General features: G+C 36.4%; 1 protein-coding gene and 2 pseudogenes across 1 annotated transcript; 1 reads left to right on the top strand and 2 right to left on the bottom strand.

Annotated features, from left to right (window-relative positions):
- Positions 1-17,494: 17,494 nt before the first annotated feature.
- OR4H12 (olfactory receptor family 4 subfamily H member 12) lies at positions 17,495-18,433 on the bottom strand. The gene has a single exon (XM_001502417.4). The coding sequence runs from the start codon at positions 18,431-18,433 to the stop codon at positions 17,495-17,497; it is 939 nt and encodes a 312-aa protein (XP_001502467.4).
- Positions 28,028-28,989, bottom strand: OR4Q12P (olfactory receptor family 4 subfamily Q member 12, pseudogene; annotated as a pseudogene).
- OR11G29BP (olfactory receptor family 11 subfamily G member 29B, pseudogene) lies at positions 44,107-44,577 on the top strand (annotated as a pseudogene).

The following is a 54,874-nucleotide window of genomic DNA, read 5'->3' on the forward strand; positions in this document are numbered from 1 at the left end:
GAAGGACCAACCAACACATATATCCCATACATGAACATGACCATGGCCTGAAATACCATAAAACCCACAACAAATATGACCCTTGCCAGCATTTGTGATTTAATGATTGTCAAAATAGAAGTTTACACATGGCATTGAAAGCACTATCCCAAAATATATAGCTTCTGTATCACTTCTATAAATTATTCATTGTTTATTCAACAATGTTTAGGGAGTATGTACTATTTGCTAACTGCTGAGAAAACAAGGAACAAGGAAGACTCAGTTTCTGTCTCACTGAAATTCTATTTTAGAAATATAGACAGACAATAAATAAGTAAACAAACAATAAGTAAATTAATGGAATATAAATAAGTCAATGAAATAATTACCACTATTGACGACAGACAAGCATGAAATAAAAAGGGAATTATGATAGAGAATAAATGGTGGCGGCGTGTGGTGGTGATGGCTTTTTTAGAAAAGCGTCTTTGAATTGGTGACATTTCAACTAACTTTGAAAGTCAGAAGAAAAGTATCTTAGGAATAGAGAACAGTAAATACAAAGACATGTGGCAGGGAAGAGTTCCTAGGAAGAAGACCTGTGACTGATGGAGGCACAATAACAAAATCAAGAGATAGTCACAGACCAAGTAACGTAGAAAGCAATAAGAAAATTGGATTTACAACAATTCAAAATATTTTAGAATAAAATCTAGAGAATAGCTTAACATGATTTGAAATTTAGAAATATCACCCTGGTTGCTACGTCAATAAATTCAACTGGGACTACAGGGGAAAAAATGATGGGACAAACTGAAGATAAGCAACTGCTATTTAGAGAAATAAATTGTTTGTTTAGAAAATACTTAGGAGATGTAATTGGCAGGATTTTACATTGAATTTTACGTTGTATTGTCATACTACCAAAGTCAGATGGAATTTGAGCACCATAATGGCAAGCTTTTAAAAAATTTGTCTTTATATAAATGAGATTCTCTGCCTAAAATGAGCTTCATCCAGTGCATTCTAGGTCCTTAAATAAAATCTGACTGAATCTACCATAAATATTTGGAATGCCCTGTCACACTCTAAGAAAAGCTTGGGATTGTGTCAAAATCCAGAGCAAGGAATTATGTTTGTGGGGAATTCTTGGGGGAGATAAGCCATCCACGGAGACTGAGTTAGGACATTTCTTCCCAAGGCTGCCATTTGGAAGGGGACATCTATTCAAAAATAGTGCTTACCCTTAGAGCAGCTGGATCAGTTGGTCAAGAGAGCTTTCTTTCATCCTGCATTCACTCACCTACACCTCCCAAGTTTCTAGGTGCAAGGCAGCTCCTCTTTTGTTTCCTTGCTATTTTTTAAATAAAAATTGTATATATTGAAGGTGTTCAACCTGATGATTTTATGTATATATGTGTATATATATACACATAGTGAAATGATTACTACCATCAAGCTAATTAATGTATCATCTCTTCACATAATTATTTTTTTCTGTGATAAGAGCACTTGAAATCTACTCTCAGCAAATTTCCAGTATTCAGTATATTATTATTGACTATAGTCATCATTCTTATGTTAGATATCTAGAGTTATTCATTTATCCTACATAATTGCAACTTTGTACATTTTCACCAGCATCTCCTTATTTCCCCCACCTCCTTGACACTAGTAACCACCATTCAACTCTCAAATGAACAAAGAAATTGTGATATATATTTATAATGGAATATTATTCAACCTTCAAAAAGAAGGAGATCTTGTCATTTGCAACAATATGAATGAATTGGAGGACATCATACTAAGTGAAATAAGGCAGACAAAGAGAAAAATACTGCATGAGCTTACTTATATATGGAATTTAAAAAAGTCTCGTCCTCTTTCAACAACATCTAGTGAATTCCCATTTTGTACTTAATCTGTAGGGATGTAGTATCTGGAGGATGACTATAGAGATACCAAGTACAAAGACCCTCCTTGTAGGTGAGTGAACTGTGAACTCTACTCAAGGGAACCAATGCTTTGGGGAAAAACAAGAATCTGTGCATAAATTCTTCCTTACTAACAATGCAGTGTTCATCCATGTCTAGCCAAGCTCTCAGTAATCACAGATAGAGTAATTGTCTTGCCAATTTGAGAAATTTAAGGAGGCTGTCAAGTAGATCCTGAAAGAGTAAAAGATTAAATGACTTAACAGATGCTGGGTTACACTCATACAAGACGCTTTCAAAAAAAATGCTATCATCCATAAACATTGTCCGTTCTCTTTCCTTAGATGAAGATGTGAATGAAGAAGCCAGCATCTCATAGAGGAGAAGTCACTCATCCTAGCCGTCACTAACAACCAAAAAACTCACAACTGAAAGAAATGTTTTCAGAATCTCCAATAATTTCAGAATGAAGGATTAAGCTGAAACTCACAGACTGGAAAAATGGAAGGAAAGCTATATTGATGAAAGCGAAGAAAGCTGTAAAAGAAAAAGGAAGTTATTAGTCTAGTAGTTCTTCTGAGGACAAAAACAGTCCATCTTTATGGGTTACATTGTCACCAGTGGGATATTCATTTATCAAAAGGCAAAAATTAATTTTATAAAACAAAAAAAGTGTTTATAGATTCAAGTGATGATTTATTGAAAACGCTTCCTCAGAGAAGAAAGGCGCTTTAGCCTTTCAACTCCGCTGCTCATGGGAATAAAGGTGAAGGCTGTTAGTAGAGGTTCAGCCTTACCGACCTATGGGAAAGAGCAAAGGAAACACTGAGAAATGGGCACTGAGGTCAGGAAGGAGAGGGAGCTTGTGGGTAAGTACAGCAGGAAGGTACTAGATTTTTAGAAAATAAAGATACATGACATTTATTTTTAGAGAATATTCTCCCTCAGTAAGATCTCTATTAGAGCACATTATTTTAAAAAAGGTATTTTTATAACAGTGGGAGAAGGAATCACACAAACAAGTCGTTATTTGAAGGCTTTTATCTTTACAACTCATAAATGTTGCATACAGACATACACATACATTATATTAAAAAAATCTCTAAAATCTTCACAAATAATTGAATTTTAGAAAGTGTAGGGTACTTATCTGATGTGTACTCCAGTTTGAGGGCAGCTATAGAGAGCATTGAGTGAGAATTAAGATACTTGGATTCTCATCATAGCCCCACCACCAAAACCTGTGTGATGTTGGGAAGTTCATTCAACCTCCCTCTACCTCAGTTTTTTCCTAGCAATATAAGAGATTTTAACTACAATTTAAGGAATATTCTATTTCTATAATTCCAGGATTCTATGAAAATAAAAGTTGAGTAAGAGTAAAGGTCCCAGAAAGGCAAATTAAGAACAAAGTTGGTGACAATGTGAAGGAACAATGATATAATCAGCATTGTGGGTATATACAACACATAAAATAAATAATTTGAATTGATTTTTCTATTCTTAAGATACCAAGCATACCTATCTTATTCTGTAAGATAATGAGGAAGTAGTGTACAAAAACATCTTCACCATATTGATGGGTATGTGGAGACAAGGGACTTTGAGTCTCATAAATAAACCAGTTGCAGAAAATGCCAAGATGTAGTAATTATCTTGATTTCCTGCATACTTTGCTGCCCACAGTAAACTAGGCAGGAAGAAAGCCTTAGAATCAGAGAAGGGCTGATCTCAATATGACAGTGCTTTGAAAATCATTTGCTGCTTGAGTATTTCTGGTATAACAGACTTAGATACGGAGTGTGAGCACCTTGGTTCTAACCAAAGCTGACCACTTACTAGTTGTGTGATCCTGAGCAACTTACTTCTCTCTGCCTCAATGTGCCACATCAGAGCAATGGAGATAATAGCACCTACTTCCTAAGTATTATTGTAAGGATTAACGAGCTAAACCATGTAAGCTCAGAAAAATACCTGGCACATGGCTCACATTTATTTAAATTATAATAATAATTGTTATTATTGTTATTATCATTACCGTCCCCTGAAAAATAGCAAGTTTGATAGAGAAATTATCATCCCAATATATGATTTCCAAAATATTACCCTTTACTGTCTGTTTGTACTTATGTCCACATTATTGCCAACTTCTATCCTTGGATCTGGCAGACTAAAAACAAGTCTAAGAAATAATTTGAAGAGGAGGACAAGAACATCTGACTTCTAAACACTACCACCTCTTCCCACTTTTCCCAGACCATAGTCCTCTGTAACTACTGATAAATCACTATTAGTAAATCCCCCAGAAATTCTCAGAAGGCCTCCTTTCAAAATGCTGAAATTTTGTATGAATAATTTCTAAAAAGCACCATAGAAATTTGGGCTCCCATAGTAGTCTTCTGTTCACATCTCCAACAAAAACTTTACTCATTTTATTATAATTTTTCAGTTTATGTTTTGATCAAAATATAGCAGAAACACTGAGCCCCTTGAGATCATGAAGAATGTCTCACTTATATATCTAGTGCCTAAGATAGCTCCTAGCACACTATGGTCCTCAATATATGTTTGTTGAATAAATGAATGAATGCATAATTAAATGGATTCTTAAATGAATAAATTAATTAACTGAGGACTTTGTAAAAAAAAGTTGTCAAATAGTTCCAAATTTAATTGTTTTATTAATTCATTTATTGTTTTCTGATTCTGCTTCATGATTCCTGACTTTTTTCCTGGGATCCTCTTTTAAAACATCCATTCTATCCACATTAATTTCAAACAAGAGTCTCTTTGCTTTTAAGTTTCTTTTTTTCCTTCATTTCCAAAGTTATTGCTACTACCAACTCCAATCCCTTCAAAATTAAACATCTAAAGCTCCATCTCCCCCATCTTCTTCACAATGGCCAAACTGAAGAACCATCATAAGTCAGATTTTCCCTGACTTCATTTCAGGGGTAACAGGATTCAAATTTTGGAAGGTTATTTTAATGATTTGGCATTCTATGAAAACCCATAAAAATAAGAACGAGTTCCTCTTTTTTGGATTGTTTAAGAATGGTTCATCTGGTAAGTATGAGATGATCAAGGTGTCTTCTCATTGCCCTGCTCAGTCTTGGGTTTAAAATGCCTTAGTGGTGGTGATGAAGCAAAAGAAAAAATAGTTTGTTCACTAACTCGAAGGTTAAGAACGGTTCTATATAATCTCCACTTTTTCCCTAAGATTTTTCCTTACTTGAGTTTTCTTATTCTTATCACTATTCTCTGAGTATTTTACATAGTTGTTCCCATCATTATATCCATCCTATTGTCTCAAAAATAGAGTGGTTTATGTAAATATTATAACACCATTCTTCCACCTACCACTTACTATACCAGTCTTGGTGTAGTCAGGGACTGTAGAAGGGTTAGAAGGTGCCTCTTCCCCCATCCACAACAGAAAGCTTTGTCTTCTATATTTTTGTATATATCAGCTCCTCCTCTGATGTAACAATGAGCTAACTAGCACCATGGGTTGCAACTAAGAAAATCAATTCTCTGGAGGCCAGGGACAGCCAGCTAGGAATCAAAGCCCTAAGAGAATAATTTAAAAGTTGATGCATGCTTCATCCAAGAAGCATAGAAACACATCTGAGGTGTCCAGAACAAGTAAGGAAATGGATAATTTCTCTGGATTAGAGGTGGAAAATGTTATGATGTGTGATATGTCCTCTAGAATATGATGATTTCCAATTCTACTGTCCGAAAGGACTGTATCACTTAGAGATGTTAGATCCTTAGAAAAATGGAAATATGTCCAAATCCAAGATTAATACTTCATGAATTGCTTGAACAGTTTGCCCATGTTTGCAATGAAGACCTTAATATTTATAACTTTTATTCAAAGCCTTCTACATGTGCTTAATTAGTCTACTACATGTCAAACACTGTACAAGGCACCAGGCATATAATGATGAAAAAACAGAAATAGTCCTTGTTTCTGTAAATCAACATATAATTGACCTTCTCATCTATGAATCCACAAATACTTGTCTATATCTCTCACCTACAAATGTTATATGATAAATAACATTAGGTTCTATCTCAATTTTATTCTATCAGCCTGATCTCCATCTCATATCTTTCAGAAAATTCCCCTCCTAATCTTCATATTATACCCTCAATGGCCATAGTTGATATTTGTGAATGATGAAAGAATTACCTTTTAATTTAAAAAAAAAATGCCTCCTCAATGATCCATGAAAACTCTATCAGATATTTACCCATATACTGCTGAAGACTGTGTTTAAGTTTAAGATGAAAAGACTCAGAGAGGGCTTAAAATGTAATTTGTTCTGAATGGCCTCAAAGGGAAAACCAGAACAAATGTGTTTTTTTAGAGTCTGATTAAACACAAACATTTTCAAAAGTTTATCTTATATTCAGTTTTAAATAGTTGAAAAACTTCAATTCAGCTTCCTCCAAATTTTTATTAAATGCTCCTGAAGATACAGAAATCATAAAAGTGTTAGGTTATCTAACAATCCACTAGATTATCACAAAAGTAGCAGAAAAATCCAGGTCTCTTTCCAACTGCCTTTTTATGTAGAAGGCTTCCTAATTCCATTTCCTTGGACAACTTACTATCGCTCAGAACTTAAATTTTCTTATCTGAGAACTAGAGATGCTAAGAAGATATAGAGTTATTATGAAATAAAATTGAGAAAACACATGTCACATGTCCAGTACAGAATCTGGTGCATATTAGGGGCATAAATTATAATCTTGGTGTAAAAAAAAGAAACAATAAAAGTGTCAATAAACCTAATAGGTAATGTATTCTACCTTCAGTAAGAATTAATGTTATTAATTAATAAGAAAATAATGCTCAATTAATTTTTTTAAATCTATCTAGGTTTTAGTACGTAGCATGCCCTAGAACTTCTTCACAAAATGGAGACCAATTGAAGAATTCATGGCACTTGCCCTGGGTCAGAGTACCTAAATATCAATCTTATCTTTTCTTTCCAAATGATCTCTGACAGAGAAACAATCACAGCAGCTGAAATTTCAGAAGACAAACTAAGCAATGTTAGAAGTGGGCCATATCTAGTCCCTACAGTTAAAGTGGGGTAAATACAAGGTAAGACAGGAAGGACTGTGATAACAAGACATGCTAGCAGATTGTTTTTCTTGTGTTAGATTTGCTTAGAAAATAGAATCCAGCAGTTAAGATAGGAGAAAGATCAATAACGAAGTAGAAGCACATAAGGTTAAAGCAAGTCAGTTCCTGGAAACTGGATTAGTTAACGAAACTTGTTCTTCAAGTATATTTTTGAGAACAGGATTATAGAGACATCCAAGCAGGATATAGAATCTTCATTTCTTGTTTGAGACTGAGTTAGAAGAAAAGAATCAATAAGAGGCTGATAGAAAAGCAACTAAGACAATGGAAAAGGAAGAATACATGAAGCATTCAACAGAAGACTATATTCTTAGAAATGTTCTAAATGAAAATTTTAAAAATTAAGAGAGTTTTAGGCTTACATCTTACACAGATATTACATTTAATTCCCACTGTCACAAAAGGTACTATATTTTATTTTATTACTTTGGTTAAATATTCATACAAAGTTTGATTGACAAGCATGACAGTATGCATCCATTTTTAACTATATTTTAAAACTCTAGAATTTACAGTATTTTAGCCAACATTAACATGAAAAGTAATAACTAAAAAAATGCTTTAATTTAACAAGCACAAAGGACTTATATGAATAAATGACAATTCTCTGCTGAAATATATCAATAATTTTAATAAATGGAAAGACATAACATGACCCTAAATAGACAAAAGTAATACTGAAAAATAATCATTTTCCTTAATATCTAATTTAAACAATAAAAATCATATTTTGGACAGAATTTTTGAGATACTAACAAAATTATTATAAATTTCAGTTGGAAAAATAAATATACTAGAAAAATCAAGAATATTTGGTAGGCCAAAACTATTGAACCATGAAGTTATCATGTAGTACTGTCACCAAAATTGAAAGATATATTAATGAAACAAATACAGCAACATATCTGAGACATCATAAAATTTGGTAGGTGACATTAGATATTGGAACAAATTAATTTGGAGATGACAAATAACTTAATAAATTGTGTTGGAACAACTTGCTAACCACTTTTACTCCTACATAAATTGAAAAAGAGTTAAATTTCAAAAAAGAAACTACTAAAAATATAGAGTAACTATGTAAATTACCTTGGAATGAATAAAGACTTCCTAAGGATATTCCCCCAAACAAAAGAATCCAAAAGAAAAACAATTATATTTAATAATATTAAGAGTTAAAACGTCTCAAACTCCTCCAAAAAATAGAAAAGGAAAGAACATTTCAAAACCCATTTTATGAGGTCAGCATTACCTGACACAAGTACACCACACATACAAAAATTACAGGCCAATTTCCCTGATGAATGTAGATGCAAAAATCCTCAACAAAATATTAGCAAACTGAATTCAATAAGATATTAAAAGGATCATACACCATGATCAAGTGTGATTTATTCCAGGGATGCAAGCGTGGCTCAACATCCACAAATCAATGTGATACACCACATTAACAAAATAAAGGATAAAAAATCATATGATCATCTCAATAGATGCAGAAAGAACATTTGAAAAAATTGAACATCCATTTATGACAAAAAAAAAAAACAACAAATTGGGTACAGAGGGAACATACCTTAACATTAATAAAGGCCATATGTGATAAGCCCACAGCTAACATCATAATCAATGGTGAAAAGGTGAACACTTTTCCTTTAAGAACAGAAACAATACAGGGATGCCCTAATAAGAGCAATGGAAGTCTAACCAGAGTAATTAGGCAAGAAAAAGAAATAAAAGGCATCCAAATTGGAAAGGAAGAAGTAAAACTATCATTATTTGCAGATGACATGATATTATATATAGAAAACCCTAAAGACTTCACCAAAAAACTGTTAGAACTAAGTGAATTCAGTTGAGTTTCAAGATACAAAATTAATATACAGAAATTCATTGTTTCTATACACTAAGAATGAACAATCAGAAAGAGAAATTAAGAAAACAATCCTATTACAATTGCATCAAAAAGAAGAAAGTACTTCTTGCCAAGATGGCAGCATAGGCAGACTCCGATTTCATCTCATGCCTTGAATAAAACCAGGTTACAACTATTTTTGGAAAAATTACCCTGGATACAAAACTGAAAATTCGATAAAAAGAACCCCCACAACAAGGGGTAGTCCTGACTAAGGTGGAAGAGGCAGAAATTCCTTCTGGAGAGAAAAATATCCACCTTCAGGAATAGCAGAGTTTCTCAGTCAACCTGGTGGGAGACACCCTAAGGTATGCAGCCCTCCCTGGAGGAGTGAGGACCTGAGTGGGGACCCAACACTGATATAAGCATCCATCAGACTCAGCACAACTGAGACATGGGTCTTACTATCTGGCTTTCTTGGCTATTAACTGCAGCAGGGAATACTCCCCAGAAAAGCTATCAGACGAAAGCCAAAAAAACCCGGGTCTTAAAGGGGCCCACGCATAAACTGACCCATCTCAGAGAGCAACCTAAAATCACCACAAAGCAGGCTGACAGTATTTGGTGAAAAGAGACTCACCTGGTAGGCCCTGGGTGCATCTTGGTGAGAGGCAAGACCTCTCTGGAGACTGAGATGTGGTGGCCATTGTTGTCACCTAGTCCAGGCATGCTGACACAGACCCCATCTGACGCCATTGAAGTTCTTCCCCTGGCCGGTTAGCCCAGGGGTCTGCCAGACCCACTAGAGTACAGATTTAATCTAGTTCAGCCAGGGAAGGCAACCCACCCTAGGGACCAGCCCCACCCAACAGCAAACCCTCAGGCTACTTGTCAGCCTGCATTGACTGAGTGCCTTGATCCTCTACAGGCAGGCGAGTTTGTCAACCTCTGCGGGGCAGGGCCTGTGTGAGGACCAGGTGAACTGTCAGGGGTGTGGGTGGAGAGGTGGGGAGCTCTATAGTGGGGAATCAGGGCATGCTCCAGGGGGTTGGGAAGTGTGCACAGACCAGGACTGTGTTGAATGTGTGTCGGGACTTGTGGGGGGTGAAGCTTATCAGCAGCAGAAAACCTGTGCTTCACAAATAGCCATAAAAAGGCTCAGCCCCAACTTCCAAAGCCTTAAACAATTTAGTGTTCCATGCCTGTGGCTAGCCCCACTCAGCTACACTCCTAAGAGAACTGACAACAGCCTTCTAGGCCTGAGGCCCATAGCAACTGTAAGCCCCTGAGCCTAGCAACCAGCTACACTGGGTACCTACCCTATTAACAGGAAAACTGCAACAGGAGTGTGCTGTTAGACCTTGTAGCCAATGGTGATGAGGACCCCCAAACCAGATTTACAAACAGCTGGCCAGGGAATGAAAGACTAGACTCCCTGGGTACCTGCATTAACAGCAACTCTACCACAGCAGAAGGACACAAGTAGCCCACAAAGGGGTCACTCCTGGATCATTTGGATGAGACAGAAGCACACTACTGGGCCTCAAAAGGCATCTCTTACATAAGGCCAATTCTCCAAGATCAAGAGACATAGCTGACTCACCTAATACATAGATATAAGCACAGAGAATGAGGCATAATGAGGAGACAAAGTAATACATTCCAAGTAAGGCAACAGAACAAAACCCCAGAAAAAGGACTAAATGAAACAGAAATAAGCAACCTACCTGACAAAGAGTTCAAACAAAAACTCATAAGGATGCTCACAGATATTGGGAGAAGACTGGATGAACACAGTGAGCTCGTCAACAAAGAACTGGAAAATATAAAAAAGAACCAATCAGAAATGAATAATACAATACTGGAAATGAAAAATTCACTAGAGGGACTCAATATCAGAGTGGAAGATACAGAAGAATGGATCAGCAAGCTACATGAAAGACTAGAGGAAATCACCCAAGCTGAACAGAAAAAAGAAAAAAAATTAGACAGAATGAGAACAGTCTAAGGAAACTCTGGGACAATATCAAGCATGCAAACATTTGGATTATAGGTGTCTCAGAAGGAGAAGAGAGAGACAAAGGGGCAGAAAATTTATTTGAAGAAATAATAGATGAAAATTTTCCTAACCTAAGGAAGGAAACAGACATCCAAGTACAGGAAACACAGAGAGCTCCAAACAAGAGAAGCCCAAAGAGGCCCACATCAAGACACATCATAATTAAAATGTCCAAAATAAAGGATAAAGGGAGAATCCTAAAAGTGGCAAGATAAAGGCAACAAGTGACATACAAAGGAAATCCCATAAGGCTATCAGCAGACTTCTCATCAGAAACCCTACAGGAAACAAGAGAACGGCATGACATATTTAAAGTGCTGAAAGGAAAAAACCTACAGCCAAGAATACTCTATCCAGCAAGGCTGTCATTTCAAAATGGAAGGAGAAATAAAGAGCTTCCCAGACAAGCAAAAATTAAAGGAGTTTATCACGAAGAAACCAGTTCTACAAGAAATGCTGAAGGGACTTATTTAAGTTGGAAAGCGATGACCACAAATAATGATAAAAAAATATTTTTAAAAACACCCAAAAAACAGGCAATAAAATTACTGGTAAAGGTAAAACTACAGTAAAGGTACCAGATCAACCACCTATGAAGATAATATGAAGGTTAAAAGCCAAAAGTACTAAAATCACCTATTTCAATGATAAGAGGGTAAGGGATAGACCCACACAAAACAAGAGAATAGATATGATTTCAAAAATATAAAATGTGGGAGGAGGGGAGTGAAAAAGTAGAGCTTTTAGAAAGAGGTCAAGCTAAAGACTCTATCAAAAAGAATAAAATACCTAAGAATAAATTTAACCAATGAGATAAAAGACCTGTACATTGAAAACTATAAGACATTGACAAAATAATTTTAAGAAGACATGAATAAATGGAAAGATATTCTTTGATCATAGACTGGAAGAACTGATATTGTTAAATGTCCATGCGTGCTAAAGAAGTACACAGATTCAATGGAATCCCCATCAAAATTTCAATGACATTTTTCACAGAAATAGAACAAACAATCTTAAAATTTGTTTGGAACTACAAAAGACCCTGAATAGCCAAAGCAATCTCAAGAAAGAAGAACAAAGCTGGAGGCATCACACACCCTGATTTCAAATTATATTACAAAGCTATAGTAATCAAAATTGAAAACTTCTCAATTACAAACACACACAGAAAAAGAAGTGACAAATTTAAAACCATTAAAAAAAAAAACATTTGAGGCAAATAATGAAAGTAAAAATAAAAGTGCGGTAAGTCCAATATATAAGAAGAACTTAAGAATCAATAAACAAAAGACAAAAAACAAACCCTGAAAATTTTAAAAATCAGCAAGGGAACTGCAAATGTTTCAGGTGGGCTTAAGTCTGGCTGGAGATTACCACAAATATATATACACTTAAGGTTAGCTCATGTTCCTAATTTAATTATCCAAAGACATAAAATCTCATTAGAAGGAAGGTGATAACACACAGCACTGGCAAATATAATTCCCCTTGACTTCAGAACTCCTAATATTGATAATACTGCCCACCTTTGGTAGTAACATCAAAGATCTCAAATACTAAATTCTTAAGGATGGTGTATGACAGGGGTCCAGTTTTATTTTTCTGTATGTGGATATCCAGTTTTTCTAATACCATTTATTGAAGATACTATCATTTCCCCATTGTACCTTCTTGGTGCTTTTGTAGAAAATCAATTGACCATACATGGGTGGGTTTATTTCTGGCCTTTCTACTTTGTTCTATTGATATGGGAGTCTGTTATTATGCCCAAACCACATTATTTTGATTACTATAGCTTTGTAATATAGCTTGAAATTAGTAACTGTGATGCCTCCAGCTTTGTTCTTTCTCAAAATTGCTTTGGGTATCCAGAAGAATTTTAGGATTGTTTTTTCCTATTTCTGTGAAAAATGCCATTGAAATTTTTATAGAGATTTCACTGAATCAGTAGATCACTTTCGGTAGTATGGACATTTTAACAATGTTAATTCTTTTGATCCACGATCACAGAATATCTTTGCATTTATTTCTGTCTTCTTCAATTTCTTTCATCAATGTCTTAGAGTGCTCAATGATCTTTCACTTCCTCGGTTACATTCATTCTTAAATATTTTATTCTTTTTGATGCTATTGTAAATGGGATTGTTTTCTTAATTTCTCTTTCTGATAGTTCACTGTTAGTGTATAGATACCCAGGTGATTTTTGTACATTGATTTTATATCCTGCAACTTTACTGAATTTGTTTATTAGTTCTAACAATTTTTTGGTAGAGTCTGGGATTGTCCATGTATATAATATCATGTTATCTGCAAATAGAGATAATTTTACTTAAAACAACTCAAAGTGGATCAAAGACTTAGACGTAAGACCTGAAACTGTAAAACTCCTAGAAGCAAATATAGAGAAAAAGTTCCTTGACGTTGGCCTTGGCAATGATTTTTTAGATTTGACACCAAAAGCAAAGGCAATAAAAGCAAAAATAAACAAGTGGGACTACATCAAACTAAAAAGTTTCTGTACAGTGAAGGAAACCATCAACAAAATTAAAAATCAACCTATGGAATGGTAGAAAATATTTGCAAACCACATATCCAATAAGAGGTTGACATCTAATATCTAGAAGGAACTCATACAACTTAATAGCAATAAAACAAATAATCTCATTAAAAAATGGGCAAAGGACCCTCAGAGACATTTTTCCAAAGACAACATAGAAATGGCCAATAGGTATAGGAACAGGTGCTCAACATCACTAATCATCAGGGAAATACAAATCAAAACAACAATGAGGTATTACCTCACACCTGCTAGGATGGCTATCACTAAAAAACAAGAAAACAAATGCTGGTGAAGATGTGGAGAAAAGGGAACACTTGTGCACTGTCGGTGGGAATGTAAACTGGTACATCTGCTATAGAAAACAATATGATGTTTCCTCAGTACAACAGAACTACCATATGATCCAGCAATCCTACTTCTGGGTATATATCCAGAGGAAACAAAGTCATCATCTTGAAGAGCTTTTTGTACTCCCATGTTCCTCAAAGCCTTATTCACAATAGCCAACACATGGAAACAACCTATGTGTCCATTGACAGATAAATGGAAAATATTATTCAGTCTTAAAAACGAAGGAAATCCTGGCACTTATGACAACATGGATGAACCCAAGGAGCATTATGCTAACTTCTGCCCTATATTGTCTCATTTTTTTAAATTATTACTTCTAGTATGAACTCTGTATTTCTAAATAAAATGCCCATATTGTTATTTCTTATAAATTCCTTTTAAACATCATTGACTTCCTGTCATGGCAAAATGAGAATTTAGCTCACCAATATAACCCTTTCTAAAGTCTTTTCTTTCCATCCTCCAATATAATCACATCAATTTTTAAAATTAAATAAATAGTAAGAATAATATTATGATTATATATTTTTTCTCTGTAAGGCCAAGTATTGAATAATAATTATATTTCCTTTTTTTCCCCTAAATTAGTAGTTATGTCATGCTTCTTTTGGAAAATGTTCTGAAAGTCTTCCCCCCACTAGACCCTCTCACTACCCCCCTGCTCCTGAATTCTGCCCCAAGTGATGACCTTTATGGATTTTATCAACAAGGGTCTTCTGCCATCTGTTTTGTGGTTATGTTCAGCCAGTGACATGCCTTGGAAGGTGATTCAAGAAAGGAGAGGAAGCTACAAGTATTTATTCCCTTGACCTCCTGCAAATTGTCCTTCATTAAAGGTCACTGCTCCTCTCAAATGGCTACCTTAAATCTCTCTTTTCTGGCTTCTTCCAGTCCCTTCAGGCATAACGCTGTTAACAGCTCTGCTGCTTCTAACACCTGGTTATGGCACTGTCTCATGCTATACCTCCATACCTACAGTTGTATAGATGGGCTCTTTGTGAATGAACCATCCTTGAATTATCATATCTTGACTGTGTCATCAGTTTTCTATTCTAAATGATATAGATAATTTCCTTAAATATATCAACTTATTCCATCCAATTGACTATACATGTATGAGCAAAATGCTCCAACACCATCTTAGATAATACAAATACCCACTATCCTCTCTCTGTTTTCTGAAGCCTCCCTTCCTGGGGTTTCTATGTTTCTGCTTTCACACATCTCTATTAGATCCTATTGCATCCTATGCCTTCTGCTTATCTTTTTGGCATCATATTCTCATTTTAAGATTGCAAATATTTTCTCACATCAATTTGAAGATATGAATGGTTTTTTAAAGTCTATTTCTTCTTTTGTTACCTTTGATTCCACCAGAGTCCTTTTGGCCTTCCTAAAGGCTCACTTTTTCCTTAAATGTCTTATATATATTAAAGAATAAGACACCAAAAATTTGACTAAAACCTCTCGACCAATAAAGCAGAACTCGCTAATTGGTAGACTTCTGGTCAGGGTTCCAGTAGAGAGGCAACACTTCCATTTGGGATCTTCAAAGGCAGAATGTGAAAGACTTTTCTCTAATACCCTTAACTTATTAACACAAAGATGTCAATATTTATTTGTGAAGCACACACCTGTGTGAGCATATGGGAGTGAGATGCGGAAAGAGTGGATGCGAGATTGAAATATTCCTTTCTGTTAATCTCCTTATGGCCAGACCTGAATCCCATGATCTCCTTTACCTGGTGTCCTGGCATCTCAAACATGTCAGGGATTCTGAGAGATAAATCTGTGCATTTCTGTCAGTATTCCTTGCAGTTGGTAGAGTTAGCCTTCTCTACTCTGCCAAATCAATTACCACACCTTTGTCTTCTCTTATCAAAAGATCTTTTGGAATCTTTGGTCTGCATCTAACTTCTGTCCTGTTTTCTTTGTTCTTGTGAGTCTAAACTTTTTTCCCCTTTGTTATTGTTATTATTATCTTATTTAGATCTTAGGAAGGAAAAGTGAAACTAATGTAGCCTGCCATGTTAAATATAATTTCAGTGTAGTCATTGTTTATTTTTAAAAATTAGGTACTTACAAAAGGGAGAGAATGATCCTTTTCACCGAAGAAAGGTAATATGAAAAAAACTATAAGGAAATGCATCAAAATATTCATGGTAATCATGGATGGAAGGACTATAGGGTAGAGAAACCATTTTAAAGAATTTTCAAATGTCTCACCCACCAGCTACTGTTAACATCATATTGTCCACCCCCAGCTGCAAAGGAGAGACTGCTAAATGCAATATTTTAGCTGGGTCACCATAAATGATGTCAAGTCTCTGTCACTAGGGAAAAAAAGAAACAATAGATATTGGGGTGACAAATGGCAGATCCTGCCACAAGTATTCATTGTGCAGCCATCTCTGTGTTATATATGGAAAGTAGAAAAGAAATAAGATTCATTCTTTATATCCTTGATAAGTTTTGGAAGTGAAATAAAATCCATTAAAAAACAAAAACCAGAAAAACCCGTGTCTGATTCTCTTTTATAGACTACACACAGGAGTATTTAAGGCACACAGAAAATAAACATTGGATGAGAATCATCAGAGAATTCTTAAAAGATATGAATTATGAAACAAAATCTACAATGTTCCTCAGATTAAAAATGCCTTTTCTGAAGTATTGAGAAAATCCAGCTATTCTCCAACTTTATTAAGAACATCACACAAACAAATGTGTTTATTTCGTTTTTTCCTTTATAAAACTGAAAACAATTTTACCTAAAAATTCATAATAGAAATACATCTCCTTGACTTAGTCATTTCAATAGTTCAAATATCAATTCATTTTAGATACTTTAATCTATTTTATGTATGGCAAAAAAAAAAAGATTGCCTTCAGTAAAAATATTGTCATAGTACTGGGGTGACAGACAATATTCAAGTTCTTCAAGAGGGTCTTTAAAAAGATTCTTCCCCTGCAAGATATGTAAAATGCTCTCTCTCTCTCGCTCTCTCTCTCTTTTGTTTTTCCTGTATGGAAATCATCCTTTGGGCAGTTTGTCAGTTTATATCAACTTCTTCATTGGATGAAGTGTATTTTTCTATGTCACATTTTCTGAATTTGTTATACTTATCTCTTTATGAATTTATTGCCTTTACTAGATTATACAATATTTGTGGGAGAAGACTAGGAAAGAAAGAAAGGAAAAAAAAGAAGGGAGGAGGGAGGAAATGAGGGGAAAAAGAAGGCAGCTCCTGGGAAGTCAAACTTCTTTTTTTTTAGGAGAAATGATCTGATTCCTCAGAGATAACTTTCCCTTGAAACCTCATTCTGAGTTATTGAATTATAGCTGAAGATAGTTTGGTTTAAATTGAAGGGATCTAAAGCAGTTAAATGAGATACTGTGTAGGAGTGTTTCCAGTAGGGAAAGGTTTAAATTTAGCCCACCCAAAGGCAGAGAAATAAAATAGCCTCAAGTTATTCCCTGTTAAATGAAAATTACAAGATGGCTGAATTTTAGAGCCTATTCCTTAAAAGCATTAGTAAGGTAGGGACCATGAAAGTTTCAGCTAATTCTCTGATTTGCATTTACTACAAACTATCCCTTTAACTTTTCCTTCAAGGAGAACTTGCGACTCCATAGTCGTTTCATGGCATTCTTCACACCCTCATTCCTCAAAGTATAGATGAGTGGGTTTAGCATTGGAGTGATGGTAGTATAGAACACAGACACAGCCTTATCCAGTGGGAAAGTAGTGGATGGACGAAGATAAATAAAAATACAAGGGACAAAGAAGAAAGTTACTACAGTCAGATGAGATCCACAGGTTGAGAGAGCCTTATGCCGGCTCTTTGCAGACCGCTTCCGAAGACTAAATAGAATTACTGTGTAGGAGGCCAGAAGAATGAGGAAACAGCCCAGAGAGATTAGACCACTATTGGCAATCACCAACATATTTACCAGGGTTGTATCAGCACAAGCAAGTTTTAGGACTGGGTGCACATCACAAAAGTAGTGGTCAATGACCCGAGCATTGCAGAAAGGCAGCTGAAAGGTCAGGAGGGTCTGAAAAAAGGAATGACCCAGGGCTCCTAACCAGGACAGTGATGCCAGCACAATACAAGCATTGGCACTCATGATGGTGGTATAACGAAGAGGTTGGCAGATGGCGGCATAACGGTCAAAAGCCATGACAGTCAAAACAAAAATCTCAGCACAACCAAAAAAGTGGAAGGTAAACATCTGAGTTACACAGCCCCAGTAGGAAATAGTCTTTTTCTCAGAAACAAAGTCTTCAATCATCTTGGGTGCAGTGGCTGAGGAATAGGCAATGTCTACAAAGGACAGGTTACTGAGGAAGAAATACATGGGTGTGTGGAGTCGAGGATCAGAAAAGACTGTAAGCAAAATGAACAGATTTCCCGCTATGATCACGATGTAGAAGAGGAGAAATAGGGCAAAGAAAATCAGTTGCATTCTGGGATCTTGGGAAAGTCCTAGGAATGTAAACTCAGTGACATTGTTGACCACTTGCATGAGGACCCAGGCAGAACTGGTTGAGTGGCTCTGGTTCTCTGTAAAAATAAATAAATGTTATAAACTATTGTAAGCATGGTAAAGCCTAACAGAGACAGCCTTATGAAAATATTTAAGTCATGCATAACATGGTAAATTCTTAATATTTCTTGAATACAGTTAATGAATATTTTTCTCATTATTAATTTTCTTACTACATTATTGACTCACATTTGATTTTCTGTTACACTTAGACCTACAATTCCATTCTCCAAAACAAGAATCTAGAGAATATGAGTTTTTTCTTTCTATCGGATTTACTGCTTTTCCTTAAGCATATACCTCCCTTCTCTTTCTCTCTCTCATCGGAAATCCTTTTGGGGAAGAAAAAGCTTAAATTAATTACTAAATTGATAAATTAATTTTTCAGCCTTAAGATAAAAGCCAGAACTCAGAATCAGAGCTCTGATGTCAAAATTCTTAAAATTTTTAAGTGAATCTTTTTAATATAATATACACAGATCAACTTTAGAAGAATAATGTTCTATTTAATCAAATGCAGAAGACTCAGTTTCCAGTTTCTAAATTAGATTGGAAGTTTCAAAACAATTAAAAATTAAGTCATGTTTAGTGACTGAGAACCACATATACAGTGGCCTCCTGCTTATCAACAGCTCGTGCTTGTAAATCACATTGGGTGAGTTTGAGTCCTAAGCCTTGGCCTGCATGTGAAACTTCCACTTTGCTTGCCAGTAAGGAATACTTGAGAAGTGGTCCAACTATAGACAGAAATATCTTTTCCTATATTGCTCTAAAGAGTTGAAAAGTTAAAAAATTATTGAGGTTCCCATTATCCTCAATCTCTTTGCCTTGAAAAAGCCCTCTGCCCTTGTAATCATAGGTAAGAATTAGGAATAAAATTTCCCAAACAGATAATGCTATAAATGGTAGTTAAAAAAATAAGTGTCTGATACAGTTTTACAAACCATATACAGGAATGCTTAAGGCATACAGAGAAAAATATTAGATAAAAATAATCAGGGAAGAATTCTTGAAAGAGATGAATCATGAGACAAGATCTAAAGAAGTCCCTTGGAATAAAATGGCTTTTCTGAAGCATTGCAAATTATTAGGTATCTTCCATCTTTACTAGAAAAACCTCTTTTCTGCATGGATAGTTTAAAGAGGACTGCCCAGAAGCTGAGTGATTTCAGTTTGAGCACCTCACCAACTGGATAACTTTAGGTAAATCAATCTGTTTTCTCTAAATCTTGGTTTTCTCATTTATAAAATATGGATTATAAAGTTTTTTACCTCACAGAGCTGTTACAAAAATAAGATGAGATATCTATGTAGTTTTTTTTGTATTTATGAAGAGTTTTACTTTATAATTTGAATCTACAAAATGGGATCTTTCTAGTAAATAGAATTTGCAATTTTACCTATTTAGCTGTTATGTAAAAATTATATAGACAAAAAATAGAGAATATTAAAATTCATATATAATTTTATTCCTGAGAAAATAAACTATAGTATCTGATGATTTCCATTAAAGAGATACCATTAATAGTAGTTAATATTTACTACACACTTTATTATGTGCAGGATTGTATCTCATTCTATTCTCACAAAAACATTTTAATATTTATCTTCATTTTACAGAACACCAAAGTTTGAAGTTAGGTGAATCCTCCAATATAACAGAGTCAGTGAAGGGGCTGGTATTTGAATTGTAGCCTCCCAATCCCATGAAGTACACATCCCCTTAAATAAATGATAGAAAGACAGAACAATGAATAGGAAAAAGATGATGATAATGATGAAGATAGATAGACAAATAGATAGATGAACTTCTCATGAAAAGGAATTGCATTTAAAACATCATTTGCTCTCTTATGATGCAAAATCCTTTGATTAGAGAATATGGTCCATGTCTTTAAAATCTTTGAATATTCTATGACACTGTATCAACAAAGCCAAATTGTATTCACTCATAAACAATTGGCAAAATCATAAGGGTTGGAAAAATATTTAGCTAATCACAGAAAACACTTATGTTGTACTTACCATATGCCAGGTGTTGTTCTAAGTGTTAACAACTCATTTAATTCTTACAAGAATATCATGAAGTAGGCTATCATCACTATCCCCACTTCAGAGATGAGGAACTGAAGCACAAAGAGTAAATAACTTGCTCAAAGTGATAGAGCATGTGATTGGCAGAGCTGGTATTTGAACCTAAGCAACGGGACCTCAAAGTTTATTTTCTTAAAGCATGTGTATGCTACCAGGGCTGATAGCATCAAAGTCATCATATCCGCTTTCTCATTTGAAAGTCGTAAGCTTTCTGCAATCGTCAAAAGACTCCTTTTCTGCTAATCATAAAGAATTTGGTTTATTGTTTTTAACCATATCCAGTATTTGGAGACAAAGACTACAGTTGCAACTGGAAAGATCACAGTTTGTGCCAACTTTTCTCAACTTAAACTTACAATGAGAATGCAGTGACAAGTGATGTGATATTGATCATTAATTTAGACATTATTTCATCTAACGTGTTGACAATCAAATAGAGGAGGTCTGTATGCAAACTAACAATCACGGTTCTCTGAGACAATGATAAGGAAGCCCAGGAGAGTCAGGGACGCCTTTCCAGAGAAAGTCATCATTGAGTGGGATTTTGAAAGTTGAGTTAACCTGATGTTAACTGATAGTTAACCTGATGTTGAAGAGAATTATTGGGTGGGCAGAAAAGTGGGCAAGGCAGGAAGGACATCCAGGCTAGTGAATAGGACACGTGAAAATAAAAAGGTGTAAATCATTATAGCATCTTTTATGAGGAATGCCTATAGGTTTGATATGATTCACACAGAATCCATGAAGGGAAGTGTTAGGAATGAGGCTGAAAAGGAATTGCTTAGATCACAAAGGGTCTTGTGAGTCAAGTTGAGGAATTGGAATTTATCTTGAATTATTTGGAGGGATCATAAATAAAGAATCACTCCAGTGATCACTCCAGTGCCAGGAGGGCAGCAGGAACGGGCGGTGGTGGAGAACAGTTGTTAAAAAGGAGAAACCTGAAACCCAGCTTGCCTAGGTTCAAATTTTAGCCCTACTACTTGCTTTAAGAAAGTTATTTAACTTCCCTTTGCCTCAGTTCTCTTAAATGTAAAATGTAGGTAAGAATAGTATATACCAAATAAGTGTTGTAAGGATTAAATGTGTTACATATAATGGCACACTGTAAGCAAATATATAATTATCATTACCCATCTTAATGACTGGAATATATGCCTACTGGAAGGAGGGAGAGAGACATGGATAGGAGTCTTCTGAAGATGCTAAACTCCTACCATGTTCATCTCCTAATTCCAATTTATATGTGTTTTCATGCTTGTCAAAATCTTGGAAAACGCCTCTACTGCTGACACCCACCCTCTCAAATATATTCCTTTGGCTGGAGTAGTAACAAAGTATCCTCCATATCTTTGCCTGGCTTTCTTTAAGAGTTCAAGTAAGGGTAACCAAAGATGTTTGGGCAGCAGCTCTATTCTTCCTGAATGGTAACAATCTCAACTTTATCTAGGATCCCCCTCAGGATCCCATAAAACTAATCCAAGTCTAAGACGCAAGATTGATCTATTATCTTCATTGGGAGAAAGAGCACAGGATTTGAAGGTCGAACAACAGGGCTTGACTTACAACTCTGCCTCTTACAGGCTGTGTGATCTTAACACAATTTTCCTCACTTGTAATAACCAGAGTTCTCCCTTGTAAGATAATAGTGCCACTCATGGAGAGGATCAAGTTAATTAATGGACATGAAAGTAGTAAGTTGTCTGCAAATCTAAGTCATAATCATTTTAGTGGTAGAATTTCAGGAGCATCAATATCAGACACCCGAATTCTGTGGACCAGAGCCTCTGTGGAACTGGTTATTTCCACTGGTCCACCCAGGCTCCTAGGTCAAATTTGGTCTCTCTGGGATGATGCCAAAGAAAGTATGCCAATTATAATGGGATCTATACTGTTCAAGAAACAAGGTTGTTCCTTTATTTAACTCTATGAGTCCACCTAAACTATTTCAAATAGAACAAATAGCAAGACTGCAACTCACTGAAATCTTCAGGGAAAGAGATTTAGTCACAGTTTCTCCTGTGAGCAATTTGAAAAGGGCAGAGATCAAACATTCTGGATCTCTTTCCTAACAGCAAGCTCCATTCCATGGCAAGCTCTTTGTGCAATAGTGTCTGAGTAAGTAAAGTCTTGAAAATAACTGCAAAAAACCTAATGTAAACAATATAGAATATATATGCATATATATTTCTGTTTTTCACACAGCACCAATATTTATTTATCCTTTCACCTAATAAATATTTAAAGAGCACATTCTCTGCATCTGGTACTGTGCTGTGAATATAAAAAGATGAATAAAATCTAATTCCTGGCATAAAACCACTCATTTTAGACTAATAACTTTAAATGACCTCCTCAAATTCCCTAGACTGGACCATAACTTCTGTAAAATGTATCCTTATAGGTAAAAAGGATCTTGGAGATGACTTGACTTTATTTCACCCGTTTAACCATTGATGAAACAAATGAAGTGCAGAGGAAATTGAGTTATCTAGGTTTCACTGTTAATGATAAAGCTAGGACTAAATTTCAATTGAAATAATATTGATACACCTTTTAAACTGTAATAAACTTTCCCCAAATTACTTAATGGAATTACTAGAACAGAGTTTGTAAAGTGAGTGAAGAATTTAAAGATTCTGCTTTATCCTTTCATACGCTTTGAATCCATGAAAGTTGCTCTTGCCTCTTTCACCTTATTAACTTGTCATTCCAAAAGAGAAACTTACTCTGGCCGTCTTCTTGAGTGTGGTTCCACGACATGGATTTGGACAACCTGAGATCTTGGATTAATACACCTTTCTGAGACAGAACTGTGATCTATATCCAGATATTCATACTAAAAGATTGAGATCAGTATATTGATGCTTCTTTTAGTATGTGCTACATTTCACAAAAAGGATTACACCTGCAGCCTAAGAAGAGGGCCTGAGTTTGTTAATTTGCTGTCTCTCTCAATTTCTCAGATAGAAATGTATGAGTTTATAGCCATGCCATGGCTTCTGATCTTGGTCTGCAAGAGCTTCTTTCTACATTTCTGCCTGCCAAGAGAGAGAAAGTGTCAGCAATCTTTATGTCCCAGCACAACCCTGAGGGAATTGCTGGGCCAGTGATTGGGTAGCAACTGGAGAGTATTGTTAGGCAGAGAAAGTGCAAGTGTAATCTCCACTAAATGATGCCTTGTAAATTATGTTGAAGGCTACTTGGTAAATAACTCGTTAATAAATATTCAGGTCATTTCCACAGTTTTGCATAATTGACTTAAAGTTGGGGCAAGGGAAGGAGGAGGGTGATGTTCAGTATCACTATATTGTTCCACTAACATAATGACAAAATAGTGTATTTGTTTATAAACCTATTGAAATATTTTACTTCGTGTTAAAATTTGCTGAGCCTAAAGTAGATAAGCTACATTTTTAATTTAGTGGCACTGTGAAGATACTGCTTCAGTCCTATTATTACATGAATGAATTTCTAAGGCATTTAGGTCAAGGAGATTTGACTAAAGTTGAGGATTACACCTCTGAAATTGAGTATAAAATGTATCACTAAATTAAGTGTGAACTTTCAAGTCAGGCCTAAAGTTTGAATGAGGTTGAATTTTGTGTTTGAATGGCACACAAGGAAAATATGGTAGCCCAAATAGCGTTCACCCAGATTAACGCTTTTTTGAGGTAGAAAGGATTATTATGTTGCAACATAAAAGTGCTTTTTATTGCTCTTGGTAGCAGTTTATTGTTCTAGGACTCTAGAGGTTATAAATAAAGAAGCTTTTTGGACAAGGAAATGGCTAATTGTGGCAGTCCTGTTTTTACTGGGTTTCTCCACTCAAATTCCTTCTGAGATAAAGGATTGTCTCACATGTTTCTCTCTCTTCCTTATCTTGTTCTGTTTGTTCCTTCATTCCTTCCTCTCTTCCTAGGTTCCTTCTTTTTTCTTTTCTCATTATTCCTTCCTTCCTTCAAAATAATATTTAGTCAGACAAAGAAAGACAAATATTGTATGATATCACTTATATGTGGAATCTAAAAAAGCAAAACTCAGAAAGTAGAACGGTGGTTACCAGGGCCTGGGGGATGGAGGAATTGGGGAGATGTTGCTTAAGGGCACTAACCTGCAACTAGAAGATGAATAAGTTCTGGAGATTTAATGTACAGCATAGTGATTATAGTCAACAAAGCTATACTATACACTTCAAAGTTGCTAAGAAACTAGATCTTAAATGTTCTCACAACAAAAAAAAGACTAGACCTTAAATGTTCTCACCACAAAAAAAGAAATGATAATTACAAAATGTGATAGAGGTGTTAGCCAAAGCTATGGTGGTAATCATATTGCAATAAATAAATGTATCAAATAAACATGTTGCACACCTTAAACTTACACAATATTATATATAAATTATATATCAGTAAAAAAAAAAACATTTATTGAACATTTATTCTTGGCTGAGCACTGTGCTTGATACTCTAGATACAGAGACCACTGAATAATGGTGCAGCCCATTAAGTGAAATTAAAATTGCATCACATTTGTAAGTGCTATGCTCACTAAACACAAGTAAAGCATGTTATGAGTATGAGAATTCATATGATGATCAGTTGATAAAACTCTATAACGACAGGATCAGACATGACTTCCAAGAAGATAAGAACTCTAATATTGAAGCCGAACAGGGGGTCATTAATTCAAGTAGAGCGAGAAACATGTCCAGAGTCATGAAGGAAAAGGGAAACTACCTACAGTTCAGAGGTCCATACGATGGGACAGGACTGGGACAGTAAGTGGGGATCGATACTTGGTCTCCAAACAAGCTTAGTCACTGTAACTGGGCTCAAGGTTTAGAGTGGTAGTATAACAAAATTACTAATACAGGGACTCCTAGGTATTATATGAGATTTTCTTATCCCCAGGCACACTGCTCAGTACCCCTACATATTCCCATGATAATATTAGTACAGAGTCTGGGGCAGGATAGAACTTGCAGCTGAGAAGCTATAGATTTGAAGAAAAGATTGGTTAGGTTAGGAAGTCAAAGAGTTATTCACTTAAGAGATAGGAACCAGACTACACTGTATTTACGTTATGGATTTTACCATTTTCTCTAAGCAAGTGAAGCTCACGAAGTCTGTTTGTTTATGGAATAATTACAAAAAGCTTGGGAACATAAAGAGCATAAAAACAATAAATCAATAGTTAGCACGATAATAAATAAAAAATAGATATCTTGAGTCAGCCTATTCATTAAGGAAAAAGTGTTGAAATCTACATAAAATGTGAAGTTTAGTTAATAATAATGTATCAAAATTGGTTCATTAGTTGTGGCAAATGTACCATAGTAATGTAAGATATTAACAGTAGAGGAAACGGTATGAGGTATACAGAAACTCTCTGTACTGTCTTTGAAACTTTTCTGTAAATGTAAAATTATTCTAACATTAATTAATTAAATTAAAAATGATGATATAAAAGACTTGAAAGTATGATATTAACCAGATCATTTTTTTAAAACCACTTAAAATGTGATTTTTTTAACATATTTTGAGGACTCATTTATCACCTAACATGAAATTTCTTGTGTCGAGGCTAATTTTGATATGAATGGGGGAGTTATTAGGGATTTTACTGTCACATAACAGGTGTCTCAGGTCAAAAACTCAGTTCCTTTTTCTGTCTTGTGATTCTCTAGGATCAAACAATTATACAATGTTCTTTCAGATTTTGTTTCTCTTTTAATTTAACAGAACAATTAGCAATAATTGTAACATAAACAGCCAATATTTATTGAGTTCTGACCATATGTAGACATGCTTATTAGAGCTGTACAGGTATTATTTTGTTTCATTTTTCTGAGAATCCAGTGAGGCAGATACTATTATTGTCCTCATTGAAAGGACAATAGTCAAAGGGATATTGAGAGGTTAAGTTGCTTGTCCTCTGGGAAGTGGTGGAGCTGGACCATGATGAAGGGATCTGACTCCAGAGTCCACACTTCTGACCTCTCTGCTCTACTTCTCCCGATGATCTGGGCTCACATATCATCTTGGAATGCATCCACCTTCCTCTAGTGGATATTGAGAGACTTTATCATTTAGTATTTGAGTGATCTATTGATGTGTGGTAGAACATGCAAATGGCAAGATGTCCAAGTTCTTACATGACCAGGGGTATTGCAAGTTACCTAGGAAATCCTAACATTAGGTGGAATTTTAGACTTCTTTTTCCTGAGGTATGTTTTTCAGCTAAGTAATCAGAAAAGCCTCTCTATAGCAATTGATTAGAAAATAAAGTGAGTAAATATAAAAATATTGCTAATAATCCATCATTATATTATTTTTTAGTAAATAGAATAAATACCTTTCCATACCCATAAAAATTTGCAAAGAGATTTATATCAGAAGTAGATAACCTTAGATATAAATGCTTAAGTGAATGTTTTTAAGGATCTCCTAGCTCTGGAGCTCCTATATAGGTATAGTAGAAATTAAATAATTGATCCATCTAATTGGGATAAGTACCCTTTGTGGAAAGGAAAATATTGAGTTAATCTTAATTATCTAAAATTACTAGCTTTCTTGGTTGATTGTACTTTGTCTAAGTGATCTTGAGCAAGACACTTAAGAAATCTGAGTTCATTTGTAAAACTGAAGTTGACTAACATTACCTACTCCTCAAAGTACTTTTGAGACTCAGCAGTACTAACTATGAATGCTATAAACCGTAACTCATTTCTTTGTCTTTTCCTTTAGAGTCTAGAGCTCTTAAACATGAGGATTACTTGAAGAGCCAGCTTATCTACTCACCCCCACTGTAATTTCACTCAAAGAATAACTTGAGGTGGAATGGGACACCTCTTCTAGAGAAGCCGCTAGACAGAACACTAGAAGCTTCCATCACCCCAGAACTCCCAGATTTCCCTTGCTTCACACATAAACCTTGCCGAGAGCATATGTTCGTTCAAGTGAATTGAATTTAAGTGCATTTTTAAAATTTGGCACAATATAAAACACAGTTCTTAGCGAACATTAATATATAGGATGGTTAGTGCTGTTTTCAGGCTTTGTTAGAGACAGGACAAAGGGGTTCACATTGCTTTGGAAAAGACTGTTGAGACATCAGAAGGAATTTCCTGATACTAAAGTTGTTAAACTCTGGAGGAGCAGGGCAAAAAAAGGACGTAATATCTTCTTTCATTTGAAGAGAGTTTAAAATTGAAATGAATTGAATAAATGCAGACCACTTATAGACAAAAGGATAGAAGAGTTGCTCTTTCAAGGAGTCTTCTTGACTTTAGCCTGCAATTAATTCCTGTTATCATTTGTGAGCCAGTAAACACTCTCGAGTTCCCTGCTTAACATTTAATCCCTGAGAAAGCTACCTATGCCTCAATAGCAATGCATTATAATTTTCATGCTGGCTTCTCTTTCATACCAAAGTCACCAAATTGGCTTTCAGGCATGTACTCATGTACAGGATGAGTTAAGAGTGTCCCAAGAGAGTATGTTTTCTAACATGGCGGAAGCATATCACATGTTTTTTTCTCAGCTTCTTCATGGCTGTCTTCACATCAGCATTGCTGAGTGTGTAGATGAGGGGGTTCAACATAGGCGTGATCACTGTGTAAAAGATGGAGAATACCTTATCCGCAAAGAAGCTGCAGAAAGGCCTCAGGTAGACGAATACACATGGCACAAAGATCAGGCTGACCACTATTAGGTGGGAGGCACAGGTAGAGAGTGCCTTGCTCTGGCCCTGGTGGAAGCGAGTTCTCAGGGTGATCAGGATGACAGCATAAGAGAATAGCAAGACCAAGAAGCAGACAAGAGATAGCAGAGCATTGTTTGAGACCATCAGCACCTCTATCACGTACATGTCTATGCAGGCTAGCTTGATGACCTGTGGGACATCACAATAAAAATTGTCCAGTTCATTGGGGTGACAGAAGGGCAGCTGGAAGACAAGTATGACCTGTGTGATAGAGTGGATGAAACCCCCACACCAGCAGGCAAAAACCAACTGAAGGCATAGCTGGTGGTTCATGACTCTCAGGTAGGGCAAAGGATTACGTATGGCAACATACCTGTCGTAGGCCATGACTAGCAACAAAAACACCCCCACTGGCTCCCAGAAAGTGCGGGAAGTAGGTCTGGCCCAGGCATCCTGAAAAAGAGATGATCTTGCCCTACTGTAGGCAATCCCTTAACATCTTGGGGATAGTGACACAGCTCAGGTATAGGTCAACAAAGGACAGATGGCCCAAAAAATAGTACATAGGAGATTGGAGCAGGTGGGCATCAGCTCTCACTGTTACCAATATCAAGAGCTTGCCCAGGACACTAACACAACAAAAATATTAAGAAGAGAAATAGCTGCAGCTCCCAAAAGGATGACAAGACCAGAAGAACAAATTCTGTCACCTTAGAATCATCGTCTTTTTTCAAGTCAAGAATACCAAGTGACCTAGAGAAAGAAAAATTAAATTAGAACAAGAAAAGTGTAAGTTAGACTAAAGACAATATGTATATATATTGTAACATATATATGTTACCAGATTTGGGATCTGGTGTTTATAGAACCATATTCCAAGATGAAAAAAAATTAAGCAAGTTCTGTGAGGTAGGAAACGTATGTTCCTGTATAGATAGAACAAGGAACATTTTGCATCTCTTTCAACCTTTTATTCCTGTAATACTTTTAAATTGCATTTACAACAAATTGGGAAGGGAGATAATGACATTCATCGTGAAGTGATGAGAGCACGAAAATCGCTTTTTTTTCAGTAGACAGAATTATATCCTTTAAGAACAAGAGTTCTAAAATGAAAGATCTAGATCCAATCTACTTCTCACCAGTGGAGTGACCCCAGGCAAGGTATTAAACATGAGTTTTGTTCTTTGTTTGTTCAATATAATATAGAGATTATATTTCCCAAGGTTGTTTTGAAAATCAAATGTAATCTCCATGAGCACCATACACTTACATGAAAAATGACTAAGTCACTCAAAGTGAGGAAAGATTTCTTATTTGCCTTTACACTCACACCGCAATGCTTACTGCATAATAATTTATCAAATTGAAGGAAGAACACTTTGTGCTATGAATTGCCATATGGTATAAAGGTTAGTAGTACCTGTTAGGAAACAAATTACTCAGGAAGAATTAAAAAGAAATTCATGTTCTTTGTTTTTATTTATCTCAGGTGACAGAGATTGAGAAGTTGTAGAAGAAACACGAAATAAAATCTTTACCCTTAAACTTTAGGGAAGCATCATATTGAGGATGAGTAGGACAGCAGCTGGAACACACTAATCACCAAAAGAAGAGACCAAGGGCAATGAGCCATATCACTGAGGCATGTTCAAAAGAGGTTCACCATGACCCATTTTGTAGGAAAGGATAATGAGGGTAATCAGAATTATGCTCCCTTTGGACTTTTCATCAACCATAGGCACACTTAAGACAAATAAAAGATCCACTAAGATATTATTTTATCCATTTCTCCTGCTCTACTCTTACATTCATCCCTGATATTGGGTGGAAATAGCTTGGACTACAAATGAGAAATCAGAGAACATTTCTTCCATTGAAATGGTTAAGATTTAGCAGATGTCTCCCTGTCTAGAGTAAGGTATTTCCAATCCAGAGCCAGCTCTAGGCAAAATATTAAGTGAGATCAAATTTGTATTTTTCTGTCCCCAGTCCCAATTACCCATTCCATGTTGCACTTGGTTCTCTCAAATCATTCAGTCAAAGTTACCTGATAGTTATCTACACTAGGTATCAAGGATTTCCATAGACAATGCAGAAAAGCACTTGAATTTCAAAAATAAAAATTCTTAATACTGAGAAATTTCTCCCTATACATTATTTCAAGATAAACAAGTGGGAGAAATATTTTGGGCCCAAGGAACTTCTGGATGTCTCTGTCACACCACATACGGGCCCATCCTTTTCATCTGCCTATAGAATAGGGCGCATCTGATTCTCCAATCTCATAAGTAATGAAAGGATTCACCTCACTTTCTAGAATTATTTGGAAAACAAAACAAAGCAAAAATACAGGCAACCACTTTCTGTCATATGTACAGTCCTACATGAGCTCTGATTCATTGGAAATGTTCCAGTCCTCTTTGTATATACCAAGGATTGTCAATTTCCATGTGGAGATGGCATGCTGATGTTATTTCCAGTTATCTAAAATGTTTAATTAGCAGAGGGCAAGCTCTCATTAAAATGCTGGATCTAATTTCAAACCTCATCTTGGGGAAGCTGGAAAGAGTCTGAAAAAGAAAAACCAAAGTTACAAAAAGATTGCAAAGAAATTTCGAAAAAAAATAGGAAAAAGAAAAAAATGAATGTAAAAGCATAATCCAAAGCATGATTGTAATTTATTTCTGAGAAACAACGTGATTATTTCCTAATGTGAAGACATAGTATACAAAGGGTATTGTACACAAGACGCATATTAAAAAAAGATAAGCTTGTATTAAAACAAATAATATTAAAATTCAATGAATCAGAAGGGTAGATTAAATAAGTGTGTAAAATATACTATAATCCAAATTACTACAAGACATTTTGAAGCCCTAGTCTATGATATATCTCTTTAAAGTAATATTTCATATTGAGGACTTCAGTACAATAGATATTTTCACATAGTTCCCAGGAGACTGGTGTAATAAGATTTAACTAATAGTGATATCAAAATGTTAAAATTTCATAAGACAAAAATAGGCCACCCTATGTCTTGGTTATCTGAGTTGTAATTAAGGTATGGGCTGGATGCTGGTTATTCTTGGATTTTCTTACTGCCTCAAGAAATTTTCTGCCTTCAGATAATATGAGAACAAAATTCCAACCAGCACAGAAATTTCACTTTCAGTGTTAATAAAATTGCCAAATTGAATAGAAACATTTCCAGCCTCTACATTTCTGAAGTCTCATTAAAATGACTTGATCACAGGAAGAAATTCAGCCTGTGAGTATTCTTTGAAGAATGAAAAGAGCACTATATCCACTAGCACGAAGGAATGTCCATAAAACCACCTTCCACCACAACATAGTTTCCCATGCCAAACCCCTGCAGGGTCTGGGAAATAACATTCAAAATTTCCAGCTCCATTATCACGCTCCAAGCTGTAGGATCAGGCCCTATCAAGTGTTATCATATTTCACATCCTAAGAATAACCTAAGAATTTGTGGAAGTCAATAAAAATGTTTAAGTTGGCAAAATGAGCCAGTGGAGTTGAGAATGTTTAATGTGAAGTGAAAGTTTTTATGGAAGGGCCAAACACAGCATGGAGGGAAGAGGATGAAATCAAGGTCTTTAAATAATTAAGGGCTCTTTATGGACAGCTAAGCAGCTGTTCTCCAATTTTTCTAAGCAGGGAACCAGACAGATTTATGAGGAAAATACCAAGAAAGGGAGTCAAGTTTTCCTCGAGGGAGTTGTTTTGTTTAAAAAAAAAAAAAAAAAAAAAATACAGTATATCGTATTTTACTATTTTGCCTGTTTATTTTTGTCTGTGTTGAACTAAAAGCATTCTCAGAGGAAGAAACTTGACCTCACAAACAATGGAAAGTGATTTGCTAGTTGGAGTTTAAATGCCACGTAGACTCCCTTTGGAGACATCTGATACTTTTTCTAATTTCTCCTGAAACACCAAGAAATGGCCACCATTCATTGGAGGTGGTACCCAAGATGGTATTTCCTATCGAGAAGGGCAAAATCTTTCCTCTCTAAACATTTTTGGTTGTGTTTGAAATATTACATTTTAAATTGCATTTGAAGAAAGTGAAGAAGATTTAGCAGAAAGTAACTGAAATAATTCAAGAAATGGAAAATTAGGATCTAGGAGGGATGATAATAGAATTAGGTAGTCTTAAGACAATATTGCCATGAATCCAATGTCTTCTGTTAAGTAAAGTTGATCCTACCTATCCAAACGTTGTAACCACCTTCCAAGATACCACCAGCACTAGAATCCCCTGAGGTTATGGTAATTTCATTGTTTTGTGATGCTTCTAAGAGTATAAACCTAGAGCAAAAAAACTCACTTAAATTTAAATGATAAATGCCAGAGTATAAAGAGAAAAAGAGTATGGACAACAGGAGGTATAAAAATGGTTTCAGAAACAGAAAGAGGAGCAAGGGAGGAGAGTAGAGCTTTGAATAAACATATCTGAGAAACTTAGATCATTGCATATTAGGAGCTGTGTGAGTTCAAGGAAGGAATATGTTACCCTGCTATTCATCCCACTAGCCCCTTCTTCATAGTCTCAGGCCAGCAAAATGAGAAACTCTCAGATGACCATCACAGTTGCCCAGTCTGTACCCTAACTGCTTCCTTATAAGTCAAGCCCTAGTTGAGAGCTGGCTGTAAGGATAGGAAAGAACTCGTCCCTTAGGGCTCTTGGCTGTGCCTGAGGGGTTTTTTTTTTTTTTTTTTTTTTTTTTTTTAGGAAGATTAGCCCTGAGCTAACTACTGCCAGTCCTCCTCTATTTGCTGAGGAAGCCTGGCCCTGAGCTAACATCCGTGCCCATCTTCCTCTACTTTATATGCGGGATGCCTACCACAGCCTGGTGTGCCAAGCGGTGCCACGTCCACACCCGGGATCTGGGCCGGCGAACCCCGGGATGCTGAGAAGCGGAGCGTGTGAATTTAACCACTGCGCCACTGGGCCGGCCCCTGTGCCTGAAGTTTTTATAGTCCTTATGCCACTGCTCAGACTAATGAGCCCTGGGACTCCCTAGGCTGCTATTGTTTTTGAGCTGTCTGAATCTCGGTTCTTGCTTGCAAGCTCTTAAGCCTTGCAGACTCTGAAATGGTCAGACCTTACTGCCCAACACAGCACACCCCTTTTACTTACTATGGATTGATTACTTTGGCTCCACCTATGCTACCAATTTTCTAAGCATCGGTATATACTTGAGTAAAACAATTCTCTCCAGTTTCTATCTCAACATGTTTTCTGGAGTGTGGCAGGCTGAATGATAAATACCAAGTTAACACCGGAAGCTGTAGAAGAGGAAACATTTCCGTCAAGGTGTTATAGAGGCTTAATACAACAACTGAGTCTCTTGACACCTCAAGCAGCTCGTCTAATTGGTGGCTATGTATGGATCTTATACAGAAAACACAGCTATTGTCAGTAGCAATTGAAAATTATTTATAAATTGTCAAAGTATAATTTTTTATGATTACAAAACAATTCTCAAACAAATAGATGAAGAACACATGTCAAAAATTATATTTAATTCACACATTAACTATTTATAGCTGAAACCATATGAAGTCTGGGATTTATTCCTAAGAAATGATAAGGGAAATAGGGAGCTGTAGATTCAACAAGATTGTCCATGAGTTGATCGTTATTGAATCTGAGTGATGGAGATTGTTGTTTTATTCTCTCTACTTTTGTATATACTTGAAATTTTTCATAATAAAAGGTTTAAAAATGCTAAAAAAAAATTGTATTTAACTCTTTAATGAGAAACAGTAGGATGACGAAGCCAGTGCAAACGAGAATATAAACATATGACTATATAATCAGAGTATAAAAAACAACACTGAAATAAAATTTCTAAGTTATATATAAAAGTTAATATCTTAAAGGGTAATACAAGCTTAACCTTTGGGATTATCTTTTCTTCCACACTAAAAATTAACAGAATTTAGCAGTTTCTGTTATATCTATCTTTATAACTGTGCACATCTGAGATCCCATAAATGCTAAGTACTAAGTTAAACACCATTCCAAACCCTAGAGTTAGATGACTCTTATGTGAGCTTGTTGAACAATATTTTAACATGGCATCAAAAGGTCACACATATGCTCAGATTTCACATTAGGGAAAGGAGAGGAGTACAGCATACCAGCAGGATGGTATTGGAAATTTCTCTTTTACGGAAGGAGTTCTCACAGCAGTGCAGTTGTTAGAGTTTTCCCTTCCCCTACAAAGTGGCAGCTCACAGGAAAGAAGATGAGATACGGAGGAGCGTGTAGGATTCACCTTGGCTTAGAATATACAGGCCTCATAGGAGTCAGTGTATCCTGTCACAGCTCCATCTACATAGCTTCCAGGGTCTCTCTAGTGACACGCCCAGTTACTAGAGTTACTGCTCTCAGGGAAGCCCAAATCTATGGCTTCTCACTAAGAATTAATAGGTCATTCATCATCTTTTTACTCCATATAAAACCTTACCAATTAAGTCATTTTTACCCTAAGGAATATTTTCTAGTAGAATAGTTGGCATTCCACCATTGTTAGGTTTTCAATAAACAGAGCTAGAAAATTAACCTAAGGTAAAATTGGCTCTTAGAAAAAATTGTTAGTAGGTACTTTAAGACGAATAAAGTTTACTTTCCTTCAAACTTCTATAACTTTGTTTCATCTAAGTTTTGTCCTTTATTCATTTTATTTCACATCCTAGCACAACCAGATGTTTATATTTTAAAACAAATTACTTTTCTTTGCTCTTAATAAATAAAAACATATCCATTGTCTTGCATATACATTTGTATTTCCTTGCTACCAGTGTTTTCAGTAGTCTCAACCACCCATATTAGTTATAACTTTTAACAAAAGTAATTGCAATAGATTGAGTTTGTGATCCCTCAAAATTAATATATTGAGACCTAACCCCAGTGTGACAGTATTTGGAAGTGAGGGCTTTCAGGTGAATAGGTCATGAGGATGGGGCTCTCATGAGTGGGATTAGTGCCATTATTAAAAAAGACCCCAGAGAGCTCCCTCTCCTCTTCCCCTCTTTGAGGACACATCTTTGAAGCAGGAAGTGGGCCCTCCAGAAACCGAATCTGCCTGCACCTTGATCTTGGACTTCCCAGCCTCTAGAACTATGAAAAATAAATTTCTGCTTTTTATATGCCACCTAGTCCATGGTATTTTTGTTATAGCAGCCTGAATGTACTAACAGTAACGAACTTCTGATTCTTCACTAGTGTACAGAGAAATAGGAGGTTGATGCTTGAGAATTTCTGTCACACACAAGCATCTAGGCAGATCAACAATTAGCACACATTTTATGAATGCCAGCAGTCACACACATCCTTTTCATGTTTCTTAAAGAGGTGAAAATAAACATATGCTTTAATATGGTCTAAAGGCAGCTAAATATCCTATCAAACTGTTATCTGACAGCTATTCTCTAATATATAAAAATAGCAGGCAAATTAAAACTATGATAATCAATGTTCTTGCATTCTATCTTATTAAAAATTGTCTGAGTGTACAAAGATTTTTCATTAATTATCAATTTAGTAGTAGGCCAAGGTATTTTTTTTCCCCAAAGTCCCAGTACATAGTTGTATATGCTAGTTGTAGGTCATTCTAGTTCTTCTATGTGGGATGCCACCACAGCATGGCTTGATGACTGGTGTGTAGGTCAACGCCCAGGATCCGACCTGGGGAACCCCAGGCAACTGAAGCAGAGCACATGAACTTAACCACCCGGCTACGGGGCCAGCCCCAGTCCAAGGTATTAAAGTTAACAAAGGATATTGGAAATTATATGTAAGATGATACATTACAGAGCAACACAACTACTGTTGATACCAAAATGTTTTATCAGAAATAAAATTCAATTTGGTTGAACACAAAAATTTTACTTTTATTTATTTTTTTGGTGAGGAAGATTGGCCGTGAGCTAACACCTGTTGCCAATCTTCCTCTTTTTGCTTGAGGAAGAGTGGCCCTGAGCTAACATCTGTGCCCATCTTCCTCTATTTTGCATGTGGATTTCCACCACAGCATGACTTGATGAGTGGTGTAGGTCTGCACTTGGGATCTGAACCCAGGAACCCAGGCTGCCAAAGCAGAGGACACCAAACTTAAGCACTATGCCACTGAACTGGCCCCAACAAAATTTTCACATTTTTAATAATGTTAGATATGCAGAAGTAATGCTAGCTCATCTCACCAGGGAAATCAGTATAGGAAGTTTATTAAGTTCAGATTAAAGAGTTTTTTTCTATGTGAAAACAAAGTCTTACAAAAAATAAAATACATGTTTGTTATATTCCAACTTGTTACAAAATGATGAAGGAAAACATACAGCTCTTTCTAAACCAAAATGACCACCCATTCTGATTTGTTGAAGGGTTCATTCTGAATACCCGAACTCGGATTCTTCATATAAATGATTCTGGGCTAGCAGATTCTGATAGAAGATTTTTGGATTTTTTATCCTTAAAAGGCTAGCACGTTTAGGGGCTGGCCCTGTGGCCGAGTGGTTAAGTCTGTGCGCTCCGCTGCAGGCGGCCCAGTGTTTCGTTGGTTCGAATCCTGGGCACGGACATAGCACTGCTCATCAAACCACGCTGAGGCAGCGTCCCACATGCTACAACTAGAAGGACCCACAATGAAGAATATACAACTATGTACTGGGGGGCTTTGGGGAGAAAAAGGAAAAAATAAAATCTTTAAAAAAAAAAAAAAAGGCTAGCACGTTTAAATGATTAGAAATACAATTTCTTTCTTCTCTGAAAATTCTTTCCCTTATTTTAAATTTATGAAAGCACGTATTTTTCTCTGTAGCCAATCACAATTGGAACTCCATTAAATGGAAGGAGTTTTATAATCTAATTTATGAGTTTCTTCCTAGAGTAAGAAAATATTTGATGCTCATACAAGGAAGATAAAATATTTTATCATTTACAGACACACAGAGAACTTTCAGCTTCAGTTATAAATTCAGCCATAGGTGAAATTTATGAACACAACTTGTGAACACTCCTACAGAAAAAAAATAAAATAAATAAAAATGAACAGTGCAGGGAGGCAGACTCCTGGGAATGCATATTTATTTGATTAAAAAAAAAAACTGGGCTTTTATCCATTGTTCAGACATAAAACATACAGACCAGATGGCTCTGGCTCCCTCTATCTCCCATTCACTCTGGAATTGCAAGCCCTCAGCATAAGAGAGACACCTGCAAGTTCACTGCTCTACTTTACCTTTTGAAGCTTGCACAGACTTTCAGATGCAAATATTGGGCACACAGGCAGGATCCCAGTTTGTAATCAGAGAAGCACATGGCAGCCAGAGGTTTGCCCTGGAGACAAGATAGCTGCCATGCCCTCTCTCACCAAAGTAGGCCAGGTCTTTCAGATTCTTGTCTGAAATATACACTGCCCAGGATAACCGTCTTCCTAGTCTCCAAGTATAAATCAGTCCTTACTTACAGATAGAAATCTATTTCTAACTTTTGAAAGATAAAAATGTTCTAGACAGATAAATGGCCAGCAATCTTTGACATGTGACAGCTCTGAAAATGAACCTCATCTGTCTTTTCTGATTAGTTATAGATCCTCTGGAATCAGGCAAGTCAAGGAGACACAAAGACTCTCAAAGGCACACTTTTTGCAATATTTCTTGATCCAAGAGCTGCTCTTGGATCTAGAGTGTATTTTTTAGACAAGCAGATCTTGGCAATTTCACTAGATGAGCTTATTATATTACTCTTTAACATGTATTCTCATCCATTCTGTCTAGTTTCTAAGTTTTTGCTAATATTTCTTAATATCATATCTAATTATATTGATGTTTGTAAATTTATTGCCATCAGCATGAAATAGTTATTGAGCAACCTCTATGAGAGGAATGCATACTTCACAATTGCAACTAAGAAGACGGATACACACACAAAACTTTTTTAATACAAAACAACAGAAGGCAATTTTGTAACCTTGTAAATGAAGGTATTGGACAGTATTTTCAAAACTGTATTCCATACAATACTAATCCTGAGACTCATGAAAAAAAGAAAAAATGAAAATGAAAACAAAGCGTCTTGGTTCAAATAAGTTTGGGAATCACGCCACCATACCACCTCATTTAGGAGATTCGCCATACATCTCAACATAGCAAAGGCTCTGAGAAACCCTTGAGAAAACCAGACCTATCTGACTTTATTCAAACTAGTATTTGCCACATTTATTTCAACATCAAACTCCTTTCAATAAGGCTTATTAATATTTCATGGAAATGGGCTCAAAAGAACATGTTTTTTCATTCAATAAATATTTGTTGAGCTGCAAATACATGCGAGGCATTGTGCTAATGTTTGAGATGGTTATGGTTTTGAACAGGATAGGAGAGGTACTGTTGCTCATGGAGTAAACATGCTAATAGGGAAAAGAGACAATGCATAAAATAACTGCAGATTTTGATAACTGTTATGAATGAATAAAACAGAGTCGTGTGATTGAGAGCCATTGAGAGGGGTCAACTCTAGATTGCATGGTCACTGTAATATGGTGAACAAGGGGGAGTATGAGATGGGTTTCAATAGGCAGCCAGAAGTCACCACCTGGAGAGTCTTATAGATCATGGTGAGGAGTTTTGGCTTTATTCAAAGAAGAGTGGAAAGAATTTGGAAGAATTTTTAAAAAGCTACTGAAATTATTTCCTAAATATTTTTATAACATCACTCTGGAAGGATCAGATAGAGAACATGGGAAAATAGGTCACTGGCTACCTTCCAAAAAAGAACCAATAGCCTATACTAGCATACTCCCAAAGGCAGTAGGCATAAATGGATATACAGATATATGTAAGCATAAATTATTGTGAAAGCAGTAGAAATGAAGAGAAATGGACAAATTATTTTTTTTCTTTTAGAAGTAGAAATGACAGGGGTTGCCTTAATTACCAGTAATAGAAAAATAAATTGTTTAGACTTACCACCAACAGAAAAGACAGATAAAAAGCATAAAAAGCTAATGAGATAGAAGGAAATAACAATGCTGGATTCCTCAGGTAAGTCAGCACCCAGAGACGTAAGCAAAACATCAGAGAACCGAGTCATCGTTTTCCCTGAGAGCATTCCCAATCATGGCAAACTTGGGATTCATCTTAGAAACTTTGCAAAGGAGACAAAAGTTAAAGCCCAGGGTCTTCTTTAGATGTGAAGCCTTATGGGAGATACTCTTCATCTTAAGCTAGGACAAAAAGAGCTCTATCTTCAAGATAAGTGGAAAACACAACTAAGCCTGCTTCCCACCTGAAGTCTAGGGAACTGTAGGCAACATTGCCTTGACACTGAGCAGAGGGGGAGAAAACAAAAGAGAGAAAAACATCATTGAGAAGTTGGGGCCACAGAAAGGCCCTCACAAAGACTGCAGCCTTAGTATACATATTGGGAACCTCAGACTTTGCCTTTGCTTAAGGATACCCCTAATAAATAAGTGTCCTCAGGTGCCTGGCAGGCAGAAACTCAAATCCTCTGTGGAGGAAGGCATAACTTTTCAAGGGCAATGAACAGAGAAAGCCAAAGATAACTGTATGCTTTTCTATTACTACTACAATGTAACAAATTTGGCGACTCGCACAAATAAATTTATTATCTTACAGTTCTGTAGGTCAGATGTCTGACAAGTTCTCACTGGACTGAAAATCAAGGTGTGGGCAGGGCTGCATTCCTCTCTGGAGGCTCTAGAGGAGAATTTGTACCCTTACCTTCTCCAGTTGTGAAGGACTGCCTGCTTTCCTTGTCTGGTAGCTCACTTCCTCCATCTTCAAAGCCGGCAAGGATGAGTCAAGTCTTCACACCACCATCTCTGTTTCCTGCAGCCAGAATAGGCTTACTGTTTTTAAGGACTCTTGTGATTACATTGAGCCCACCTGGGTAATTGAGGATAATCTCCCCAGGTGAAAGTCCTTAATCTTAATCATATCTGTAAAGTCCATTTCCCCATGTGATGTAGCAGCTTGACAGGTTCTGAATATATTATTTTGAGTATTGGGCCGTAGACATCTTTGGGGGGCCATTATTTTACCTACCACAGTATACAATAGAACAAGGTGCCATTCGTGACAGCCAACAAGCACCTCAGAAGAAACAGACCCAGGCTTCAGACACTGGGCTTATCACACATCATTTACAAAAGAACTCTCAGACTTAGATTTTTTTAATAATTATATCTAAAGAAGCAAAACACAAGGTTTTTATGTTTATCAGAGGTAGGAAGGGCAAACTTCACACCCTTATCCATGCTGCTTCTGTTTAGCACGTTATTATTTTAGCCTTCCCCTTCACAGATGTTGTTCCTGCGGATACAACTCTGGTTTGTCAGTTCCCCTCCTATTCCCAGAACATTCAAGATATAATTCCACATCTTCTGGTTTTTACTGTAGCTGCTGAGAAATCAGTTCTCTGCCTAATGTTGTTTCTGGAAAGGTAATCTATATTTTTCTCTTCTTCTTTGCTTGTTATTATTTTTGTCTTTAATTTCTGTTGTTTAAATATAACTTGTATAGGCATGAATTTGTTTTGATTGTAGGTTTGGAATGTGTTGGGCTTGCTCCTTGAAGTGGTGGATTTTTGTGCTTGACCAAATCTATAAATGTTTTCAAATATTATCTCTTTAAATATTGCTTCTATCTGACTCTGCCTTGTTTTCTTCAGAATTGCCAGTTAAACTGTTAGACTTCCTTTTTTTTTTTTTTTTTGGCTGAGGAAGATTCACCCTAGGCTAACATCCATTGCCAATCTTCCTCTTTTTTTTTTTTTTTTGGCTTGAGAAAGATGAGTCTTGAGCTAACATCTGTGCCAGTCTTCCTTCATTTTGTATGTGGGTCGTTGCCACAGAATGGCTTGATGAGTGGTGTAGGTCTGTCCCTGGGATCCGAACCCAAGAACCCAGACCACCGAAGCAGGGTGCATGGAAGTTTAACCACTCAGCCATGGGGCTGGCCCCTAGACTTCAACTTTTAACTTCTCTTTCATTTGTCTCTTCTTTTTGTCTATCCAGAGTGCATTAATGTACAAATTCTTTTGATGTACTCTCTAGTTAATTTATTTTCTTATCTGATGTTAAATCAGTCCACTGAATTTTTAATTTTGGTTATCGTGTGTTTTTTTAAATTTCTGGATGGTTACTTATCTCTTCTCCAAAAAATATTCCCAGATCTATTAACCAGAATGTTGACACATCTACCTGATGTTAATGGATCAAAGTGTTAAAATGACAGAGAAATTTAAATTAATTGCCGTAATGGAATGGAAGAATCTCCTGGTGCCTTCATGAGGCAAAGTTACTAGCAGAGCAGATGTCTAGGCTTTTAAAAATATGTTCAGGTTCTTAACTCTCTGCTACATTGTCAGGGCTGGGAGGGGCAGAGGCTGTAGGTTATGGAATTAGGAAGAGAAAATTAGTTTGAGGATGTTTCATAGATGCATTTTAACACGACAAGACTGTTAGCTCTTCATATTTTGTTTTTACTTACATAGACAAATAATTGCTTAACTCATAAGTAGCCATGGGGAAATTATAGTAAAGCTTTTATCTAGTAAAATAGATTCTGTGATACCACTGCAAGCTGAGAGAAGCAGACTCAGGCAGAACACCCAGCCAAACTAAGGTAATGGCAGGGAGAAATTCAGTGTTCCTCTGAAGGAAGTGCTGGACACAAATGTACTTATACCAATACCAGAAGTCTCCTTGGGAAAAAAGTACAGTGTTTCTTTGCCTTAAGTGAGGACACCAAATTAAACTATTTTGGGTCTTTCTTTTCCCTAGGTTACTATACATTTTCTTCATTAGATTTATCATCAGAAACCAGATCATTAAATGTTTTCGAAATCATCAACTCATTCTACATTGGAATACCACATGCTATTTCTTCTTAAATACCAAATCAATCTGTCTCACTGGCTTCTTTCTCCAATTATATTTCCTCTTTTCCAAGGGCTTCATGGAGTCATTTTCTTCTAGTAATATCTTTAAAGAAATTTGAATTAAAGTAGCAATAGCTTGAAGGGGATGACAAGAGCAGAGAAAAGCACAGTTGCTCAAAGGAAATCTTTGGGGTCCAAAAGTGCTGCAATTACTGAGTAATTCAGTCTTCAGGGAAAAAGGAGTATTAAGGCTACAGCTACCCACCCTAGGACCTTGGCCAAGTATTTCTACATGGCTTATACATCTGGGGTGTGGCATCAGTGGACGATTTGAGTACTCAGCTGCACAGGGCATCAAGCAGTTTTTGTTTGGGCAGCCACTTGCTGTTGTTCCCAAATGTCTTCTCAGCACTCTCATGTCCCTTCTCACTACTATCATGGGTCCTACTGAGGCCTTTTCCTTTCTCTTTGTGGACAACTGAGAAAATAAAGGACTTCAACAGGACCCAAGGGGACCAGTGCATGTGCATTCTCGAGGTAGGCTGAGTCAACCTCATGATCTCATATAGGGCGATCAACCATCCCTGTTTCCCTGGGCCTGAGAGGTTTCCTGAATCACAAGACTTTCAAAGCTAAAATTGGGACAGTCCTAAGCAAACAAGTACATTTGGTTACTCTAATCTCACACCATATTGGCCTACCACTTCTTCTTTTTGGCATGCCCTTGCTTTCATCTGCTTCCACCAGTTCCATCCCATCTTCAAGGTCCAATGGAATGGTTCTTTTCCTGCATATGTGAAAGGATTAATGCTTCCAGGTGAAGAGTTAACTGAATTAAGACTCAATTGGGGACATAATGATTTATTCTTTTAACTAGTGATTACAAAGTAAATATTGCCTAAAAGATAGTGTATTAGATACTAAAAAAGAATCGAAGATGATTAACACTTGACTTCTATTCTCAGAGGTTTATAGTCTAGTAAATAAATTAAGACATACAAAAAAAATCCATGATATGAATAAAAAGGTGTAAATTCCTTAACATAGAAAAATATTGTTACCTTTAGGATGTTACTTCCCATTCCTTCTAGCTTAAAAAATAATGATTTGTTTCTTTAATATTGATTCAGCAAATATGTGGTCATGTCTATGAAGTGGACTGTATTGTGGTAGGGATTGGTAATATAGAGATGAAAAGTACAACCTCTGCTTTCATGAAGCTCACAGACTGGTAAAGAGATAGAAAAGTGACCAGTTATGATAGGACGTAAGACAGTAACTTTACACTCACATACTTTGGATGCTATGGAAGAAAAAAGACTTAGCACATGATGGTGGAGTCCAACAATATCTCATGAAGGAGACAAATACTGAACCGTGTAAACTTCAAGTACAAGTTACCCAGGGGAAAAAAGTGAGTAAATAAATAAGTAAAACTAAGGAGAAAGAGAACAGAAGGGATCCAGTAGTGATAGGAAAGTAGAGAAAGAGAGAAGGAAGGAAGGAAGAAGCAACAGACATCTTAGGTAGAGAGAACAGCAGACTAGCACGTCACTTGGTGGAAGAGCCACTATTCTTACTGGGGCACAGGACTCAACGGGACACAGGGAAAGAGATGAGGTTAAATAAGTAGATAAAGACCAGCTCAAGAAGGGCCTTGTATGCCATTCCCAGTTGTCTCAATTTGGTCTCATAGTAATAATGTCTTATTGCAGCACAGCTTACAGACTAAATGAAAATCTCTGGATCAGGATCCCATTCTGAGTCAGTGAGGGAATTCATCCTCCTGGATTTTCCCTTCAGCAGGGAGATTCAAGATGTCCTGTTTATGTTCTCCATCATCTACCTCCTGATTTTCATAGGAAATAGAGTCATTATCTGTGCTGTGTATTGGGACCACCATCTCCATACCACCATGTACATCCTGCTGGGGAATTTTGCATTCCTAGAGATCTGGTATGTCAACTCCACTGTCCCAAACACACTGGTCAACTTCCTCTCAGAGACCAAGGGCATCTCTTTCACTGATTGCACTGATTTCACTGATTGACCCCTCATTATTCTGCTTAGCTTCCTTTTCAACCTCATCTCCTGTGCCCTGGTTCTACTTGCTGTTTTTCCAGTGCCCTTGGAATCAAGTTGGCATCAGGCCTTTTCAACCTGTGGGTCCCACTTGGCTGTGGTGCTGCTATTCTGTGGGACCGTTATGATGATGCATGCGATCGCTGGATCCAACCACTCTCCCTTGATGCCAAAGATCATGACCTTATTCTACACAATGGTGACTCCACTCTTCAACCCCTTGATTTACAGTCTCAGGAATAAGGAAATGAAAAATGTTCTCTGGAAAGATCTGGAAAAGTTTAAAATTTCTTTAAAAGTCTTTGTCAGCAGGCCAGGGAGGAGTGTGGAATAATCTACTTGAGTGTGTTATGGGTGAAATGGCCACCCTTTTACTTTCACTCATTTGTAATGTCATTCATTCAATAAGTAGTCACCGAATGCCTCCTCCATATTAGACTCTGTGCTTGACACTGGATTATGAAGATAATTATGAAGATAATTCAGACACAGTCTCTTTCCTTAAACAGCACTCTAGTAGGGGAGACAAGCAGTTACAAAAATAATTATAATAGAATACAGTAAATGTTCATATCAATATATGTACAAACTGTCACAGAAACAGAAAGAAAAAAGCACTTATTTTAGTCTTGGATTGTTGGGGGTAAGAATTGGTGTTAGGGAAAACTTCAGTCAACACAATAATAGACAAGTGTATTTTGTGGTGGGGAGGGAAAAAGCCTTGTATTTCTGTTCAACTTCTAGCAAGATTTCTATTTCAATCTTATTGTGATATCTTTGCAAGGAAATGGGACTTTCAATCAGATATCTGGATAGGAACCCGATCCTTCCATGATTAATCTGGTATTTCACTAAATTTCAACTAAAATTGGAATGGTAATTGCTACCCTAGAGAAAAGCTAGTGTGAGGTCTTAGTGACATAACGGGTATAAAAGTTCTAAAATAACCCCTGGCACCTAGAAAACATGCAATAAATGTTATTTGAAAATGAGTGTTGGTGAACTCTATGTTTTCATGTTCTTTATCAGAATCAAATGAAATCTCAGACTTCTCCATGACAGTCACTTCCTATTACTTTTGGAAAAGTCCTTTTACAACAGATCTCTGTCTCAGCTTTCCTTGGGGAATAGACTAGATTGTGTTTCCTTCATTTACACCTGAAATACCCTGTGTTTCATTTTGTTTGTTTTGGTTTTGGTTTGGGATGTGTGTGTGTGTGTGTGTGTGCACAATATTCTAAAGAAATAGTGCTCAAACTGGCTTTTGTGTACCTCTGGGAATGCATGAAGACATTCCAACAGGTATGCAAGCACAGATACTTCAATTTCTAGATCCTCAACTTAATATGTACATTTTCTTAAAGCTACCATGCCAAAGAATACATCTGTTGCTGAAGCTTCAAATGGCCTTATTTCACACATCCTCTTTTACAATTGCTCTTCTCTCACTTCAAATATAATGCCTGCTTTTCACCTATTATGACCTTAATATTTTTCATTGCCCAAATATATAAACTTCTAGTTGGAGCATTAAATGAATACTTGGAAATATTGGTCTCTCTACTGTGAAAGTGAGTGAATTTAACTGTCAAGTAATAAATCCTTTTGTAACAGATGGTTTACAATTATTCGTTTCCAACACAATTAAAGACAGTTGTCCCAAAACAAGAACCTGAGGCAAGAACTTGGTGCAGGTAGTTTGTCAGGAAGTGACTTCAGGAGTTAGGAATGAGGAATGAGAAGAAGCTACTGTAATCAGCGAGGACTTGATTCCACTGGAACCTCTGAAAATTATCTGTCTGAACGGCATCGGGCTACAGCATATCAACTAACCATGCTTGCACATTGGGACGTTAATGCCTCGTGTTTCCAAAATCCATTGGCTAGTGCACAAATCCAGCCACTGTGGGTTCAGAGAAAGCCCTGGAAAGAAAGCAGAAAGACACACAGACATGGCTTGAGGTGGGAGGGATGCACCCAGTCTGATTCTGATCTGCCAAGGACTGCCCACCACCTCTTCAGCTAAAATCAGAGGTGGGTCAAGAGGCACAAAAACGTTCACTACTTAATTGACTTGTTAGCAGATAATTACAAATAATTTTGTAGTTAACAGCATGTGGTAGTGGTAAGAACCAGACTTCTTGAATTCAAATCCTGGCCTCCACCAGATGTATGATCATATATGCCTCTATTACCTCATATTTAATGTAGCAATAATAAAAAAAGTTTCTTCATAGTGCTGTTGTGAGGATGAAATGAATTAACCTGCTTAGCAAAGTGTGAGCACTAAAATATCTTCATTATTATGATATTTCACACTTTGATCCACAGAGAATCTGTTTTCAGTATAGGCTGTAAGTTGGAAGTTAATCTCTGTGCAACAGAAAATCTCCAACTACTAGAATCTAGCTGAAAACATGGGCATTAGAACAAAGAATTAACTAGTCAAAACACTGTACACTCAGATAAGAGAGAGAAAGAAAGATTATAGAGTGTACTAATACATTCCTGAATCATGAAACTGAAATGTTAGTGTGTTGAAGAAAAAGCAGGGTTTCTCAGCAACATGACTGACAAAGACCATCTTAACATGAGTTATGGGCAAATGTACATTCAAACACTGAGTCACCTATCCAAAAAAAACCCATTGTCCTTATGTAAGGAACATAGAACATGCAGAAAATTATTAGTATAGTCAAGACATTGTAAAATACATAAATAAATGCAGCCCAGAACAAAATATATTATATGCTATTATCATAGCCACTTATTTCATGAGAAGGTACTAGAATTTGATATCAAATTTCCACTTTAAATAGTTTCTTGCATAATACATATAGTTTTTGAACACATTATGTCTAAGATCATATTTATATTTCTTATTTTGACATATAGGTAGGTCTTTCTCTTCTTTAAATTCCTAATTAACCTCCCCACTTCAAATATTGCTATAGATCATTGATTCTCAACTAGGAGTATATATCAAAATCAGTGGGAGATTTTTTTTCCAATTATACATGCTTGAGCCCTGTCTCTGGAGATTCTAATTCAGAAGATGAAGGATGGATCTAGAGCATGTCAATACTGTAACAAAATGTCTATAGATCAGTCTTACATGCACACACCCCATTGTGAGAAATGCAATTTTTGGTAGATATCCAAATGTATTTTACTCGACTTTTGACATCAAGATCTTGATACACAGAGTGACAAAACCAGGCAAGCAACCTCCCTTATAGAATGTTGCATAACCAGTCTGCACTTTTTTTACATAATATTTAGACAGTGAAAACCAAATAATAAATTATTATAAACTCCAATCTCAGAACTGTAAAAGTCAGAGAATAAGGCAGAATATATATGTAATATATAATACTTCAGAATAGAAATAAGTCTGACCTAGCTACCCATTCATTAGAGGAATTTCTAGTCTGCCTACTAGTTCATAACAGAACATAAACGAACTATACGCTGCTTACCCAAGAGTTAATTTAAGCAAAATTATAAACACAAATTTTAAAACTAGATTTATGGTTCTGGAGCTAAGTGCTGACCCCTTCTCATCAACAGATTGTGGAAATTGCAGCTGGATGTCACCAAGAACAAAGTTCTTTCCTGGTCCTGTTCAAATTCTTTTCTTCCATTATTCTCCTCAGGTGTTTTCTGCTGACCCTCTGCTGTCCCTGCCACTGTCCACATGCAAAAAAAGCTAAACTCCCAGTGGCTCTTCTTTGATACAAAGTGAGTGCATTCATTGATGAGATATCCTGGGATCATTCCATTAGAGTACTCTTATTTTAAATTTTCTCTACAGAATCTTAAGCAGCTATACTTCTATAACTCTATTTGCTGTTGTTTTTAAATTACTACTAAAATCCATGCAAAAGATAGCACTCAAAGAACGTGTTCTCCTTAAAGGCTCTGAAAAATTACAGGCTGCAGTTACCCATAATCTGAGAGTGGTCTCAATCTCTCTTCCCCTCCTCCTCTTCTCATCTCTTCCTCTTTTTTTCTTCTTTTTCCTCTCTCTCTCCACATATTCTGTTCTGCTTCTCAGGAATCATATACCTCTCTGGCTTTTGGTAGGAAGAGAATTTGCCTTCAAGTCAGGCATTTCCTGAAAATAATCTTCTCCACTCTAAAGATACCATTCACTCTGATAATTCTGTTGCTACACAATTGAACTCTTTCCTGGCTGTGGCAAGCCACTATTCTATTTAATAACATCATGCTCTCTATGTAAATGCTCTTACATCCGGAGAATGAATTAAATTCACATGAGACAGAATAGCAAGAGAAAATTAAACAAAGCTTTATGAGGAACCATGGCCCGGGGCCTTTCTTCCCGAAGGAAGAAAGGGCACCAAAGAAGTCGGGTGCACAGAGTGGTTATATACCCCCAAACAGGGTGTTGCACATGTGATTGAAATGTCCCTCCCACAATAGTCACAAGATTGCCCTGTCGGCACAGTGCTTGATGGACACAGCAGGTAGTGGTCCGCTGTCTCAGTGAACACCGCGGGGTGGCAGGTGTGTTGCTCGGGCTGGGGCAGTCACCGATGAGTGCAGCAATCAGTTCCTAGCCTAAGGAAAGATGCTTAATCCTTAAAGAAATGCCAAAGTTGGGAGGGGGAGGGAAGTCAGCTACAGGAGGTTACCAGAAACAGGCACAATAAAATGAAGATTTAAGTCCTTGCCTTTGGCATTGATTAACAGCTTCTAGAAAGAAGGTCATCTCCTTTCTTCTTCCTGGTACAGAGAGGGAGGCACCTTTACAGACAGAGATTTACTGACAAATGTAAATGTGTCCTAACAAAGGGCAAGTTCCATTCCTCAGAGCCTCCTTCCCTGTCCCAGTTTATCAAAAGCAATGATCCTCAAATAATCCTGATGCCAAAGAGACATATCTTGGGGTGGCCATTTCCAGGTCCCCATACTCTCTATGTAAATGCTCTTACATATCAAAACAAAAACTCACTATTTGTTATTTGTGAACCAGAGTTGTTCCCACTGATAAATCTGAGAAAGAACATTTTTGAGCAGGGGAAATATGTATTCCTTTGCCCTGGAACCATTATAATCTTCACGCTATCCGTTGAATGTTTGTGTTTCCCAAAATTCACATGTTTAAACCTAACCCTAATGAGATGGGATGGTATCAGAGTGTGGAGCCTTTGGGGGTGATTAGGTCATGATAGGGAAGCCATCATGAATGAGATTAGTACTCTTATAAAGGAAACCCCAGAGAGCTCCCTCCCCCCTTCCACTAAGGTGAGGTTAATAGTGATAAGACAGTCATCTATGGACAGGAAGTTGGTCCTCACCAGACTCTGAATCTGCTGGTGACTTGATCTTGGATTTCTCAGCCTCCAGAACTGTGAGAAAATAATTCTGCTGTTTATATTCCACTCAGTCTCTAGTATTTTTGTTATAGCAGCCAAATGGACTAAGACACTTCCAGGAGTAGATAGCCTTTCAGTACCATGGCCTTTCCAAGCCTAAACCCCTACACATGCAGTCTGGCTCTTGTGTGTCATACAAGGACAAAACCACCCCCCTGAGCACCTTTGCACAGTGATAAAATATATTTATAATTACAAAACTCCTTCTAGAGTTTTGAATGTTTCTCCTTCAAAGTGCCATAGTACCATAGCCACAATCAGGGTAGCTTTGCCAAATAATGAATAATCATCATTGAACCATCTTTACCAAATAATGAAGTTCACATATCATCCAGTCACAGGGTCTTAAGAAGGGAAAGAAACTTCTAGATAATCCCATTCAGCTATACATCTGACGCTTCACCTCAACAACTGATTGCCTAACTTACTGAATTCCCCCCAGTGTTAGAAAAATCACTTTCTTCAGAGCTCACTCATTACATATTTTGAAAGTTATTTGATTTCTGCTCAAATAAGATACTTCTATATCATCTATTCCTTTATTAATTAAACACATTTTTACAGAGTTTCCAAAATGTTTTAAAAATACCACCAGGTCCTGAGATAACAGATCTGAATGAGGTACAAAAAATAATTCATGGAGGAAATAGAAAAGTAAATTAATAACACAGTATGCTCTTTTGGTTTGCTTCTTATGGGCAGAGACTAGTCAGTCTCTTCTCCATATTCTTCTACCTTCTGCCAAACTCACACAACAACTTCTCAAGGGAAGAGGACTTACTAATTGGATTAGTCAAAGCCTGAATCATTGCCTGAGCCAAACTTACTATGGAAGCAGGCTAGTAATCCTTAAAATTCTGGACCCATCTTTCCTCCTGGTCTCTTTCTTCCTGTTTCCATAAGGTAAGAAGCTCCGATGTTACCCACACGTGGAAGGACTGTTACCTCTTCTATTTCACTTCTCCCTCATGTAAAAGTAGACTTAAAAGAGCCTGAAACTTCCAGCAGCCAATTATATCTTTTTCACTTCCTATCTCCACCCGAACCAGCCCTCTGCTCTCAAAACTCTTCCTCTCTCTATTCCAGCTTCTCTGGGCCTGCACCTGGATGGGTTTGTAAACACCAGATCTGAGTCATAGACCCAGCCATCTTAGAATCAAGGGAAAATTTAAAGATACCCTCCTGTCCTAAATCCGAACCAATTTTTTCTTGAATATAAACTTGTATGCACCCAGTTATTTTTAAAAACGGCACTTAATTTCCCATCTAACTGTTGTTCTTTGTGTAGGTAATTCCATCAGTATGGAGTCTCCAGAAGAAGGAAGAGTAGTGGCACTATTAAAACCCAACTCTGAAGTCCTAATAGCACGTATTCAAACAATATTGATGGAGCCTTTAGTAGATGCCAGGCACTGAACTCTGTTATGTATTCAGATTCTGTCCTTGAGATTACAACCAGTGGGTGACACAGAGAAACAGGCAAATAATTTTTGTGTAATGAGGAAAATGCTATGATAGGGAAGTACAAATGCTATGGATCACACAGAAGTAATGCATGGGCCACTGGTCCTGGACTTTCAGGATAGGTGGCACCAAGCTGAAACTAGAGGGATGAGAAGGAAGATGAGAGAAAGATAAGGAATTAGGAGAATAATGCTCCAGGAAGAGATATGGAATATGCAAAAACCTGGAAGTGGAAGGAAGCACAGAATGTTCAGGAAACTGAATGTCCTTCATGGTAAAGGGAATACACAGCCTAATAGTGAGAGAGAAGGCTGGCCTTTCTAGGTGCTGGAGTTTTATATGGGAGCATACCTCAGGCCAGAGCACTCAGGGAGTATTTCTCCACAGGAAGTTACACTCCTTGAACCTTACTTCTACTGGTTTTGGTTTCATTTGTGGCCATACATAAAAGACGAATTTCTCTTCCACTTAAGATTATTAAAATATTCTAAGCCAGAGGTCTTGTTAACCTCAAGGTGTCACTTCTGAACATCAAATTCTCTAGTTTTATATATTTTTTAAAAATCCCCATATAACACGTGAATGCATTGCAAGTTGTCTCATTATCCTGGTAAGTTTCCTCTAATTTTACTAGAATTTGATTATGTTTCATTTAAACCAAGACCCCTGAACTGTGAGTAGTACAGAGGAGAGCAGGGTTTATCATTTCCCTTTGCCAATATTGTATATTATTAGCACAAGCCATAAATTTCACTTGTTTTCTGGCAACCAAAGTCAATATGCCACTAATTAAAACCTGTGTCTTTTGCACATATTGCTTATAATATTTTCCATTCCTAGAACTTGTACAGACACTCGTATTGTTTACCATGATTATAAGACCTCATGTTTATTCTGTGCAAACACATTGTTATGTATTGTCCATTCTCTCAGGCTGTTAAAGATTTCTAGATGCTATTCTGCAAGTAATATATGCATTATTTACCCCAGCTTCATTATAAGGGTAATGCTAATTACAACCAAATTTTATAAGCAAGTATACAACATACCTATGTCTATATCTATACTCAAATCTATATCTATCTATTGTATATAAAATATATGTGTGGTTTTTCTCCCAATGTGAAGCAAACTCCTCATACATCAACCATATCTCAGATAGTAGCTATAATCTTTGGAAAAAAACAAGCATATGAAAACCTAGAGAATCTACCACAAATTTTCAAGGAAACTTGGAAGAAAGGACAGACATTAGATGAGTCCACATTTTTATGGTTTTCACCTGAGAGCAGGTTATAGTTACAGCACAGCATGGAGTGACTAAGGAAACCTGTATCTTTCAGTTCTGACCCCAGATCAGAAAGACAAATGCCAGAAAAAACACAGCCTTCAGGGCAAGAGAAGGAAATTCTGAAAAGATACAGCCAAAGAGACGGAGAGTCCCAAGATCCATGTGAAATGTTTACCCAAGTCTCCAGCTGATCCCTGAACCACACATTCAGATTGAAAGCAGCTTGAAGCTAAATTTAAAAGAATTAAACTAAGATTTGAGCTGCCAACCATCTTAAGCAAGAAAGAGTTTGCAAGTTAATTAACCACTAAAACAAAAGATTTTTAATCATTCAAAGAAATTAAATAACTCAAACACTACCTTATCCACAATTTTCACAATATTCAAGATAAAGTCCAAAGTGATTTGACATATGGAGAACCAGGGACACATCATACATTCATAAGGGTAATTAACAGAGGCCAACACCAGATGTTGTAATTATCCTATGAGGACTTTAAAGCAGCTATTAAAACTCTGTTCCAAAAGAAAATGTGCTTATAATAAATGAAAAGATATAAAATCTCAGCAGAGATTTAGAAAATATTAAAAAAACAAAATATACATCTAGAACTGAAAAATGTAATAGTTAAAATTAAAAAAAAAAATCACGGCATGGGCTTAATAGTAGAAGGAAGCTAGTTGAAGAACCAGTAAACTTAAAAATAGATCAATAAGTCATTTGACAAAATTAAACACTCATTCATGATTTTAAAAAAACACTCAACAAATTAGGAATGGAAAGAAACCTCCTCAATGCTATAAAGGCCACAAAAGAAATACACTCAGCTAACACCATGCTCAGTGGTGAAAGACTAAAAGCTTTTGCCTTAAGATCAAGAATAAGACAAGGATGTCTACTTTCACCATTTCTATGAAACATAGTATTGGAAGCTCTAGCCAGAGCAATTAGATAAGAAAATGAAATAAAAACATGCAAATTGGAAAGGAAGAATTAAAATGATCTCTGTTGACAGATGATATTATCTTATACATAAAAAACCCTAAAGACATCACGAGAAAGCTGTTAGAACTAATAAACAAATTTAGCAAAGTTACAGGATCAACACACAAAAATCAACTGCGTTTTAGGATGGATTCATTGCAATCCTTATTAAAATCTCATCAATATTTTTTACAGAAGTAGCAAAATCCAACTCAAAATGCATATGGCCTCTCCAGGGACCCCAAATAACAAAAACAATCTTGAAAAAGAACAAAGTTGGAGACCACACACTTCCTAACTTCAAAAAGTATTAGAAAGCTACAGTAATCAAAACAGTATGGTACTGGCATAAAGACAAACATATAGAGCAATGGAATAGACTAGAGAGCACAGAAATAAACCCTCGTGTATATGGTCAAACGATTTTTAACAAGCGTACCAAGACCATTCAATGGAGGAAAGGACAGTCTTTTCATCTAATGGTACTAGAAAAACTGAATATCTTCATGCAGAAGAAAGAAGTAAGACCCTTACCTTACACCATATAAAAGAAATTAATTCAAAATAGATCGAACATCTAAATATAAGAGCTAAACCATAAAGCTCTTAGAAGAAAACATAGGGGAAAATCTTCATAACACTGGATTTGACAATGATTTCTTGGGTATGATACCAAAAACACAGGAAACAAAAGAAGGAAAGGATAAATTGGACTTTGCAAAAATTAAAAACTTTAGATCATCAAAGGACACCATCCACAGAGTGAAAAGGCAACCCACAGAACTGCAGAAAATATTTTTACATCATATATCTGAGAAGGGGTTAATATCCAGAATACATGAAGAACCTGCCTCTTCCTCTTTCATTCTCTGCTTGAACCAAAGCAGCTTCCTTATCCTAAGGTTTTCTTCCCACCCACTCCTGTCCTCTTCCTCCCCTCTCCTATCAGCCCAAAAGATGCACATCAGAGCTTAACCACCCTTTCAACTCAAGTTCCCCACACACAGTTTCTCTTAGTTAGAATGTCCTCCTCATTCAGTTTAAATTCTACTTGTTCTCTACATCAGTGCTTCTGAAACTAACTGAAGTGAAAGACTAGCTTTTTTTCCCTCTAATTCTTTGCAGCTGATAGTTTTGTAACATAAAATAAAAATTTATAACTAGGAAATGAAATAAAAACATAAATTAAAAATTTAAAATATTATTATATTCAACACTCAGAAAACTAATCTCTATAAGTATTTTTAAATGTTTACTCTTAATTTCAGTATTTGTCATGGACTGGCAAACAACAATTTGAAGACAGCATTGGTCCATTGACCACAACTTGAGTAGCAACTTTCTACATCACAGTTCAAGTCAACTCTTCCAACCGCTTTCTAAGAAGTTTCTCTTAATGAATTTTAATCTATATAGATCTTTGTCTTTCTCTTAATTTCTTTAGCATCCATAAATATAC

This window comes from Equus caballus, chromosome 1, assembly GCF_041296265.1.
Source record: "Equus caballus isolate H_3958 breed thoroughbred chromosome 1, TB-T2T, whole genome shotgun sequence".
NCBI classification, from domain to species: Eukaryota; Metazoa; Chordata; class Mammalia; order Perissodactyla; family Equidae; genus Equus; species Equus caballus.

Excerpts from the sequence above, each read along its gene's own strand:
- OR4H12 (XM_001502417.4), bottom strand. The coding sequence starts at position 18,433 with ATGCAAGTGGTCAACAATGTCACTGAGTTTACATTCCTAGGACTTTCC.